General features: G+C 30.6%; 4 protein-coding genes across 4 annotated transcripts in view; 1 reads left to right on the top strand and 3 right to left on the bottom strand.

The window, feature by feature from the left end:
* The window catches only part of nell2a (neural EGFL like 2a), a 148,684-nt gene extending 134,141 nt beyond the window's left edge, over positions 1–14,543 (bottom strand). The window contains exons 1-2 of the mRNA XM_073831274.1: positions 14,238–14,543; positions 13,568–13,696 (exon numbers count right to left, since the gene is read on the bottom strand). Of these exons, the coding sequence (XP_073687375.1) occupies positions 13,568–13,696; positions 14,238–14,283 (175 nt within the window). The 5' untranslated portion in view covers positions 14,284–14,543. The remainder of the gene's footprint in view (positions 1–13,567; positions 13,697–14,237) is intronic.
* Positions 14,544–28,857: 14,314 nt separating this feature from the next.
* LOC141302171 (uncharacterized) lies at positions 28,858–30,665 on the top strand. Its single transcript, XM_073832358.1, has 3 exons — positions 28,858–29,350; positions 29,568–29,850; positions 30,021–30,665. Exons 1-3 carry the CDS (start codon positions 29,097–29,099, stop codon positions 30,660–30,662), a joined length of 1,179 nt encoding a protein of 392 aa, XP_073688459.1. The 5' UTR covers positions 28,858–29,096; the 3' UTR covers positions 30,663–30,665.
* Positions 30,666–34,624: 3,959 nt separating this feature from the next.
* On the bottom strand, positions 34,625–50,345 carry LOC141301020 (homeobox protein DBX2-like). Its single transcript, XM_073831275.1, has 5 exons — positions 50,220–50,345; positions 46,416–46,689; positions 42,684–42,758; positions 34,902–35,086; positions 34,625–34,822 (listed from the first exon to the last, which is right to left on the bottom strand). The coding sequence occupies exons 1-5, from the start codon at positions 50,343–50,345 to the stop codon at positions 34,625–34,627; spliced, it is 858 nt and encodes a 285-aa protein (XP_073687376.1).
* Positions 50,346–54,512: 4,167 nt separating this feature from the next.
* Positions 54,513–57,433, bottom strand: LOC141301088 (secreted frizzled-related protein 2-like). Its single transcript, XM_073831342.1, has 4 exons — positions 57,156–57,433; positions 56,898–57,067; positions 54,938–55,030; positions 54,513–54,823 (listed from the first exon to the last, which is right to left on the bottom strand). The coding sequence occupies exons 1-4, from the start codon at positions 57,431–57,433 to the stop codon at positions 54,513–54,515; spliced, it is 852 nt and encodes a 283-aa protein (XP_073687443.1).
* Positions 57,434–65,703: the final 8,270 nt, after the last annotated feature.

Genomic DNA, 65,703 nt, shown 5'->3' on the forward strand with positions numbered 1-65,703 from the left:
GCTAGTAACTTGCTAATCATGTTAAAAACATGCTAGCAACATTCTAGTAAAATGGTAATCATGTTAAAACATGCTAATCATGCTAGAATAACGTTAGTAACATGTTAATAATGCTATAAACATGTTAATCATGCTAGCATCATGCTAGTAACATGTTAATCATGCTAGAAACATGCTAATCATGTTAGCATCATGCTAGTAACATGCTAATCATGGTAACAAAATGCTAGTAACTTGTTAATCATGCTAGTAACATGCTAACCATGCTAGCAAATGATAGTAACTTGCTAATCATGGTAGCAACATGCTAATTCATGTTTAATAATTCTAGCAACATGCTAATTCATGTTAAATCATGGTAGCAACATGCTAATTCATGTTTAATAATGCTAGCAACATGCTAATTCATGTTAAATCATGGTAGCAACATGCTAATTCATGTTTAATAATGCTAGCAACATGTTAATTCATGTTAAATCATGCTAGCAACATGCTATTTCATACTAAATCATGCTGGCAATAATGATGTCATTAATATTTCGCTAACTGAAATAAGTCAATAAGTTGAAGTACTAAATTTACCCAAAAATTAATTTACATACTTTTTAAATTTTAATGCATGCTAGCAACATGCTGATCCCAAACTTCAATTTCAACAATTTAATTCAAGCCTTAAGCTTTTCGAAGTTACTTCAAACTTTCAGACAAGACTTTCTCAAGCCAACTTCGGAGTTTGTCCAGTAACTTTCCTCATCTAGTTGCGTTCTGACACACTTCAAAACACAAGGACGCATGAAACCCGGCGCCTGTGAATAGAGTACAGGCCAGCAATTCAGTCCAGCCTGATTCGTCTATTTTTAGGCGTATTGGATGATTGTGTGTTTACAAGTCTCAGCCAGGTGTGTGTTGTGCCTCTGAGGAGAGCGGTGAGATTTCCATACGGAGAGACGGGGAATCAGTGAGGCTGTTTACCCCGCGGTGAAAACAAGCATCCGTCTTCCTTCATCGGAGCCCAGTTCTTTGTTCTACAGCATCGGATCTGTCCCGAGGACGAGATTAGACCACAAACGCCTCCCCGGAGAGACACCACCATGAGAAAAGCGCTCTTTTAGCTTTCTCAGGATTTTTCCTAAAGGTTTTTTTTTTTTTTTTTTATAAAGCAGAGAGCCAGAGCAGAGATCTTTTCATCCAAAAGCAGCTTTGTCAAATATCAGGGTAAGTGCATTAAATTAGTACTTGTTTATTAGTGAGCTCTGTGTTTACGTAACGTCCCGTCTGCTAACATCTGCTCCGTTTCTGCACAGATGGGGTGTGTTTCAAATCATGAACATCCAACGGAAAATATTTCATTTGAATCCCAGCCATTAAATGTGATTTGCTATCACTAATCTGATTGGACCAGACTGTGACCCGCCCCTGAGTGCAGGATGATGTCATCAATATTTTTAAATTTTAAATTTCAATTGCGTAACTCTTATATCTATCTATGAGGATAAGTCAATAAATTGAAGTACTAAATTTAACCAAAACTGACATAAAAATTAATCAAAGATATATAGAAGCTTTAAACAAAACAAAAAACTAATATATATATATATATATATATAAATGACCAAAACACACATACTCATAATTTTTGTTAAGAGATTTAAACTAAAAAAACATACTTTAAATGTTAATTTTAGTTCAAAGATAACCTAAAAATAAAACAAAATATCAAAAACACAACATTTTAAAATTCAATTTTAGTTAAACGATAAACAAAAAAACATACATTGACATTTTAGATAAAAAATAAATTATTAAAAAAAACATACTTTTTGATTTTAGTTAAAAGACAAACTAAAAATTCAAAAATAATATTTTTTAATGAAAATTAAATCTAATTGGTTAAAAGGTAACCTAAAAAGTAAAAAATAAATAAAATCTTTAAGCAAAAAAAATGTTGAAAGCCCACATACATTTTCATTTTAGTACATTTTCATTAAATGTAAACGTTAAATAAAAAATGTATATAAAAATGACAAAAACACACATACTTTTTAAATTTAGTTAAAAGATAAACTAATAATTAAAAATAGACAAAAACACATACTTTATAAATAATAATAACAAATAAATAAATCAGAAAAACAGTTAAAAAATGTAAAAACATACTTTTTTACTTTTTGTAAAAAAAAAACTAAAACTAAAATGAAACTAAATATGAAAATTAATTCTAATTAGTTAAAACATAACCTAAAAAAATAAAAGAAACTTTAATAAAAAAAATTACCAAAACTTTTTAATTTTAATTTTGATTAAACTAAAAAAACTAAACTAAAACTAAAAACCAAATAACAACAAATTACTAAAACTAGCTACTAAATTAAATTAAAACAAAACCTTAAAATTAAATCGAATTAGTTAAAAGATTAAAACCTAAAAACAGGACAATAAATAAATTAATTCATGAATGAATGTATTAAAAACTTAAATATTTTTTAAAACGCACATATTTTTTAGATTTTTAGTTAAAAGATAAATTATATAAAAAAAACTTTTTAATAATAAAAATTACAAAAACACGTATTCATTTTAATTTTAGTTAAACAAAAAAACAAAGTACTAAAACAAACTAAAATTGAAATAAAACAAAATCTGAAAATGTCATGAATATAAAAACTATATATACTACATATCAATGATACTAAAATAACACTGGGCAGAGGGTGAAAGGGAAAATCATTTCAGAGATTTTTGATGAAAAATAAATGTAATTATGCTTCTTTTTAGAAGTATGTGGATTGCTAATTCACAATAATTACTCAGAGGAAAATAAATGAATACAAATAGATAAAGATAGATTAAGTAGGTAAACAGAGTCAATCTGTATGTCATGTTGAATTTAGGAACATCATTTGTAAACTGTATCTTCAAATCTCATTTACAAGTGAATGATCACCTGAAAGGCTCATCAAAGACATTCAGATCTCAACATCTGCGTCTGTTCATTAGTCCACATTTGATGTCTGTGATGTGGTTTGATGTCACTGCTGGGTTTGGATCAACATGAGCTGAGGAATTTTCATTTCTTGGCGACTATTCTTGACATTCAACTTGGTCTGTTCTTGGATGAGTGGGTTTTGGTTAGTGGTGTCCAGTTCAGGAGTTCAGCTTGACCCGGACGCACCTTTTATTCTAGCTCAAATCTCTGAGTGATATTTGCATCCATTAATCATGAAGGCTGAACATCCTTCTGGAGCGTCTGACACCGGATGTCAGTGCTGTCACACGCGTCCAGGCAGGAACCAATCCCAGCGCTCCTCAAGGGCACCTTCAATTCATCCGGGGCGCTCCGTGACCCTCGCTCTCTCTCTCTTTCTGACAGCTGTGCGGCTCAGAGACTCTGAACAGGGAGGCCATGTTTCAGGGAAATGGGAGAGATTCAGAGGGGTCGCAGAACTGGAGTTCACACACTAGATCGCCAGAGATTCACTTCTGTGTAACAGTTCTGCAGAACTGAGCTATTGTGGCATGGTATGTACAAATGTTGTCATATTCTAAGAAATTCAGACAGTTTTGTGGCTCTTAATGTGTCGTGGCAGTGTTAAAACATGAATTAAAGATGATTGATCATCAGAAGGTATTTTATTTCAACTGCAGAAAGTGTCTTTTTAGAATTTTAGAAGAAACATCTGAGGAAAAGTTGATACTTTGTATCGCCGCCTTTGATTTAGAAGCACTTCTCATAATCCAGTAAATTCTATTGATAAACTTACTATTAATTATTCTTCGTAATTTCGACTTTATTCTGACTTTATTCTTGCAATTCCAACTTTATTCTCAATTTTAACTTTATTCTCATAATTCCGACTTTATTCTCAAAATATTTCGATTTTATTCTCGTAATTTCTACTTTATTCTTGTAATTCCGACTTGATTCTTGAAACATTTCGACTTTATTCTCGTAATTCCAACTTTATTCTCGTAATTTCTACTTTATTCTCGTAATTCCAACTTTATTCTCGTAATTTCTACTTTATTCTCGTAATTCCAACTTGATTCTCGTAATTCCGACTTCATTCTTGAAACATTTCGACTTTATTCTCGTAATTCCAACTTGATTCTCGTAATTCCGACTTTATTCTCGTAATTCCAACTTGATTCTCGTAATTTCTACTTTATTCTCGTAATTCCAACTTGATTCTCGTAATTCCAACTTTATTCTCGTAATTTCTACTTTATTCTCGTAATTCCAACTTGATTCTCGTAATTTCTACTTTATTCTCGTAATTCCGACTTCATTCTTGAAACATTTCGACTTTATTCTTGTAATTCCAACTTGATTCTCGTAATTCCAACTTTATTCTCGTAATTTCTACTTTATTCTCGTAATTCCAACTTGATTCTCGTAATTTCTACTTTATTCTCGTAATTCCAACTTTATTCTCGTAATTCCAACTTGATTCTCGTAATTCCGACTTCATTCTTGAAACATTTCGACTTTATTCTCATAATTCCAACTTTATTCTCGTAATTTCTACTTTATTCTCGTAATTCCAACTTGATTCTCGTAATTTCTACTTTATTCTCGTAATTCCAACTTGATTCTCGTAATTCCGACTTCATTCTTGAAACATTTCGACTTTATTCTCGTAATTCCAACTTGATTCTCGTAATTTCTACTTTATTCTCGTAATTCCAACTTGATTCTCGTAATTCCGACTTCATTCTTGAAACATTTCGACTTTATTCTCGTAATTCCAACTTTATTCTCGTAATTTCTACTTTATTCTCGTAATTCCAACTTGATTCTCGTAATTTCTACTTTATTCTCGTAATTCCGACTTCATTCTTGAAACATTTCGACTTTATTCTCGTAATTCCAACTTTATTCTCGTAATTTCTACTTTATTCTCGTAATTCCAACTTGATTCTCGTAATTTCTACTTTATTCTCGTAATTCCAACTTGATTCTCGTAATTCCGACTTCATTCTTGAAACATTTAGACTTTATTCTTGTAATTCCGACTTTATTCTCGAAACATTTTGACTTTATTCTCATAATTTCTACTTTATTCTCGTAATTCCGACTTGATTCTCGTAATTCCTACTTCATTCTTGAAACATTTCGACTTTATTCTTGTAATTTCGACTTTATTCTCGAAAACATTTAGACTTTATTTTCCTAATTCCAACTTTATTCTCCTAATTCCGACTTTATTCGCGAAACATTTTGACTTTATTCTCATAATTCCAACTTTATTTTCAAAATTTAAAATTTATTCTCATAATTCCAACTTTATTCTCATAATTCCAACTTTAATTCCAACTTTATTCTCGTAATTCAGACTTTATTCTCACACATTTCGAATTTATTCTCACAAATCTGACTTTATTCTCATAATTCTGACTTTATTCTCGAAATATTATGACTTTATTCTTGTAATCTTAGATTTTTTAATTTTTTAATGTGGCACTAAAATGCGGTTGTAGCAGAGCAAAGGGTCTTTTTTTAATATATTTTCTAAATTATAAATAGTAATATAATTCTGTCTTAATTTCTTCAGATTAAACCAAACTTTTATTTTGCCGATTTAGAGAAGAATTAATTAATTGTAGCAACAGTTATTTCCCCAAAAAATATTAAATTGGTTTAACTGAAATGGGTTCATTAAATTTTAATAATCAAAAAGCACATCTAATTAATCGAGTTCATAAAACTTTAACAATTGTATTATTTTTTGGAAATGTAATCAAATGAAAATGTTTATTTATTCAGTATATATATATATATATATATATATATATATATATATATATATATATATATATATATTTAAATAGAAATATAATTCTTAATTTAATTTTTTAAATCTTCATTTCTCTAAACTTTTATTTTGGCAATTAAATTTTAATCATCAAAAACAATGAAAATGTAACAGTTTCCCTAAAACAGAACATCACAGTTTATTTATTTATTTATGCATGCATGTATTTATTTATTCATTCATTCAATTATGTCTGTCACATAAAGTGCTTTAAATATGTGCTTAAGAATAAATAGTAATATAACTGTCATAATTTCTTCAAGTTAAACAAAACTTTTATTTTGCCGATTTGTAGTGAAGACTTTTTCCCAGTGAAAATACAACTCCTCTATCCATAATATCTCTTTCCCCCAGTGAAAAAGTGGTCTGGTCTGAGAGATAGCTGCACAGATCAAGCATACATTTACAAGCCAAAACAGTTCAAAACAAATTTATTTTGATGTGAGATTGACATGAGATGGACTTTTTCACTGAAGGCAGTGTTATTATGGATTATGGACTCATATTTTAGTTAAAAACATCTTAATGATGGATTTGATTCTTACAAACACACAGCTTTTGATTTCACAAGGCATTAATTGTGATGTTTTTATCAGCTATTTGGACTCTCATTCTGATGGCACCCATTCTCATACTTTGGTGAGAAAGTGATGCAAATGCTACATTTCTCCAAATCGGATGAAGAAACAAACTCATCAACATCTTGGATGGGCTGAGGGTGAGTATGTCTTCATCAGATTTTTATTTGTGGCTATAAAAACACCTTTAATACTCTTCGCCTTTAGCATCCAGCGCACAAACTCAAACACCCCGCTCAGACTCATATGCAACCGTTTGTGGTCCGAATCTTGTCTCAGACTCCCTCCACCTGCATGAATGCCCTGCTGTCCCAATTAGATGGGAAAGGTTCAGCCTGCGGCTCTCCAGTTTTATCCTGCTGGTCTCCACGGCCTTCCCACTGTCACTTAGAGCATATCTCACTGCTGCTCCGACAAGAAACACGCCATTTAATGCCTGTAATGATGCCACTATGAACTCTGTGTGAGAGAGAGTTTGCATCGTGTAGGTGCGCACACAAATATCTGAGATGATTTACAGCAACAATAGAGTGTCAGTGGGAGTATTTATAAATGCATGCATTAGAAAGGAGCGAGGAAGAGTAAATGACAACAAGACAAAGAGGGAATGTGTCTGCAGAGAAATAATGAGGAAAAGTCAGCTGATTAATTCACATCATCTGTCTTGTATTCACATATGGCCCACGGGCACAATGATCTCAGACTAATGAGCTCAGGTGAGCCCAGATGCATGAGCCACATGAAGAAAAATCAGGAGATCTAGAGTCACAAATGTGAATTCAGATCTGCATTGAATGTGAATTGCTGTGCGGCTCAAAGTGATGTACTTGTTCGCAATGCATTTTACTTTTGTAATGTGACAAATATCTCAGGGAAACTTTATTTTATTCATGAGGAACTGATTAGATGGTGAACATGTTAAGAAATCTATAATCAGAGGATCTAGAGTCACAAATGTGAATTCGGAACTGAACTAAATGTGAATTGCTGTGGAATTGATTAGATGCTGAAAATGTTAAGAAATCTACATGAAGTCAAGAATGTGAATTCAGATCTGAATTGAATGTGAATTGCTGTGTGACTCATATTGAAAGCATGTTCACAACACTTTCATAATGTGACATATATATGAGGAAAACTTGATTATGTCCATGAGGGATTGATTGAATAGAAGACATCTACAATGAGAGAATCTAGAGTCAAAAAAGTGAATTCAAATCTGAATTGAATGTGAATTGATGTGTAACTTAAAGTGAAACCCATTTGATGCAAATCTGAAAAAAAAATTATTTTATCCATGATGAATGGAAGGAATCTAAAGGCAGAGGATCTAGAGTCAAGAATTTGAATTCAGATCTGCATTAAATTTAAACTGTTGTGAGACTTATTTATGACGTATTTAGCTTCTGTAATATTTCACAGATTTGAGAGAAACTTGATTTTATTAATGAATAATTTATAAGATGGTAAAAATATTAGGAAATCTTTAATCAGAGGATCTAAAGTCACCAATGTGAATTCGGAACTGAACTAAATGTGAATTGCTGTGGAATTGATTAGATGCTGAAAATGTTAAGAAATCTATATGAAGTCAAGAATGTGAATTCAGATCTGAATTGAATGTGAATTGCTGTGTGACTCATATTGAAAGCATGTTCACAACACTTTCATAATGTGACATATATATGAGGAAAACTTGATTATGTCCATGAGGGATTGATTGAATAGAAGACATCTAAAATGAGAGAATCTAGAGTCAAAAAAGTGAATTCAAATCTGAATTGAATGTGAATTGATGTGTAACTTAAAGTGAAACCCATTTGATGCAAATCTGAAAAAAAAATTATTTTATCCATGATGAATGGAAGAAATCTAAAGGCAGAGGATCTAGAGTCAAGAATTTGAATTCAGATCTGCATTAAATGTAAACTGCTGTGAGACTTATTTATGACGTATTTAGCTTCTGTAATATTTCACAGATTTGAGAGAAACTTGATTTTATTAATGAATAATTTATAAGATGGTAAAAATATTAGGAAATCTTTAATCAGAGGATCCAAAGTCACAAATGTGAATTCAGAACTGAACTAAATGTGAACTGCTGTGCAACATAAAAGTGAAAACATGTTCGCAATGCATTTTAATTTTGTAATGTGACAAATATTTGAAGGAAGATTTATTTTTTCAATAAGGTATTTATTAGATGGTGAAAATGTTAAGAAATCTATAATCAGAGGATGTAGAGTCAAGAATGTGAATTCAGATCTGAATTGAATGTGAATTGCTGTGTGACTCAAATTAAAAGCATGTTCACAAGACTTTCATAATGTGACATACATATGAGGAAAACTTGATTATATCCATGAGTAAATAATTGAATAAAATAAATCTAAAATTAGAGGATCTAAAGTCAAGAATGTGAATTCAAATCTGAATTGAATGTGAATGCTGTGTAATTTAAAGTGAAAACATGTTCAATGCAAAACTGATCCAAATCTGATGGAAACCTAACTTCATCCTTGAAGAATGTAAGAAATATAAAATCAGATGATCTAGAGCCAAGAATCTGAATTAAACTCTGAATTGAATGTGAACTGCTGTGTCAAACATGTGTTGAAACATATAATGTAACATAATATGATGCATATTTAAGAGAAACATGATTTTATCCGTGAAAAATTAACTGGATGTTAAAAAAAGTAATGTAAAGTCAGACCTGAAATAATTAATGTGAATTCAAATCTGAATTTAATTGAACAATGCATTTCACTTCCATAATGTCACAGATATCTGTGTAAAAACTGAATGGAAGGTGATTTTATCCATTTTATCCATAATAACAATATTACAGTATTAAATCAGATATTATTTAAAAAAAAAAGAGTTTTATGTTTTAGTAACCCTGTTTTGATTTTATTTTGGGTTTAAAGAAAAAATGTAAGTCAAAATGTGTGATTTCAGTGCAACTAGTGTCAGCAAATGGAACAGTGTATCTCATTTTCCAGTTGGTGTCCCCGTTGGTGCAGAAATTACATGCATCACTACACGCATTCTGTCAAAGATTTTCTGCTAAAAAAGTTTCAATATATTTAAATACACTGTCAAACTGCAAGGAGGAAAAAATCGAATTGCATGAGTGAAAAAGTATGAATACATCATGATTTTATCGATGAGGAATTGATTGGACAATTGAAAAATAATTGATTAAGACATTTAGATTTTATCCTGACTTCCAAGAGAGATTGAAAGATGAAATGTGTGATTTCAGTGCAACTAGTGGCTGCAAAAGGAATTGCATTCTGACCAGTCTTTGCACTTTCCATTAGTTCCACTAGTGGTGCATAAATTACACTCTTCACTAAAGATGCTAAGGCTTTTCGCATAAAAAAAAGTTTCAATAAAGTGCCAAGGCTTTAAACAAGCTGCAAGGTCATTATAAGGGAATGAAAACTCATTGCATAATTGCAAATTTCCCCATGTAAAGCAGCTGAATGTTGCACAACAGCACAGTCGCAGCGCATGGCTTTCCTTCAACTCCTATTTCCCTGAACAGCAACTGCAGTGCCAGCACATATCACACAGCACAACTCTGAACCACGGCGCTTTCAGCATCCCAACCTTGCTACTTGTTGCATCATAGCGCGCTTCCCAAATAGGTCATTATTTGTCAACAGCAGAATTCGCTGGAGATGAACTGTGCGCACCGCTTTAACACAGATCTGCGAATCGTCTGAGGACTAATCTCATTATGCGTCCCATTATTCTCCAGCGTCTGTTTCCATAAAGAGCCACGGCCCTTTGTTTCCAGAGAGCCTCTCAATTGTCAGGGGCCCCATGAGGGTCCATTCATCCCACAGAGACCAGATGCAAAACAAACAGCCAACGTTAGACACCGTTCAGCACTCGTGCAGCTGTTTAGAGCCGTTGTCTTCTTTGCATATTTGGAGTGGATGTGTTTAATATATCTAATGTTATCCAAATATTGGTTTATTTCTGGATCTGGTTCTGGTTGACATTGTTAAAATGATCTGCAAATAATGTTTTTTTCACTTATAAACTGTGATTTATAAGCTCAGATCAACCAATCATTTCAAAAAATGAATTCAAAATCTAATTGAAACAATCAGTGATGCCTATATGATCAGTGTTGGGGAAAGTTACTTTTAAAAGTAATGCGTTACAATATTGCAAAAAAAGTAACATTGCATTAGTTACTTTTCATGGAAACTAATTCGTTCCGTTACATTTGCGTTACTTTTTGTCACCTGGACTGAACTTGCGTATTTGTTTTTTTTATATTTTTGCCAACTGTAAAGGCCCTTTCACAACAACAGTGAAATTAATAATTTTAATAATTTAATAATGAATAATTTTTCTCAACACGGGGACAAGACAGGTATCAGTCAATCATTTGGGAAGTAACTCTATTATGATATTTTGTTGTAAATTTAAAAGTAATGTGTTACTTTACTAAATACTTGAAAAAATTAATCTGATTACATCTCATATTACTTGTAATGCGTTACCACCAACATTAGCTATGATCAACCAAAAACAAATACAAAACCTGTGCTAATTGAAAGAAAACAAGTTGATTTTATAAGAAGATTGAATCCAAGAAGATCGAAGGGCCAATTCCAAAGTTTTTGAGTGAACATTGCCAAAAAGTAACTAAAAAATTTGTTGTAATGTGTGACTTTACTAGTTACTTGAAAAAGTAATCTGATTACATAACTTGTGTTACTTGTAATGTGTTACCCCCAACACTGCCTACAATTAACCAGTTCCGAAAACAAATACAAAACCTGTGCTAACTAAAAGAAAACAAGTTGATAAGAAGATTGAATCCAAGATTGAGTCCAAAAGGAAGATTGAGGGGTTGATTCCTTAGTTTTGGAGTGAATGTTGCCAAAATTATCCACAAATAATGCTTTTTTACGTGAAAAACAGCAATGCATAAGCTCAGATCAACCAATAATTTCCAGAAATAAATACAAAATCTGTGCTAATTGAAACAATCAGTGATGCCTTTTGACATCCAAAAGGAAGATTGATCAATTTTGGTGAAAGTTACTTTCAAAAGTAATGCATTACAATATACCGTTACTCCATTAAAAAAAAGTAATTGTGTCACTTAGTCACTTTTTATGTAAAGTAATCCATTAGGTTACTTTTGCATAACTTGGTATTTTTGGCAACTGTAAAGGTTCTTTCACACCAAAAGTGAATTTAATAATTTCCCAATTTCTCTCAACATGGGGACAGAAGAGGTATTAGACAATCTATGAGAAAACAAAGTAAATTGGGTTACTTATTTAAAAAAGAAACTCAAGTATTTGTTTGTAAATATTGTAAATTTTAAAGTAATGCGTTGTGTTATTAGTTACTTATAAAAGATTAAATTCAAGGGTCAAATCGTCGTTTTTTGAGCTGAACGTTGCCAAAATAATCCACAAATAATCATTTTTTTACCCTAAAAACTGCAATGCGTAAGCTTGGATCAACCTATCAATCCAAAAATAAATACAAAACCTGTGCTAATTGAAACAATCAATGATGCCAATGATCAGTGTTGGGGAAAGTTACTTTTAAGGTAATGTGTTACAATATTGCATTACTCATTTAAAAAAAGTAGATAATTGCGTTACTTGGTTACTTTTTATGGAAAATAATTCGTTATGCTACTTTGCATTACTTTTTGTCAGCTGGGCTGGACTTGCTTATTTGTTTTTTTACTAACAAAAAAACCAAAAGTTATATTTTTGGCAACTGGTAAAGGCCCTTTCACACCAAAAGCGAAATGAATCAAAAATCTGTTTTAAAAAAGTAACTAATTGCATTACTTAGTTACTTTTTATTTAAAAAAAAAGTGATGCATTTGGTGACTTTTGCATACTTTTGATCAGTATTGGGGAAAGTTACTTTTAAAAGTAATGCATTGAAATATTGTGGTACTCCGTTAAAAAAGTAACTAATTGCATTACTTAGTTTCTTTTTATGGAAAGTAACTAAGCGTTAAGTTACTTTTGCGTCACTTTTTGTTGCATAAGCTGGACTTGCTTATTTGTTTTTTTAATAACAACATAAAAGTTATATTTTTGGCAACTTTCACACCAAAAGCGAAATGAATAAGTTCCTAATTTTTCTCAACATGGGGATAGAAAACAGTATCACGCCAATATTCTGATATTTTGTTCTTAAAAGTAATGCGTTACCCCCAACACTGCCTTCAATCAACCAGTTCCAAAAACAAACACAAAACCTGTGCTAATTGAAAGAAAACAAGTTGATATAAAGATTAAATCCAAGAAGATTGAATTCAAGGGCCAAATCCTCAGCTTTTAAGTGAATGTTGCCAAAATGATCCACAAATAATGCTTTTTCCCCCTAAAAACTGCAAAAATAAATACAAAACCTGTGCTAATTGAAACAATCAGTGATGCCTATGATCAATACTGGGGAAAGTTACTTTTAAAAGTTAAAATATTGCATTACTTCAATTTTTCTCAACATGGGAATAGAAAACGGTATCACTCCAATATTCTGATATTTTGTTCAAAAACATACACAAAACCTGTGCTAATTGAAAGAAAACAAGTTGATAAGAAGATCGAACCCAAGAAGATCCAAAAAAGATTGAATTCAAGGGCCAAATCCTCAGCTTTTGACTGAACATTATCCGCAAATAATGCTTTTTTTCTCGTAAAAATGGCGATGTGTAAACTCAGATCAGTCATTCAGTTCCAGAAAGAAATACAAAACCTGTGCGAAAGAGATTGAATCCAATATTTGGTGATAATGTAGCATCGTTTTATGTAGGCCAGTCATTTTTTACTGCGTTGAGGTGGGAAAAACTCCCATATGAAGTCCAAAATGAACACTATTTGAGGCGGATAGTTGTTATAGCCTGTGTGAGCAAAGTCAGTATGTTTTAGTCCAGTGCTATAGCATTAACAAGCCTTTTCAGACAAAAAGAAAATCCTCTCCAGGTCACAACATGAAGGCATTGCATTTGGAGTCAGAGTTACTGACTATCATAACTTCATTCCTATAAATACCCAGGTTCTTAACATGTTGATTCGTGATACACACAAGTGCAAATCCCAAATTTGCCAAACCTCACATTGTCAATACTGAAGTCAATTTTCCATTTGTTTGCAATCTTTATAGTTTTACCTTGGAAGAGGAACGCTCTCGTGTCATCATGGAAACCTTGCACCTGTGTGACTCCGGAAAACCCTTCTCCAGGACTGAACTCTTGGAAAACGCTGATCCGGACGGCCGGATCCACTCCGAACGCAGCGGCTTCAACACAATCACAATGATTTCACATCAGTAAGTACATCACAGTGGTCAGGGTTCACACACGCACCTTCAGACCAATGCATTTCAAGACTTTTAAGGAATTTGCAGCTTATGGGGACGTTTACAAAAGCATGACTTTCAATGACTTTTCCAGGCCAGGAAATGAAATTGCTTGATATTTCCAGGTTTTCTGTGAGCGTGGGAACCCTGTAGCCTATATATTACATGTTTAAGTCATGTATTGACAATATTATGTTATAAAATGTTAACAATTATAAAATTAGATTACAATTGCATGGCTATTATATCATTAAAAACGTTTTTTTTTTAATGCATATTTTATCAAACTTAATTGTTGCATTGTAACAGCCATAATATAAGAAGAACAGTGATGAAAGCACGCAATACACCTCTGTATATCTGTGATTACTGACTTGGACAGCTGCATGGAGATGAATGCATGGCCAGCTATTGAGAAATAACTGATAACAGCCACCTGCACCCCTAATCTTTAAGAATTGATGGCGATATCTCTGCCTACCTGCTGCCGCGTAAAATAATCCAACAAACAACTGCAATAATCCCATGGTGGAAAAGACAATTAGTCCATGTTGCGATACTCCACGAAAAGGCGCACAAATGCAATCACATAAAAGCGGGCTGGTCCGTCCTCATTCAGGCATTCCCACCGGACGAGAGGAGCATCACCGGGGCTTAACGGATCCTGGGAACGCGCGCGGGTATTCCGTGAGGAGGAGCAGCGGACTCGGAGCCGCACAGGTGGTTCTGCTGGGTTATTGCGCAGCGCAGCGCATCAGACTGACTGCAGACCGAGTGCGAGGATCCGCCAGCCTGCTTCTGCTCAGCCTCCCTCCAGCTGAGAGAGAGAGAGAGAGAGAGAGAGATGGGAGGAACGCGCAGAGCTCGTAACCCCCCTGGTGGCGCTACATGGACGAGCGCGCATCGTTCAGACGCAACGCGCAAGGTGAGACGCGTTTGAAAGGTTAACGTTAGATTGTTTGACGCGTAAAAGCGTAACATTATGATTGTTACAGTTAAAATGAAACATTGACTCCTGTATTTATATATATATATATATATATATATAGGTTACTAGCTAACTGCTTACTTAACATACATAGATTCATTGTTAGTTGACTTATTTATTAGTTTGTTTTTGTTTGTTTATGAATTAATGAATGAAGGTCATTTTCTGTTCAAACACGTTCTTGAAAACTCTACTGAGCTTTTCCACATATAATTTATCGAAAAAAAAGCAGCGTACTTAACAGTTATGTATTTATTAATTTATTTATGAAACTTGGAAACTATCGAATTTTTCACAGATATTGTGTATAAAAAGTCTAGCGTACTTAACATTTTGATTAATGATATAGTTTCATATAGTTTTTTTGCTTTATTTTTGAAGTCATTTTCTGTATATAAAAAAAAAAAACTATTAAACTTTTCCACAATTTTTCTGGAAAAATATCATGATTCATTATATAAATTAATTAGCTGTATTTATTTATTTATTCATTTATTTACTCATTTTTTTCTTTTCTGCAGATATTGTGTATAAAAACCCCAGCAAAATTAATATTTCGATTAATGAAATAGTTTGACTTTTTAAAAATTATTTTATTTATTTATTTATTTATTTATTTATTTTAATTAAGTCATTTTCTGTTAAAAAACAAACAAACTGAAAACTAATAAACTTTTCCACTATATTTCTGGAAAAATATCATGATTCATTATATAAATTAATTAGTTGTAGTTAATTATTTATTTATTTTAGTTATTTATTTATTCATTCATTTACACATTTATTTATTTATTTACTTAATGAATTCATTTGTTAATTTTATTTTATGTCGTTCATGAAAGGCACTATAAAAATGAAACATATTACTATTATTGTTATTGTTATTATATTATTATTTTCTGTTCAAACACAAAATTAGAAATTCCCCTGCAGATATTGTCCAGAAAAAAACAGCATACTTAACATATTTATTTATTTATATTTTATTTTATTTATAAAATACAATTTTGAAAACTATTAATTTTTTTTTCAGATGTTGTGTATAAAAAAATCCAGCATATTTAACATTTTAATTAATAATAAAGTTTCATTTACATTATTTTATTTTATTTTATTTATGAATTAAGTCATTTTCTGTTCAAATAAAAAAATAGGAACCTGTATTAAAATTTTCCACTATTTATTTATTATAAATGAATTTATTTATTTATTTATTTACTCAATTAATTAATTAATTAATTTTATTATTTTCTGTTTAAACACAAATTTAAAAAAAAATTCCCCCGCAGATATTGTCCAGAAAAAAACTTGTTTGACATGTAAAAAGCGTAACATTATGTTTGTTAAAGTTAAAATGAAACATTGACTCCTGTATTTGAAAAAAAAAAAAAAAATATATATATATATATATATATATATATATATATATATATATATATATATATGGGTTACTAGCTAACTGCTTACTTAGCATACATAGATTCATTTATTTATGAAACACAATCTTGGAAATTAATTTTTTTTTTTTATTATTTAAAAAAAAACAGCGTACTTTATATTTTGAGTAATGTAATCGTTGGGTTGACTTTTTAAAAATTATTTTATTTTAATTTGTTTTATTTTTGAATGAAGTCATTTTCTGTTCATAAATAAAAAATCTGAAAACTATTAATTATATACATTCATTCATTATATACATTAATTAGTTGTAGTTTTTTTTATCTATGATGAATACATTAATTTATTAATTCATTTATTTATTTACTCATTTATTTATTTACTCAATTCATTCATTCATTCATTTTATTTTATATCGTTCTTGAAAGGCACTATAAAAATAAAACATATTACTATTATTATTATTATTTTCTGTTCAAACACATTCTTGAAAACTCTACTGAACTTTTCTACAGATATTTTCTAGAAAAAAAGCAGCGTACTTAACAGTTATGAATTTATTTATTTATTTATTTATTTATTTACTTATTTATTTATTGCATTTTTTTACAGATATCATGTAAAAACAGCGTACTTAATATTTTGATTAATGTAATTGTTTGATTGACTTTTTAAAACTTTTTTAATTTAATTTAATTTAGTTTTATTTTTGAATACACTTTTCCACTATTTTTCAGGAAAAACTTGTATTTTTTATTATTATTATGAATTAATGAATTTATTTATTTATTAAGTCATTCATTTATTTACTCATTTATTTATTTATTTACTCTATTAATTCATTCATTTTATTTTATATCGTTCTTGAAAGGCACTATAAAATAAAACATATTATTATTATTATTATTATTATTATTATTATTATTATTATTATTACTTGTTTGACATGTAAAAGCGTAACATTATGATTGTTACAGTTAAAATGAAACATTGGCTCCTGTATTGTAGTACATATGGGTTACTAGCTAACTGCTTACTTAGCAAATGCGGATTCAAGATGCAGATATATTATTGAGTAGTTTACTTTTGTTTAATAATATCTGTTTTTGTTTGTTTATGAATTAATGAATAAAAGTTATTTTCTGTTTGAACACATTCTTGAAAACTGTGTACTTAAAAGTGTACTTAACAGTTGTTTATTTATTTATGAAACACAATCTTGGAAACTATTTCATTTTTTACAGATATTCTGTATAAAAAAACAGCGTAATTAACATTTTGATTAATGATGTAGTTTAATATAGTTTTTATTTATTTTTGTTTTGTTTTATTTTTAAGTCATTTTCTGTAAAAAAAAAAAAAAAAAAAAACTATATTAAACTTTTCCACCATTTTTCTGGAAAAAAATATCATGGTTCTTTATATAGATTCATTAGTTGTAGTTATTTATTTATTAATAATATATTAATTGATTTATTTACTCAATTAATTAATTCATTCATTTTATTATTTTCTGTTCAAACACAAATTAGAAAACTTTTCCCCGCAGATATTTATTTCTAAAACACAATCTTGAAAACTATTACTTTTTTTTTTAGATATTGTGTATAAAAGAAATCAAGCATACTAAACAGTTTAATTGATGATAAAGTTTCATTATTTTATTTTATTTTATTTTTTTATTTTTGTTTATTATTTTATTTTAATCATTTATTATTTTTATTATATGTATTTATTATGAATTATGATTGAATTAATTATTATTTAAATAATAAATATTATTATAAATATTATTGAAATTATTATAATTAATATTTTATTTTATTTATGAATGTAAGCCATATGTATAATTTTTTCTGTCCAGAAAAAATGCTGAAAAAAAAAGAACTGTATAAAACTTTTCCACTAATATTTGTTTTGGGACAAAAAAATTCATGGTACAAATTTAATAGTTGTATTTATTTATTTATTTATTAAATTATTTTCTGTTCAAACACAAATTAGAAAACTTTTCCCCCACAGACACTGTCCAATATTTAACATTTTTATTTATTTGTGTTTTTGTCTGTTTGTTCATGAAACAAAATCTTACCATTTTTTTACCGACATTTTGATTAATGATATAGTTTAACTGACATTTATTAGATTTATTTTTTTATTTTTTATTTAAGTAATTTTCTGTTCAAACTAAACTGTATTAATTTCAAAATGAAAAAAAAAACTGTTTTTCAAATAAAAAATATTTTTCAAGGGGAAAAAAATAAATATTATGTAGATTAGTTGTGTGTACGTATGTATTTATGAATGAATGAATGAATGAATGAATGAATGAATAAACATTATTATCTGTTTAAACAGAAAACTTTTTCCCCCACAGATATTGTCTAGAGAAACAAATATCCAACTTACATTCATTATTATATAGCTGACTTGCTTGTCTTAATGCATGTCTGTGTGACTTTAGTTTAACCCTGAAGGACACACTTTAGAAACCATTCAATGTTAGATTTGGTTTTAGTTTTAAACTAAGCTTTTAAGCTTTAACCATTACCAGTGGTGTATTGGTGAAGATCCTGAGCTGCAAACTAAAGGGTTCAAGTTCACTGTTAAAAATAAAGTTTCCAGTAGAAAAAAACATTTGTTGAGTTCTTAAAAGAACCATTTATTCATTTTGTGGAATGGAAAGTTCCAAAGATGTTAAAGGTTCTTTGTAGAACCTCTGGTACCAATAAGGAACCTTTATTTTTGAGTGCTCCATAAAGGTGCGACCCAGAAATGTCTGTGGAACACAAAACTGTTTTATCTTACTCAGATGGTCCCGAGAGCCCAGTCCCTAGTGTGCCGTTTTGCTTATATATAATTGAACACGCTTGTTTTCTCTTTATTAAAATGCATCCGTTCTGAGAATCGCACAGTTGCAGAGATTTTCTAGAAACACGAGTCCAGCTGCGATCGTGATGCTGCTTTGGTTATTAGCAGGGTTTGGAGTATACTCCATTATGGAGTATATTGCCAAAAATAAACAAAACACTCCTACAGAAATGCACACATTCACGACTATGTGATGAAGTCTGCTTAGACCAATTCAGTGCATGTGTGCGCATTTAGAGTGGGTTCTTTCACTCAATAAGTCTATTAATATGCATTAAGAACCATCACATAATTCAAGATATGGGGCAGAAAATCTATATATTTACATCATTTCATATAGTTATAATATCACACAAAGAGTGCCGCTTTTTTCTTTAAAAATCAGCATGATTACTAATGTGATAATGATTTTATACAGTTAAATAATAAAAAAAGTTTGTCAAGACAAACTTTAAGTTGACTTGAGAAAGCCGGACCAGAAAGTTTAAAACGTTTAAAAAAAGTTTTAGTAAAGTTTGATGGTTTTCAGTCTGAAATAGATTGAAGTTTAAAGTAGTTTTAAAACCTTAAAGTTGGATAGGTAGACTAGCATGTTGCTAGCATCTTTACAGCATGATTAACATGTTACTAGCATGTTGCGTCCATGATTAGAAAGTTACTAGCATGTTGCGTCCATGATTAGAAAGTTACTAGCATGTTGCTTCCATGATTAGTAAGTTACTAGCATGTTGTTAGCATGATTAGTAAGTTACTAGCATGTTGCTTCCATGATTAGTAAGTTACTAGCATGTTGTTAGCATGATTAGTAAGTTACTAGCATGTTGTTAGCATGATTAGAAAGTTACTAGCATGTTGCTTCCATGATTAGTAAGTTACTAGCATGTTGTTAGCATGATTAGTAAGTTACTAGCATGTTGTTAGCATGTTACTAGCATGTTGATACCATGATTAGTAAGTTACTAGCATGTTGTTAGTATGATTAGAAAGTTACTAGCATGTTGTTAGTATGATTAGAAAGTTACTAGCATGTTGCGTCCATGATTAGAAAGTTACTAGCATGTTGTTAGCATGATAAGAAAGTTACTAGCATGTTGCGTCCATGATTAGAAAGTTACTAACATGTTGCTTCCATGATTAGTAAGTTACTAGCATGTTGTTAGCATGATTAGTAAGTTACTAGCATGTTGTTAGCATGTTACTAGCATGTTGCTACCATGATTAGTAAGTTACTAGCATGTTGTTAGTATGATTAGTAAGTTACTAGCATGTTGTTAGCATGTTACTAGCATGTTGCTACCATGATTAGTAAGTTACTAGCATGTTGTTAGCATGATTAGTAAGTTACTAGCATGTTGTTAGCATGTTACTAGCATGTTGTTAGCATGTTACTAGCATGTTGCTACCATGATTAGTAAGTTACTAGCATGTTGTTAGCATGATTAGTAAGTTACTAGCATGTTGTTAGCATGTTACTAGCATGTTGTTAGCATGTTACTAGCATGTTGATACCATGATTAGTAAGTTACTAGCATGTTGTTAGTATGATTAGAAAGTTACTAGCATGTTGTTAGTATGATTAGAAAGTTACTAGCATGTTGTTAGCATGATAAGAAAGTTACTAGCATGTTGCGTCCATGATTAGAAAGTTACTAACATGTTGCTTCCATGATTAGTAAGTTACTAGCATGTTGTTAGCATGATTAGTAAGTTACTAGCATGTTGCTACCATGATTAGTAAGTTACTAGCATGTTGTTAGTATGATTAGTAAGTTACTAGCATATTGTTAGCATGATTAGTAAGTTACTAGCATGTTGTTAGCATGTTACTAGCATGTTGCTACCATGATTAGTAAGTTACTAGCATGTTGTTAGCATGATTAGTAAGTTACTAGCATGTTGTTAGCATGTTACTAGCATGTTGTTAGCATGTTACTAGCATGTTGCTACCATGATTAGTAAGTTACTAGCATGTTGTTAGCATGATTAGTAAGTTACTAGCATGTTGTTAGCATGTTACTAGTATGTTGTTAGCATGTTACTAGCATGTTGCTACCATGATTAGTAAGTTACTAGCATGTTGTTAGTATGATTAGTAAGTTACTAGCATATTGTTAGCATGATTAGTAAGTTACTAGCATGTTGTTAGCATGTTACTAGCATGTTGTTAACATGTTACTAGCATGTTGCTACCATGATTAGTAAGTTACTAGCATGTTGTTAGTATGATTAGTAAGTTACTAGCATGTTGTTAGTATGATTAGTAAGTTACTAGCATGTTGTTAGTATGATTAGTAAGTTACTAGCATGTTGTTAGCATGTTACTAGCATGTTGCTACCATGATTAGTAAGTTACTAGCATGTTGTTAGTATGATTAGTAAGTTACTAGCATATTGTTAGCATGATTAGTAAGTTACTAGCATGTTGTTAGCATGTTACTAGCATGTTGCTACCATGATTAGTAAGTTACTAGCATGTTGTTAGCATGTTACTAGCATGTTGCTACCATGATTAGTAAGTTACTAGCATGTTGTTAGCATGTTACTAGCATGTTGTTAGCATGATTAACAAGTTACTGACATGTTGCTAGCATGTCGCTAGCATGTTTTTTAGCATGATTATCAAATTACTAACATGTTGTTAGCATGTTTCTAGCATGATTAGCATGTTACGAGCATGTTGCTAGCATGATTAGTAAGTTACTAGCATGTTGTTAGTATGATTAGAAAGTTACTAGCATGTTGTTAGTATGATTAGAAAGTTACTAGCATGTTGCGTCCATGATTAGAAAGTTACTAGCATGTTGTTAGCATGATAAGAAAGTTACTAGCATGTTGCGTCCATGATTAGAAAGTTACTAGCATGTTGCTTCCATGATTAGTAAGTTACTAGCATGTTGTTAGCATGATTAGTAAGTTACTAGCATGTTGTTAGCATGTTACTAGCATGTTGCTACCATGATTAGTAAGTTACTAGCATGTTGTTAGTATGATTAGTAAGTTACTAGCATATTGTTAACATGATTAGTAAGTTACTAGCATGTTGTTAGCATGTTACTAGCATGTTGCTACCATGATTAGTAAGTTACTAGCATGTTGTTAGCATGATTAGTAAGTTACTAGCATGTTGTTAGCATGTTACTAGCATGTTGTTAGCATGTTACTAGCATGTTGCTACCATGATTAGTAAGTTACTAGCATGTTGTTAGCATGATTAGTAAGTTACTAGCATGTTGTTAGCATTTTACTAGCATGTTGTTAACATGTTACTAGCATGTTGCTACCATGATTAGTAAGTTACTAGCATGTTGTTAGTATGATTAGTAAGTTACTAGCATATTGTTAGCATGATTAGTAAGTTACTAGCATGTTGTTAGCATGTTACTAGCATGTTGCTACCATGATTAGTAAGTTACTAGCATGTTGTTAGCATGTTACTAGCATGTTGCTACCATGATTAGTAAGTTACTAGCATGTTGTTAGCATGTTACTAGCATGTTGTTAGCATGATTAACAAGTTACTGACATGTTGCTAGCATGTCGCTAGCATGTTTTTTAGCATGATTATCAAATTACTAACATGTTGTTAGCATGTTTCTAGCATGATTAGCATGTTACGAGCATGTTGCTAGCATAATTATCATGTTACTAGCATTTTGCTAGCATAATTAGCATGTTACTAGCATGTTGCTAGCATAATAAGCATGTTACCAGCATGTTGCTAGCATAATTAGCATGTTAATAGCATGTTGCTAGCATGATTATCAAGTCACTAGCATTTTGCTAGCATGATTACCAAGTTGTGCTAACAAAATGTTGTTAACACGTTTCTAGCATGATTAGCATGTGACTAGCATGTTGCTAGCATAATTAGCATGTTGGTAGCATGATTCTAACATATTTAGCATGATTCTAGCTTGAGGTTAAAGCATTCCATGTTCCTCTGGATTTCATTAAACTGTGTAAATACGTCTAAATGCCACCTCAGATGCAACTTCTGCAAAGATGAATTTTGTTGATACTGATTTCATTTGTTTGTTATTATTATTATTATAAATGACTGATTAAATGTAAGAATTTGTGGGGTTTTTTTTTTTTTTTTTTTTTTTTTTTTTGGTTAGTAGAAGTTATAAATGGCCGGTGACTTAAAAATTCCGTAGCCCAGTTGGCTGGTGAGTGAAAAGGCTGATTTCAATCCCTGGTTATCAGGCTCCGTCGTATCGTTCTGGAGACGCTGAGAATAGATTTTTCTCTGATGTGGTCAGTTTTGAATTGAAGACACTCTTACAGCCATTAAAACCAGAGTCGCTCTCAAAGCTCACGCTGTCAAACTTCACCTCACTCTGACTATAATACATGTGTTTGACCTTTTTGTTCTACACCTCAAGCACAACGCAATCAATCAATACCATTTCTACCATTACTCTCTCTAACAATTTCTCAATTGTAAAGGAGTTTATAGTAGTATGGTAGAAGTGTTTTATATGGCCAAAGCATTACTCCTAACGACAATAAGTCGACAAAAATGTGACCCTGGACCACAAAACCAGTCTTAAGTAGCACAAGTATTTATTATTGATTTTTCTTTTATGCCAAAAATTATAAGGTTATTAAGTAAAGATTATGTTCCATGAAGATATTTTGTACATTTCCTACCATACATATATCAAAACTGATATAAAAATGAATGAATTTTTGATTAGTAATATGCATTGCTTATAGCTTCATTTGAACAACTTTAAAGGCGATTTTCTCAATATTTTGATTTTTTTTTTTAAAATTGACCTTTATGACTGGTTTTGTGGCCCAGGGTCACAAATATAAAAAAAAATAAAAATAAAATAAGATACCAGTAATGATGAAAAAAAGAAGTAGTTAAAATTATTTTTATTTACATTAATATTACAATCCAATAATTTATATTTATATTAAAATATAAAAATATATTATTTGTATTTATAGCTATACATAATTTAATTTGAGTAATTTAATAATTAATATTATAAACCAAGAATTTATATTTTATAGATATTAAAAATATTAAAAATGTTATTCAATACATGTTACAAAGTTATTCTTTTCAGATTGTGGCTTTCAGTTTGAAATCAGGCCACTTTTTTCACTCCGGCCTTTTTCTGACACATCTGTGACGCCGTCCTTGTGCTGAAACGAGTTGGGCTAGTCTCTTATTCTTAACAAGACGAGAAGTCTCTCAGAAACTGACCCAGTAAATCAAGCGGTCAAGCTGCGTTTTGGCTCTGAACAGAGGAGCTTTGCTCGGCCCTGGTGACCCGTTTGGCGTCGCCGAAAGGCCATTCGGTCTAATCTGAGAGCCGGCAGCCATTATGGAGCCTGAGACTCTCCTGCAGCGGTGAAACACGCCTCACGTTCGCAGCTAATCCCTCCAGATCCCATAATAAAGGAGTAAAGGATCAACAACAGCCCAGCTCTTATGGGCGACCAATAAAGCCTGACAGAGCGGATCCGTCCCGGCTCTCGAAGGTCTCGCCACGGACTCTGACGCCCACGTGCATCTCAGCCAGAATCTAATATCACCTCGGATGTGAGACAGCTGCGGGTCACAGGCGGCCATGGCATATTTGAATAGAGCTCATAACTCCTCCGCCGGAATTTATTGCCGGCTTTTAATATTTTCGGTCAGCCGAGATAGAGAGAATGTTTCTGCTGTGATTGACTGCGATTCAGAGCGTGACATGAGGACAGAAAACCTGTCAACAATAGCATATGATGACCCGCCTCACGCTGGCCAGGATGAACACAGATTTATAAAGAATCTCAGTGATGTCAAAGGGGGAGGAAAAAACAGATGGGTGATGCTCATTTTTGTGTTCTGTGTGGTTCCATATGTTTAGGGTGGTTGCTATGTCGTTTAAAATGCGTTTTGGGCGGTTGCTAGGGGATGCTATGTGTTTCCATATATTTTGGGTGGTTGCTAGGGTGTTGCTTTGTGGTTTAAAATATTTTGCATGGATGCTAAGTTGTTGCTATGTGGTTTCAAATGTGTTTTGGGTGGTTGCTAGACAGTTGCTATGTGGTTGCAAATAATTTGGTGGTTGCTAGGGTGTTCCTATGTGGTTCCAATTGTATTTTGAGTGGTTGCTAGGGTGTTGCTATGTGGTTCCAATTGTGTTTTGAGTGGTTGCTATGTGGTTACAAATGTTTTGGGTGGTCGCTTGGGTGTTATTATGTGCTTCCAAATGTTTTGGTGGTTGCTAGAGAGTTGCAATGGGGTTGCAAATGTTTGGGTGGTAGCTATGGTGTTGCTATGTGGTTCCCATTGTGTTTTGAGTGGTTGCTATGTGGTTGAAATGTTTGGGTGGCTGCTAGGGTGTTGCTATGTGTTTCCAATTGTGTTTTGAATGGTTGCTAGGGGGTTGCTGTGTGGTTTCAAATGTTTGGGTGATTGCAATGTAGTTTCAAATGTGTTTTGGGTGGTTGCTAGACAGTTCCTATGTGGTTGCAAATATTTTGGTGGTTGCTTGGGTGTTGCTATGTGGTTACAAATGATTGGCTGGCTGCTATGATGTTGTTATGTGGTTTCAATTGTGTTTTGAGTGGTTGCTACAGGGTTGTTATGCGGCTGCAAATGTTTTGGTGGTTGCTAAGGTGTTGCTATGTGGTTGAAATGTTTGGGTGGCTGCTAGGGTGTTGCTATGTGGTTCCAGTTGTGTTTTGAATGATTGCTAGGGGGTTGCTGTGTGGTTTCAAATGTTTGGGTGATTGCTATGTAGTTTCAAATGTGTTTTGGGTGGTTGCTAGACAGTTGCTATGTGGTTGCAAATATTTTGGTGGTTGCTAGGGTGTTGCTATGTGGTTCCAAATGTTTTGGGTGGTTGCTTCGGTGTTGTTATGTGCTTTTAAATGTTTTGGGTGGTTGCTATGCTGTTGCTGTGTTGTTTCAAATGTTTGGCTATTTGCTATGTGGTTTCAGATATTTTTGGTGGCTGCTAGGGTGTTGCCGTGTGTTTTAAATGCTTGGTTTGTTACTAGGGTGTTGCTATGTGCTTTAAAATATTTTGTGGGGTTGCTAGGGTGTTGCTATGTAATTTAAAATATTTTGTGTGGTTGCTAGGGTGTTGCTATGTGGTTCCAAATGTTTGGGTGGTAGCTTGGATGTTGCTATGTGGTTCCAATTGTGTTTTGAGTGGTTGCAAATGTTTTGGGTGGTTGCAAATGTTTTGGTGGTTGCTAGGGCGTTGCTATGTGGTTACAAATGATTGGCTTACAAATGATTTGTTACAAATGATTGAATACCCTAGCAACCACCCAAAATATGTGAAACCACATAGCAACCACCCTAACATTTGAAACCATATAGAAACACCCTAACAACAACCCAAAATATGTGAAACCATATGCTAGGGTGTTGCTATGTGGTTTAAAATATCATGTGTGGTTGCTAGGGTGTTGCTATGTGGTTCCAAATGTTTTGGGTGGTTGCTTGGGTGTTATTATGTGCTTTCAAATGTTTTGGTGGTTTGCTAGGGTGTTGTTTGCTAGCTATGTGGTTGCAAACGTTTGGGTGGTAGCTAGGGTGTTGCTATGTGGTTCAAATTGTGTTTTGAGTGGCCGCTGTGTGGGTCCAAACAAGTAGGTGCTTGCTAGGGTGTTGTTATTTGCTTTCAAATGTTTTAGGTGGTTGCTAGGCTGTTGCAAATGTTTAATTTGTTGTTAGGGTGTTGCTATGTGGTTCCAATTGTGTTTTGGGTGGTTGCTATGGGGTTCCTATGTGTTTGCAAATGTTTTGGGTGGTTGCTAGGGTGTTGTTATGTGGTTTCAAATAAGTGGGTGGTTGCTAGAGTGTCGCTATGTGGTTCCAAATGTGTCTTGGGGTGGTTGCTTGTTTCTATGTGGTTTCAAATGTTTTGGTGGTTGCTATATGGTTCCAAACATTTGGGTGGTTGCTAGGGTGTTGTTATGTGCTTTTAAATGTTTTGGGTGGTTGCTAGGCAGTTGCTATATGGTTCCAAATTTGTTTTGGGTGGTTGCTATGTTGTTGCAAATGTTTAGGTGTTGCTGTGTAGTTTCAAATGTTTGGGTGGTCGCTAACCTGTTACTATGTGGTTGCTAGAGTGTCATGGCTGGTTGCCAGGTGTTTTCTTCAAACACTGCAGGACAATGCATGCATTGAACTTTTAGAAGCTGACTCAGATTAATGTGACTACTAGTAATTGCTATGCATGCTTTAGCAAACACCACTAACTAATTAGCTTAATTAAAGTACAACAGAAGTAGGAGATGCAATGAAATGTGAAATAAAATGTGTGTGTTTTGTGATGCTCCCAGAGGTCCATCAGTTATTGATGTTGTGGCTGATGGGACTAAAACACAATAATACTGTCGTCCTCGCAGCACGTCATTTTCTAAAATGCCACCAGGAAAATAAAATCATTCAAACACAATCTGAAGCCTTTTCCAGACAACAGCAGCCACTTGAGACCCTCGAGAAATAACAACGGAGAGAGACGCTTAGAAAGGAGAATTAAAAAAAACTCCAAAAGTGCCCCAGTTTTTCCCTTATTTGTGTTATTGAAAGTGAAAAACAACAGCTAAGCAACAAACGTTTCTTCAGAGCTGCGGCAGACTGCGCTGGAGCAGTAAATAAAGTGAGCAGCACCTGTGTGCTGATCTTTGCTCACCTGCACGGAGCTGCGGGGCTCGACTGATGCTGTTCCTGGTGCGACTGTGCGAATGAGTTTCTCAAGTACACTCTATTGTTTTCACACATTCTGAGCTGCAGAGATTGTTCATCTTGGTTTATTTTGTGCTGGAGCATCTGAATAGAAGACCAAAAACCAGTTTTGTTGCATAACTCTTAAACATGTACCATGCTATCAAGTTTACTACTGTCAGTGAATCCTTTAATATGGCTTTTCCACAAAATCCAGCCACAAAACTCTAAAAAAATAGGACTTTATAGGAGAAAAGTAGGCTACTAGTATACTACAATTATGATATCAGATGGTAACACTGTGGTACATTCACTGTGGTTTTTACATGGATTTGCCAATGATTACAAAAATAGCATGGTGTAATGATGATATTTGTCCAAAGCCATGTTTAAAACATGGTAATACTATGGTATTTCTATTAGTGAAGCATGATCAGCTGATTTTGGCAAAGCCACAGCAGTGTCATTTATTGTAAAACACTGACCCCTAGTGACACAAACCCGACTTTACACTTTCACACTGTGACCTTTTTTACCAAATGTGACAAATATTTATATTTAAAACCATTAAACATATTAGCCATCTGTTCTTTTATAGAGATGTTACCATTACTATCCTTCATTAATGCAATAAGCCATGAAAAAAATATTTTGAACTTTTTGTCATCATTTTGACTTTTTATTTCACAACCGACTTACCTTATATTTTAGACTTAGAAAAAATTTACTTAATTAATTTGTATTTCCTGCTAGCTAAATTTCACATACATTAAATGTACTGTCTCTTTTCTTTATTCAAAGTTCATCTAGAAAATTATATAGGGCCTATGGAAACTACCAAAACTAAAGTTCTGTTAATCCTAAAGCAGACAAAACCAGTATCTAAGCTATTCTTCTCTCATCTTAAGGTGTACATTTATTACATTTTTTTAAACCTGGCAACACACTTGTATCTGTGTATACTTTGTCTCTTTTTTCTTTTTTTCTGTGTTTTGTTTTATTCCTGTATTGCATTACAGTTTTTGCCCATTGCTTAAACACTAAAACCGAATGCTTAGATCAAAGCCTCAATACCTAAACTTCTTGAAGCATACTTTAAACACAGTATAACCATAGCTTAAACACATTGTCAACTTTGCACTTTGTTTGCAAATCTGTGACACACTTATTGCGAAACAATACACACGTTTTCTTACATTAGACACATTGTTCACAAACAAAATCACCTGTTATCATTGGGTTAACACTCTGTTCAAAATGCAAAACTAATCTGGCAATTGTAGGCACTTACATACACACCTGAAAACACTTGCACAGAAAACAGAACACCAATCGGTCTGAGCCTTAGCACTACAAATAGGCCTCAGGTAAACCATTTTGAGAACTTTGGAAGCATGGAGGCCATGAGAGTCAGAGTTAGAGGAGGACAAAGAGGGAGAGGATTCGGACGTGGAAGAGGACGAGGACGAGGACGAGTACAAAGACAAGGACCAGTGCGTAGACGTGTGTCTGATGACATCAGGGCTACTCTGGTGGACCATGTGATAAATCATGGCCTGTCCATGAGGGAGGCTGGGCAAAGAGTCCACCCTAACCTCCGTCGCTACACAGTAGCATCGATAATAAGAACATTCCGACTGGAGAACAGGTATATCTTCAAGTTTCCACTCCAGACTGTACCTACTGTATGTGTCACATGATTCTGTATCATATTACAGTAACTGTACTATACAGAAATAGGTAGTGCTGTGAAGTATATGTAAAAGAGAAAAACATTGTGATGATACAGTACTATGTACAGTTTGAAATTACAGTATGTGAAAAAGAACCTAATCAATGACATCTTGTGGTGGCATTTTCTACAGAATGATTGGACGACCTCCTCAGGGTGGAAGGGCACGGCTCTTCACTGAACAACAAGAGCTTGCCATCATAGAAATGGTCAGAGAAAATAATGCAATCCGACTTCGAGAGTTGCAACAACGCATCATTGAAGACAGAAATGTATTCAACCATATCAACCGGGTCAGCATTTCTACACTAAGTCGCATCCTAAAGAAACATAACTTCAGAATGAAGCAGCTGTACAGGGTGCCATTTGAGCGGAACAGTGTCAGGGTGAAGGATCTGCGCCATGATTATGTGCAGGTATGTGTCACTTTACTTTACATACTATATATTGATGTGGGAATGACGGTTTATGCTGCCCCTGCCCAGCCTGCAGCTTGACCCAACCCAGCACCTACTTGTGTGAAATTCTAGACATTGTAGTTACTTTATGTGTTTTCAGTAACACTACTCAATATTTTCTGATACAGACAGTTCTGGATTTTGATGCTGCCGAACTGCCACATGAGTTCATCTACGTGGATGAGGCAGGCTTTAATCTGGCCAAAACCAGGCGTCGGGGCCGTAACGTAGTTGGGCAAAGGGCTGTTGTGAATGTCCCTGGGCAGCGTGGGGGAAATATCACCTTGTGTGCTGCAATTAGTGTCCAAGGAGTCCTGCATCACCATGCCACTCTAGGTCCCTTCAATACAGAACAGATCATTGCATTTTTAGATGCACTACATGCTGTTGTGCAGGAGAGACCAGAACAGCCCAGGTTTGTTATCATCTGGGATAATGTTAGTTTCCACCGGGCAGCTCTGGTCCGAGATTGGTTCAACAACCATAACAATTTTACAGTTTTATACCTGCCCCCTTACAGCCCTTTTCTAAATGCAATCGAGGAATTCTTTTCAGCGTGGCGGTGGAAAGTATATGATCGGCAACCACACGCCCGCATGACTCTTCTGCAAGCAATGGAAGAGGCATGCGGAGACATTGAAGTGGGATCAATCCAAGGGTGGATTCGGCACACAAGGCGATATTTTCCCCGATGCCTAGCCCGCGAGGACATCGCTTGTGATGTTGATGAGGTCTTGTGGCCAGATCCGAACAGAAGGCGGGATCCATAAGCCCCTGGCCCCCCTGTTTTTTTTTTTTTTACTTTTGTTTTGTTGCTAAATTTGAGGATATTTGATTTTATTTTTCTGTATTTCTGTATGAATGTTTTTTTTTTTGTGTAAAAATGTTTGATTACAGAAACTCTACTTTTGAGTTTGAGAAAATGACAATAAAAATACAAACACAAAGACTGCAGTGTTTTATATAAAGCCCATCAGTGTGTTGCGGGTGATATGAAAGACTAATTCAAATGGTCCTTGTGTGTATGGTTTTGTTGCAAGAATTTCATTTTTAGAAAGGAGTGTTAAGTTTTGATTGCTGTGTTTCATTTTGGCATAGATGTGAGTTGTTAATCCCCAAGTGCTATGTCTGATTTATTTGTGTGTAGAGTTTTGACATAATGAGCCAAATTCTGCAAAAAGTGTGTAAGCAATAGGCAAAAACTGTAATGGTTCGATGTTTTGTTTAATAAAAACAAAACAAACAAAAAAACCAACAGAAAAAAACAGAAGATTTGCGATTAGAAGTTCCATTTTAAAATGATTCCAACCCTGGTGAAAAAACCAGCTAAAACCAGCCTAGGCTGGTTGGCTGGTTTTAGCTGGTCAACCAGCCTGGTTTTAGCTGGTCATAGCTGGGAGGCAGGCTGGTTTTAGAGGGGTTTTGGCCATTTTTCCAGCCTGGCCAGGCTGGGAGACCAGCTAAAACCAGCCATTTCCAGCTTAAACCAGCTAAGACCAGCCAACCAGCCTAGGCTGGTTTTAGCTGTTTTTTTCAGCAGGGAAATGATTCGCGAACTCGTTCTAAAGACCCGAACTGAGCTAAATGATTCGCGAACTTGTTCTAAAGACCCGAACTGAGCTAAATGATTCGCGAACTTGTTCTAAAGACCCGAACTGAGCCAAATGATTCGCGTACTTGTTCTAAAGACCCGAACTGAGCCAAATGATTCGCGAACTTGTTCTAAAGACCCGAACTGAGCCAAATGATTCGCGAACTTGTTCTAAAGACCCGAACTGAGCCAAATGATTCGCGTACTTGTTCTAAAGACCCGAACTGAGCTAAATGATTCGCGAACTTGTTCTAAAGACCCGAACTGAGCCAAATGATTCGCGTACTTGTTCTAAAGACCCGAACTGAGCCAAATGATTCGCAAACTGAGCCAAATGATTCGCGAACTTGTTCTAAAATCCCGAACTGAGTTAAAAGATTCGCAAACTGAGCCAAATAATTTGCGAACTTGTTCTAAAGACCCGAACTGAGTTAAAAGATTCGCGAACTGAGCCAAATGATTCGCGAACTTGTTCTAAAGACCCGAACTGAGCCAAATGATTCGCGAGCTTGTTGTAAAGACCCGAACTGAGCCAAATGATTCGCAAACTGAGCCAAATGATTCGCAAACTGAGCCAAATGATTCGCGAACTTGTTCTAAAATCCCGAACTGAGTTAAAAGATTCGCAAACTGAGCCAAATAATTTGCGAACTTGTTCTAAAGACCCGAACTGAGTTAAAAGATTCGCAAACTGAGCCAAATGATTCGCGAACTTGTTCTAAAATCCCGAACTGAGTTAAAAGATTCGCGAACTGAGCCAAATGATTCGCGAACTTGTTCTAAAGACCCGAACTGAGCCAAATGATTCGCGAGCTTGTTGTAAAGACACGACCTGAGCCAAATGATTCGCGAACTTGTTCTAAAATCCTGAACTGAGTTAAAAGATTCGCGAACTGAGCCAAATGAATGAATGTATTAAAAACTTAAATATTTTTTAAAAAGCACATACTTTTTAGATTTTTAGTTAAAAGATAAATTTATTTATTCAAAATCTACAAACATATTCAGGTGAGCTAACCAGTTTACTGCTAACTAGTGAAAACACTCCATTAATATGACGAGCTGCACCTCAAAATACACGTTATGGAAACATTGTTGATGAATGTCAAAGCAAAAGCAATAAATGTTTCATCTCATTTTATTTAAAAAGCAATGTTTCTCATCTAAACGTAATTCAAAATTTACAATGTACACTTTATGCAAGATTAAAAATAAAAGCAGATGTAATTGAGCTCATTATGGTACTTAGTTATCTTACAAAGAGCTTAATGATCATAATTGCTGTAGTAACAAGAGTTCAAATCACCTAATTACACATGCATTTGCAACATTCATCATATTGAGGCATATTTTACAGCACTTTTGCACCAGTGAAATTTAAAGTATAAAAAGGTTTTATAGAGCTCACACTCACAAAGCACAATTTCTAGCCAGTAAAATATTGAATATAAGTGAGAATGACAATGAATATGACATGACATGAGTGTTTGCTGTAGACATGATTTTAGTAACACTTTATAATAAGGTTCCATTCGTTAAAATTAATTATTGCATTAACTAACAACGAGCAATACATTTGTTACAGTATTTTTAATCTTTGAACTCGTTCATTACTAATTACAATTTAGTTTCTCATAGGCTTTTGTTGCGTAATTATGACTTATCTCACAATTTTGACTTTTTAATTCAAAATTATAAGTGTTAACTTTTTTTAGTGCTAATTCTTTTTTATCTCATAATTATGACTTAGTATCTCATTTTTGACTTTTGTCATAACTATCATAAGGTATTTCATTCATAATTATGATTTAGTATCTCATAATTTAGACTTTTGTCTCATAATTAAGTTTTATTTCACAAGTTTTAATTTTATTATTATATATCATGTCAATTTCGACTTTTTATTCCCAATTATGATTTAGAATCTCCTATTTTAGATTTTTAATTTCATAATTATGATTTAATATCTCATCATTTAGACTTTTGTCTCATATTTATGCTTTATCTCACAATTCTGACTTTATTTCATAATTATGACATTTAATTTTAATTTTTAATTTTCTCATAATTATGATTAAGTATCTCATAATTTAGACTTCATAATTATGCAATAGTATCTCTTATGTTTATTTGTTTGTCATAATTATAATTTTTTATCATTATTTCAACTTTTTATCTCATACTTATGACTTAGTATCTCATAATTTAGACTTTTAATGGTATGATTATTTACCATGTCAATTTAGACTTTTTATTTCAGAATTATGGTTTAGTATTTCATAATTATGACTTGGTATTTTGTAATTTAGACTTTTGTCTCATAATTATCACTTAAGTTACAATTTAGACTTTTTAATTCACAATTATGACTTAGTATATCCTTTTTTTTACTTTTTATGTCATAATTTTGTTTTTATCTCATACTTATGACTTAGTATCTCATAATTTAGACTTTTTAATTCACAATTATAACTTAGTATAATCTTTTTTTTACTTTTTTATGTCATCATTTTGTTTTTATTTCATAATTATGACTTGGTATCTCATAATTATCACTTATTATCTCACAATTTGGACTTTTTAATTCACAATTATGACTTAGTATATCTTTTTTTACTTTTTATGTCATAATTTTGTTTTTATCTCATACTTATGACTTAGTATCTCATAATTTAGACTTTATTTCATAATGAAGCATTAGTGTTATATCTTTGTAATAATTTAAACTTTTTGTCTTATAATTATGACTTATCTCTTAGGTTAGACATATTTCATAATTACGACTGTCATAATTTCAGTTTTTCATCACATATAACTTAGTATCTCATATTTTTTTTACGCTTCATGTCATAATTTTTATTTATATCTTAAAATTTAGACTTTTTATTTCATAATTATGACTTGGTATCTCATAATTTGGACTTTATTTCATAATGATGAAATGAACATTAACTATGTAGTTCTTTGTCATTGTTAATTCATGTTAACAAATGGAACCTTATTGTAAAGTTGCCTTTTCCATCAAGTGTTCAGACATTTCCAGGCCTGTAAATCACAACTGTAAAATTCCCACTTGTTTCCAGGATTTCAGTATCTTTTCCAGCTGTTTAGCATCAAGAGTCTGTTCTCTCCTCTGGTGTGTCATCTGGTCTCAGTGCTTGAGCTGTGCATCTGTGTGTGAGTGTGAGTGTGTTTGGTCTGCGCTAAAGAGTGTGTTTTGTCCGCCGCTTCAGACGGACTCCAGAGCATCAGTCGCTCCATCGGCGGTCGTGTGTATGTGCTCTCCTTCTCTCTGGAGTTCCTCCACTTCATCCTGCGGTTCTGGAACCAGATCTTCACCTGTGGGAAACATAAACCGGATTCAGTAAACTGGATCGAGTGTGAAAGCTGTTTCTAAGGTGTGTTTCTGTGGTCTGACCTGTGTCTCTTTCAGGCAGAGGTCGGTGGCCAGTCTGTTGCGGTCGGTCTTGCTGATGTACTTCTGTTTTCGGAAGGTTCTCTCTAGCTCTCGTCTCTGTTCTTCAGAGAAAACGGCCCGTCGCAAGATTCCCGGCCGCGACCTGGAGTTCAGCGCTGGACTCCACAGCAGAGACCCCACGCCCGCTGCAGGACACCAACACATTTTTAGGATGAAGGGGTTTGTTTTATGCATGATGTGGATCAAATACGTTAAAAAGAATTTACAAAAGTGATTTTATGTCCATAGAAAGCACATTAAATGTAAGTAAAGTGTCTACTTTAAAGGTTTAAATATACTATAATATTGTTTTTGGTTGTTAGTTTGTTGGGGTGTTTGATTTTATGTATTTATTTATTTATTTGTATATGTTTTATAAAGAATTTATAGAACTTTTATAGGGTATTTTTATTTTATTGTATTGTATTTATATTAAATGTATGGGATTTATTCTAAGGGTATAATATATATATATATATATATATATATATATATATATATATATATATATTCTAAAAAGGGAAAAATATATATTTATTTATTTTATTATTATTAATTTAATTTAAGTTTATTTATAAATTTTTTGGCAATATAACGTTTATCCTTAAGGTAATATATATACATATTTCCAAAAGCGAAGAAACATGACCACTGTGTGTATTTATTTGTATTTATTTACTTATTTTTATTAGGGAAGTTATACAATATTTTTGCTGAGGGTATAAAATATGTCTATTTGTGTAATTTAAGTAATTATAACGTTTGATACATTGCAATTTTGATATACTTTTCGGGGATAAAAATGGACAAATGTTTTTGGACAGTAAGATTTTTAATGTTTTGAGTCTCTTCTTCTTACCCAACCTGCATTTATTTAATCCTAAGTACAGCAAAAACAGTAAAAAAAAAAAAATGGAGATATATTAAATATATTATTTTAATATATTTTAAAATGTAATTCATTCCTGTGTTCAAAGCTGAATTTTTAGCATCAGTGTCACATGATCCTTCAGAAATCATTCTAATATTCAGATTTGCTGCTCAATAAAACATGTATTATTATTATGTTGAAAATGGCTAAATATAATTTTGTTTTGGGTTTCTTTGATGAATAGAAAGTTCAGAAGAACAGCATTTATCTGAAATAGAAATCTTTGTAACATTATAAATGTCTTTATCATCACTTTTGATCAATTCAAAGCACCCTTAACTAAAAGTATTAATAATTTCTTGATGGTATAGTACAGGGATCCTCAAATCTGGCCTTTCCTGCAGAGTTTAGCTCTAACCCTAATCAAGCACACCTGAGCATGCTAATCAAGTTCTTCAGGATCATTAGAGAATCACATCTGCAGCGCATTGGCCCTCAAGGGTAAGATTTGAGGAACCCTGGTATAGTATAATAAAGCTTTTTATTTCAGATAAATGCTGATCTTTGGATCTTTCTATTCATCGTAGAATCCTAAAAAAATCTACTCGACTATTTTAAATATTGATAATAATAATAATATTTGTTGAGCAGCAAATCAGCATATTAGAATGATTTCTAAAGCATCATGTGACTCGAAGACTGGAGTAATGACGCTGAAAAATTCAGCTTTGATCACAGGAATAAATTATATTTTAAAATATATTCAAACCGAACGCAGTTATTTTAAATAGTAAAAATATTATTGTATTTTTTTATCAAATGAAGCCAGGCTTGGTGAGCAAAAGAGACCTCTTTAAAAAAAACATTACAAATATTACTGTCCAAAAACCTTTGACAGGTAGTGTAACAGTCTGAATTTAAAAAAATAGTTAATAGTTAAAAGTTACTTTTAAAAGTAATGCATTACAATATTGAGTTACTCCCTAAAAAAAGAATTACTTTGTAAATCTGGGCAGGGCTTGCTTGTTTGTTTTTAATATAAAAAGTTAGATTTTTGACAAATGTAAAAGCCTTTTCACACCAAAACCCAAGCCCACCTGAGCCCCACACTACATAGCCAATCACAAAATTGGTACGATATTCAGTTGAGCTCCATATTTTTTCCTTACCACCCGCACCCGCAAACATTCTAATATTGTATATAATTTTCGCACTTTCAATATTCAGGATATTGAAATCGCTTTTAAATGAGTGCTCGCGCTGTTTACTTTTACTTTCGGTTTTGCGATAACGCGCACTCTGTGTAAAGGGAGCAGCGCATCTTATAATAGATATTTGTCAGTGAACACAAGATTGAGCAGCAAATCCTCCAGCATGGTCTTTTTTTAGTAATCTCTCCTTATTTTCGACCCGTGATCAGTCAAATCTAAAGGTCATTGCACACTGAGTCCGATTTTTGTATGCATTTTTTCTCATATTCGCCATCCTTTCCTATGAAAATGCTTATTACGGATGCAAAATGCAGAAAATCGAACCTGATCTGAATTTTTTGAACGAAAGTTTCAGAGGCAGTGTGTAAACTCGATTAACATAACATGAGGTCGTATTTATTTTTTAACGTGCAAAAATTTCATACTCATGTCTGCAATGACATAACTCCTGCAGCTGGTGTTGGATGCAGGGTTGCCAAGTCCGCGTTTTTTCCCCACGGAATTGGTCTACTTTTAAACTGTTGCCATGTGTTGATTTTCCCCAGTGGTTTAAAGGTTTGAAATATTGCAGAAATTAAATTTCAATAAAATGCCTGTATTTTAAAAAAAAATGTTGCATTACACCTATGATAAAACGGTGCTGGTTGTTAGGTTTTGAGAAGGCTGAAGCCTTTGAGCTGTGCATTTGATCATTGTGCACAACTGTAAAATGTGTATTTTAGATATGGAAATGACATAAATAAGTTTTGATATTTGGGATATGGTCAGTGCACTATTTTGGCTAGTTATGTCATATAGACTTAGTAACTCTGTTGTCAGATGCTTTCAGTTTAGAATTGTAGCTTACATTTTCCAACTGTAGTAAATTATTTTTATTTCTATAAAAATGCAAAATGACAGTGAAGGTGCTGCAGCGGTGGTCAATTAATGTAATCAGCATAGAACCAAACACAGTGTAACACCAACTACGCCAAATGGGAAAAATGTGCACTTCTATGATGCACTTAAATAATACTTGCTCTGTTTTCAAACACAAATTTTATACTTAATATAGTAAAAATTATTTAGTAGTACTTAATATAATTTTAGGAACATCTATAGTGTACAAAATGTTGCTATTTCGATTCACTAATGTGCTTTTTGAACTAAAATGTGCTTTTATCTCTCTATTAAAATAGTAGTTATGTATTACCACTTGTAGTACACCCCCCGGGCCTGAACTCCTGGCAATTAAAAAGTAATGCGTTACTTTAGTTACTTGGAAAAAGTAACCTTACGTTACCCCCAACACTGCCTTCACGAACTAACTCTCAGGTGCTCCGCACAAAATCAGCGATGCCTTTTTAATGTGTTCGACAAATCGGCCACCGTCAGCGGCGTGAGTAAGCAGGTTAGTCATGCTCTCTGCTCTCTATTGAGTCTAAATAGTTTCCACTTAAACGCCCTATTAAAGGGTCAGCTGACCCTCATTCCCGCCCACACACCCGCAGCCCTGCTTCACCCGCAACAAATGATGCGTTTGACATTCCGCCGCATTATCTTCGGCTCTCAGTGTTTCCTTTCAAAAGATGGACGCGTCTCATTCTCTCAACAGGGAGATGAGCTGGAAAAAAGTCTATAAAAGTCATTTCTATTGAGGGCGTCATGTCTACGGGGGCCTGGAGCGGGCAGAATGGACGGACTGGGAGGGGAGGACGGCTTTTAGAGCTCTGCTTTTCATTAGCGAGAACAAAAAGGCCGGAGAAGCGATTCCGCCCTCCGCTGTGCAGGAATGCGGGTCATTGTGCGCTCAGGGCCGATCCCAGACCCGCGCGCGGCGCGTTCCCGATTTAAATCCAAAGTGTAGCAGGTCCCGGGTCAGCAGCGCGAGCGCGGCGCGGTGCAAAATGGCGGCTAGGGTCGGCTGTGTGCGGTCGCGCTGAATGCGCCGATTGGTCACGGGGCAGCAGGGTTCGCGCGCGCGCGCGAAGAGCGCTGTGGGAAAGTGTCAAACCACTAAACTGTTTTCAGGGAGGCCTTTAAAACCCCGAATTTGACAGATCCGGATTTGCCGGAGTTTTGGCAGTTGGCCAGAGCTGAAGTCCAAATGGAAGAGGATCGGTTGGGCGATAAAGATATTGTAAAATTCACTTACATAAGTTTTATTTACGGTGATAATAATGTATAAAGTTTCAACATTTTAATAATTTCGGAGACAAAGACGCAAAATGAAGAAGAAATATAGGCTTAGAAATAAAATATGAATATTTATAAGTCATATATACTTTTTTAAGTTATGAAAAATGAAAAATGTAATTTATATAAAAGAAAACATATGACAAAATGATATATATTTTCTTTTAGGTATAAATATTTGATATATATTTTGTTTTTTCGTATAAACACTTTATATAAGTTATTACAAAATGAAAAAAAATGCATTTCTTATGTGGGAACATTTTACATATAAAAATATAAGCATTTTTTATTTATATTTTCTCTTTTTCAAATAAATAAAATATATGTATATTTATTATTTTATGTATAAATAGTTACGACTAAATGAAGAACATTTTTATATAAATAAAATTTTAAAAAGTCTTGTGTAAATAGTTTATATATGAAAAGTTATGATAAAGAAATATTTTATATAAATTAAATTGACTAATTAAATGTAAGTAAATAAGTGACATTGATCATGAGACTACAAAAAGTTATGACATGAAATTAATAAGAAATACAGAAATAAAATATTTTAAAATATACTCATACATAACAAGTTATGAAATCAAACACATGATAAATATAATTTAGCCTATATAAAAGAACTTATGACAAAATGATATATTTTCTTTTAGGTATAAATATTTGGTATATATTTTCTTTTTTGCATAAATATTTTAAGTTATTACAAAGTTAAAGAAATGTTTTATATGTAAATTATGTAGGAACATTTTACATATGAAAAATATAAGCATTTTTATATATAAGTTGTGATAAAATAAATATAGAAAATATACAAAAAATATTTTATGTATAAATATTTTATATAAAAGAAAGATTACGACCAAAAATACATTTTAAATAAATAAAATATATGTATATTCTTTTATGTATAAATATGACTAAATGAAGAACATTTTTATATAAATAAATTGTAAAAAAAGTCTTGTGTAAATAGTTTATATATAAAAAGGTGTGATGAAGAAATATTTTATATCAATTAAATTGAGTAATTAAATGTTAGTAAATAAGTGACATTAATCATTAGACTACAAGAAAATTATGACATGAAATAAGAAATATAGAAATGAAATATTAATATTTTCATATATGCATGTTTTAAGTTATGAAATAAAGCAAATGAGAAATATAATTTACATAAAAGAAAACGTATCACACAAAATAATAAATATAAATGTTTTCTTTTATATATAAATATTTTGTATATATTTTATTTTTTGTGTAAATATGATACAAGTTATAGTTATACAAAATATATATGCATTTTCTTTATACATGTATATAAAAGAAAAGTTATAACAAAATAAAAAAATATTTTAATAAAAAAAGTATAAATATTGTTATATAAAAGAAAGATTATGACAAAATGAAGATTTTTATATATTTATAAATAAAATATGTGTATTCTTTTATGTATAAATATTTTATATAGCCTATAAAAGTGATAACAAAATGAACATTTTTAGATAAATAAAATAAATGTGTAAATAGTTATTATATATTATAATTATAATATTTTGCATATATTTTATTTTTTGTATAATATTATGATAAAAGTTATGACAAAATGAAAGAGAAACTTTTTATGTAGAAATATTTTACATATAGCCTATAAAATATAAGCATTTTTTTATATTTAAACAAGAAAGAAAAGTTATGACAAAATAAAGAATAAATATAATAAAAATAAAAAATCTTATGTAGAAATATTTTTATATAAAAGAAAGATGAAAAAAGAAGACTTTTTATACATAAAATATATGTATATTTATTCTTTAATGTATTTATATAAATGTTAAAAAGTAATTCATGTTTAAAGTTGTGACACAGAAATAATTGATATGAATTAAATCGACTAATTAAATAAGTGACATTGGTCATGTGAGTACAAATTTCAATACAGCTTTTCTCTAAAAATGTTATTCTGATCATATAATTTATAATTGTATTAAATTACATTAACCCCTTAACTGTCACCGTCCCACCTGTGCGACGCTTGGCGCTCTTTTTTCCGTTGTCCTTTTTCTCTATCAAATGTTTTAGTAATCATTATAAATTATATATCATTCGAAAGTTTAGAAGCTCAGGAATCATCCTGTGAAATTTTAAAATCAGACATTGTTTTGCCATGAAAATGATACTTTAAAATATTTTGGCGGTCTCCTCCCCCTTTAGTGGTGTCATATTACAAAATGAATTACGGTCTTTTAGATTTAGAATCACAACTTTTTACTATCTTGACAAAAACATATCATTGGAAAGGTTGGAAATTTTGCGATTGAATGAAAATTTTCTAAAAAATGTACACTTTTGTGACAGAAAAGTGCATTAAAAATATATATATGGCTTTTGGATGGCTGTTTGTGGTATAACGCCCTAAACAAACTTTCACAGGAATCTCAATTCTTTTCATATCAACTTCAAATTTGGAACATAACTAATTTAGATGTAAGGCTTCAGTTTGATACCAAATTTGGGATAAAACCTGTTATGTAAAATATGTATTTTATATAAAATATAATCAAAATTGTACTGTGTATTTTCTTTACAGTAAGTTTAAACTTATACTTAAACTATAATTTGTTGATACTTTATTTATTCCACATCTGCAATACTCTGGTGATTGTCCTCTTTAAAAAGAGACCAACCTTAGATCTGTATTCCAAAGTGTTCATGAATTACAATAATTTAAGTTTGCATAGTGCACTTTCATGCCTATTTTTAAAAATGGGCGGTGACAGTTAAGGGGTTAAACTTATATTACTATTAAATTATCCAAAATAGAAGCATTTTTACTAGAATTCTCAGAATCTTCATTTTATAATGTTTATTTGTCTTTGCTAGTGAGTGCTCTGTGACTTAATATAAATATTTAAAGATTTAAGTAGGCGATTTTTGGCTCATTTAATTGGCTGTTGTCCATCAGACTAATGGAAAGTGTGTCTTTTAGCACCAAACCTGTGCAGACAACCGGATGAGTATTTGTGTGTGTGTTCATGAATACCAGTGAAAATTAGAGTGAATTAGCTATGGCCATTATGCACAAAATGAGTGATTTGTAGAAGTGTGTGTGTGTGTGTGTGTGTGTGTGTGTGTGTGTGTGTGTGTGTGTGTGTACCTGGTATTCATCACGTTGTGGGGACCAAATGTCCCCACAAGGATAGGAATACCAGTAGATTTTGACCTTGTGGGGACATTTTTCAGGTCCCCATGAGGAAACAGGCTTATAAATCATGCACAATGAGTTTTTTTGAGGAAGTAAAAGTGTGCACAATCTCCTGTGAGGGCTAGGTTTAGGTGTAGGGTAGGTGTAGGGCGATAGAAAATACGGTTTGTACAGTATGAAAACCATTACGTCTATGGAATGTCCCCATAAAACATGTAAACCCAACATGTGTGTGTGTGTGTGTGTGTGTGTGTGTGTGTGTGTTGTCTTACTAGGGAACAGAGGAGTAGACGACATCCCAGGTCCAGATCCAGAGCAGCAGGGCAGAGAAACACCCGTCATAATAACTGGAGCGACAGACAGACGGATAAGAGCCAAATGAGCTTTAATCACATTATATCAACTATTTACAGCTAAAACATCATGTTTTATAAATATGACCAGTTCAGCATTAGGACACATGCGACTAAGTTAGTTTTCTAGATCTATACATTTGCAAGGAAAATCATCAAAAAAAAGCACAAAAAATTAAAATAGTCAATAAATAATGAGTATACGTGTCTAAATGTTTGAATGGTAGTGTGCTGCATGTATTTATGTCAATTGATTCTGAAAAGTAGCTAAACAAAAAGGTCAATAAGCTTTCTATTGATGTATGGTTTGTTAGGATAGGACAATATTTGGCCGAGATACATCTATTTGAAAATCTGGAATCTGAGGATGCAAAAAAAATCAAAATACTGAGAAAATCACCTTTAAAGTTGTCCAAATTAAGTTCTTAACAATGCATATTACTAATCAAAGATTACATTTAGATATATTTATAGTAGGAATTTTACAAAAAATGTTCATGGAACATGATCTTTACTTAATTTCCTAATGATTTTTGGCATAAAAGAAAAATCAATAATTTTGACCCATGCAATGTATTTATGGCTATTGCTACAAATATACCCCAGCGACTTAAGACTGGTTTTGTGCTCCAGAGTCACATATCTTTAAATGTTTTATTTTGGGGTAAACAAGGATTCAGATATCTATTCCATAATAAAATAGCGCTTACAAATGTGAAACAGCAGAAATGTTACAAAATACAAAACTGCTTTTGTTCGACATTTGCTGCTAAAAAGTTATTATTTTACATTATTTTTTATTTAAACATTATTTTACATTTACCAAGACTTTTCGGTAAATTTATACATAATTTTTTCTATGTTAATGAGAAATTGTATTTAAATATGTAACTGTATGAAATTTATTAAAAATATATAATCTGAGAATTACAAAGGTATTAATTTTTTCAGTGCTAAGCTACTTTACACAATATTTTTATAAATCTGGTATGCTAAAATTGTCATTAAAGCTTTATTATACATTAAAATATTATTAAATAATATTGTGTGATATTTAAGTATATTCATCTAAATTGAGAGACTACATGGAATAATTAAACATTTTATTTTATATGAATATATATATATATATATATATATATATATATATATATATATATATATATATATATATATATATTATTATTATTATTATTTATTTATTTATTTATTTATTTATTTTTTTACCTTAAATCTTAATTCTAATATTTTTTTCTGGGTATTTAACAAGATAATACATAATGGTGCATTTAATGAAAATTTTTCTCAGTTTAAACCCTTAAAAACTTTTAAAAAACAAAAAATAAAATATAGTATATTATATATAAATATATTTTATATATATATAAGTATAATATATATATAAGTATATTATATAAAATATGTAATATAGCAAATTACCCGCATCCTATCGATAACTTTTCAATATATTCATTTATTCTTTATTTCAGGGTAAAAGATGAAAAGATATCTAGAATTATTTTCTTTAAAATCAAGCATGTTACCCTAATTAAAAAAAAAAATAAATAAATAAATAATGCAGTTTGTCATGCATTTAATTGATAGTAAATTACATTATAAACAATTATATTTTAAACAATTTTACAGTATACATGATGGTCTAACAAGTATTGAGACGTACCCCCCAAAAAAAGAAAATAATTTTTTAATGCAAAATAGGTAAAACATGAAAAAATAAAGTTAAATTTTAGCATTACTACGATTATTTTCTTAAAAATAAATCTCATTAGTATTACCATAATGTCAAAAAATAATGATATATATTTTTAAATGATATTTCAAATGTAAATGTAATGCTGTTTCTGGGTATTTAACAAGATAATACATTATGGTGCATTTAATGAAAAGTAAAGATAAATAAATAAATAAATAAATATTGGTTCAGTTTAAACCCTTAAACTTAAAAAAATAAAATTAATATAATATAACAAATTACCCACATCCTATATTTGAGAGGAAGATCGAATGAATGAACGAATAAATAAATATTTATCTTTTAAATATATTAATATAAAATAATAAAAATATATTACTGTAATCATTGTAATATATTACTCTAAAATAATGTTTTAAATATAGATGTATTTTCACTAGGATATTGAGAATCTGAACTGAACAAAGCCTTTAATTTAATTAAAATTAATCAAATTAATTTAGCAAGTACTGGCATGTATGGAAAACTCTGCTGGAAAGTCGAGTGTTTCATCTGGATTATGCATGAGATATTTATTATTATAAGTAACTAAAACTAAAACAATAAAAATTTGGTTACTTGGAAAAAAATATAAAAAACTTTATTTTATTTATTTCAGCTAGTTCCCAAGGCAACTTTTTTTTTTATTGAACTTGATGTACTAAAATACCAAACTAAAACTGAAATAAGAAATTAATTTAAAAAAATATATAAACAAATAAAAAGACAAAAGCACACAAAAAATCTTTCAAACATTTAAAAAAAAATATATATATATATATATATATATATATATATATATATATATATATTCCAAAAAATAAAATGAAATGTGGTGAAAAATAAGGTGAAATGCATGTCTAATCCAGTTTCTCTCAAGCCAGCAAAACTAAAATATAGATATATTTAAAAAAAATTAATTACAAAAAAATACTAAAACATTAAATAAAATAAAAAATTAACAAATAAAAAAAATCTAAAATATTTATAAAAACTATAATAAAAAATATATATATATTAAGCCATGTGAAATGCATCTCTAATCCTGTTTCTCTCATGTGAGCAAAACAAAAATACAGATATATAAAAAAATAATAAGAAGAAAGTGACAAAAACTAAAACTTTAACTAAAAAAAAAAAAAACAATTTTTTATATATATTCATAAAAACGAATAAAATAAAATAAAATATTAGGCAGGAGATATGCATCTCTAATCCTGTTTCTCTCATGTCAGCAAAACAAAAATAAAGATATTTAAAAAAAATAAGAATGACAAAAACAAAAAAATATATATTAAAACATTAACTAAAATTATAAAATAAAACCAAAAAAATCTAAAATATTATAAAAAAAATAATAATAATAAAATAAAACTAAATATTAAGCAGGTGAAATACATCTTTAATCCTGTTTCTCTCATTTCAGCTAAACAAAAATTTAGATATAAAACAAAATTAACAAAATGACAAAAAAAATACTAAAACATTACCTACAATTAAAATCTAAAATATTAATAAAAACAATAATAAAATAAAACTAAATATTAAGCCGGTGAAATGCTCTAATCCTCAAAACACAAAAAAACAAAAGCAAAACAAAAATAAATAAAAGATAAATAAAAATAAAACATTAACTAAATTTAAAATAAAACATCTAAAAAAATCTAAAATATTAATCAAAAAAAAAAAAGGTGAAATGCATCTCTAATCCTTTTTTCTCTCGTGTCAGCAAACAGAAATATATATATATATATATATATATATATATATATATATATATAAACGAAAATGACAAAAACAAAAAAAATGCTAAAACATTAACCAAAAATTAAAATAAAAACAGAAAAAAGGTGAAATGCATCTCTAATCCTCTTTTCTCTCCTGTCAGGTGGTCTTACTTGACTGTGGTTGAACTGGTTCCCCGTCTTTGGTTTGTTTCCCATCTTGAGAAACACACCTGCCCTTCACCACGAGCCCCAGCGGCGCATAAACCAGAGCGGGGAAACATCTCTTGGGCCGGACACCTGGCGCAGGTGAACGCAGCAGATTCTCAATCAGAAAACACTTCCCAGAACTGCCGAATCCCGGATGAGGAAGCCCAGCCATGTCGATCAGGTACCTCGTCCGTTTTAAGACATCCTCCTGCGATCCAGAGCTCACAAGACTTTCTCCCTCTGGCGTGTGAGAGTTAACTTCATTAAAAAGCACAAAGAAAACAATGGTCCTCTCGGGCCGCGGGCCGCCATGGCCGAAGCGCGGCGCTCTGATAAGACTGGCTCTTTCTGTGGGACGGAAGGTGGAACCCCTTCATTCATTATGTCCAAAGTTCCCATTAAATGATAGACATTGGAGACAATGGACTCCCGGCCAAAGTTTAACTTGCACACCAAACAGAGCCCGGCGCAGTAAATAGTAATATCTTTTTCAGCGCCGGCCATTGAGGAGGCCATTGAGAAAAGTATCTGCGCCTCAGTCTATCAATGTGGACTATATTTCTTTACTTTATTGTTGTCCGTCCTCACAGCTGTGGACAATGAGAGCTTGTTTGCAATCAACAAGTGCTAGTTTACAATAATTAATGCATGTGTGAAACTCACAGAAACCTCTAAAGTACTGTTTTTACCCAAAACTCTCAAGAATTTTTTTTTTTTTGCATGAAGCCTAATTTTAGTATCATTAATATTTTTCCCTTAGAAATTAAGCACATTGCCCTCATTTAATAAAAATGTTAAAATAATGATATATTATTTAAACTGTATTTAAAATGTATTTAAAAATCACTGAACTGCCTTTATGCTAAATAAAATTTTAAAAAGAACAATTATTTATTATGGTATTACAGTGATGAAAATCAGTAATTAATGATTAATCATAATTTAAAAAACTAAACAAAATATTATTATTTTATTTTAATGTAAAAGATAAAATATATATGTATATTTTTTTTTATGTAAAAGATGAAAATGATATATTATTTAAACTGTATTTAAAATGTATTTAAAAATCACCGAACTGCTTTTATGCTAAATTAAATTTTTAAAAACTTTTCATTTATTATGGTATTACAGTAATGAAAATTATTAATTAATGATTAATTATAACAAAAATATTATTATTTTATTTTAATGTAAAAGATATATATATATATATATATATATATATATATATATATATATATATATATATAATGTAAAAGATTAAAATAATGATATATTATTTAAACTGTATTTAAAAATCACTGAACTGCCTTTATACTAAATTAAATTTTAAAAAGAAAAATTATTTATTATGGTATTACAGTGATGAAAATGATAAATTAATGATTAATCATGATAAAAAAACAAAAACAAAATATTGTTATTATTTTATTTATTGTAAAAGATTAAAAGATATATTAAATGTTATTATTATTTTATTTTAATGCAAAAGATTGCAATAATATATTATTTTAACTGTATTTAAAAATTACTGAACTGCCTTTATACTAAATTAAATTTTAAAAAGAAAAAATATTTATTATGGTATTACACTAATGAAAATCATTAATTAATAATTAATCATATTAAAGAAAAAAACACATGCATAAAAGACAAGGTTCATTTTCTTGATACAAAATATTATTTTTTATTTTAATGAAAAAAATTTAAATAATGATATATTATTTAAACTGCATTTAAAATGTATTTAAAAATCATTGAACTGCCTTTATGGTCAATTTTTTTTTTTTTACATTTTATTTATTATGGTATTACAGTAATGAAAATCATTAGTTAATGATTACTCAATAATAGAATTTAAAATGACCCGAACAGTAAAATGTGTATTTCTCATAAAAAAATAAATGCAAAAAATCTGAAAAAAATGAATGATGTGTATTTTATGGTTTTTAATGCATTTGCAAAGTTTAATTGCCTTACTAAAAAATATGCTTTTTGTTTTCTTTTTTTTATATTTTACATATATCTTACATATATACATTACATATATAAATTTGACAAAATTCAATGTTTTAAATGTTACCATGTTATTTCTGCATTTTTTATTTTATTTTTTAAAAACAATACAGCAGAAAATTCATATATATTTTTTTCATTATTGATGAGAAATTTTATCTGAAAATATTGTTGTTTGAAATTTTATAAAAACATATAATCTGAGAATTAGAAGTAGTACCCTATTTATTTAAATTCCTTTGAATTTATAACTTATGATTTCTCAAAACAGCCCAAATGTATGAAACTTACACATTTAGTTCCAACAAAACAACCTAAATATTACTCTAAAATGTTTTCAAGGAAAAAAATGTATTTTATTTGCATAAACGTTTACTTTCAGAAAAAAAAAAGTTAACAATTTTTCAGACTGCATTGGTTCATCAATACATATTCATGTTTATCGACAAAATTCAGTCTCAAAAGTGTGTGAGATATGGAGAAAAGGCTAAATATATTTGACTAAAGTTTTTAGACTGTCATATAACAACTTAGATAATATTACAAAAAGTATTTTTGATGATTAATGGGACATAACCGGCTCAAAAATTACCCGAATATTAAAATGGTTATATCTCCTAAAATATAAATGCAAAAAAAAATTAAAAAAAAATTAAAAAAATAAAAATAAATTATTAATAAGTTTTTAATGCATTTGTAAAGTTTCATTGCCTTACTAAAAAGTATGCATATATTTGACCCTGGACCACAAAACCAGTCTTAAGTCGCTGGGGTATATTTGTAGCAATAGCCAAAAATACATTGCATGGGTCAAAATTATTGATTTTTCTTTTATGCCAAAAATCATTAGGAAATTGAGTAAAGATCATGTTCCATGAAGATTTTTTGCAATTCCTACTATAAATATATCAAAATGTAATTTTTGATTAGTAATATGCATTGTTAAGAACTTAATTTGGACAACTTTAAATGTGATTTTCTCAGTATTTTGATTTTTTTGCACCTTTAGATTCCAGATTTTCAAATAGATGTATCTCGGCCAAATATTGTCCAATCCTAACAAACCATATATCAATAGAAAGCTTATTTATTGAACTTTCATATGATGCATACATCTCAGTTTTGTAAAATTTAACCTTATGACTGGTTTTGTTAATTATTATATTATTATATACCATATTATCTACTTATCATTAATGAGTAAATGTGACTAAATTCGTTGTTTTGAATGTTACCATGTTATTTCTGCATTTTTTAATTTTTTTTAATTTATTTTATATATAGGCTAACTATAAAGCAGAAACGTTTACTTTTACAAAAAGTATTTTGGGCGACTAATGGGACTCCACGTATAACGGGTCAAAAATGCATTTTTTTATTAATGTAAAAATTTAGAAATTCTCTTTAATTTCAAATTACACAAAAGTCAACTTCATCGACAACATTCAGTCCCAAAAGTGTGTGAAATATGGAGAAAAGGCTAATTATATTTTACTAAAGTTTTTAGACTGACATGTAACTTTATAAAAAAGTATTTTTGATGACTAATGGGACTCCACGCATAACCGGGTCAAAAATGACCCGAACAGTAAAATGTTTATATCTCACAAAAAATAAATGCAAAAAATCTGAAAAAATAAATAATTGTTTATTTTACAGTTTTTAATGTATATGCAAAGTTTCATTGCCTTACTAAAAATTATGCACTTTTTAGAAAATCTTGCATCTCTCTTCCAGGTCAAAACTCACTCGAATGGGCATTAAAACTGTCTTAGATGTGTCTTTAGTCTCTGTCAGATCAGTCCAGATCTCCTGGCCGTAAACAGGCATGTCCCAGCGCAGGGGGGATCCGGGCCAGTCTTTTGGGGGAAACATCACCTCATGCTGGGCATGCTAATCGCCGCAGACAGCCGCTCTCTTTGTCCCCTCGACACAGAGCCAAAGGGCACATGTAATCAAATTTGCAGTTTTATTGGCCTCGCTGGTAGCGGGCAGGCCGTCGGCCGATGAATATGTAATGTGTGTTAACCGTCGACCGAGAGGAAGCTGCTCGGGTTATAGATCAGGAAATGAACTTGTGACTAATCAGACGAACAACAAACGCTTAGCGGTGTGACAGAGAAACTTTAAACTCCGTCCAGAACTAGACTGCGCTGGAGAAATCATTCAAACTCTTCCTAATATTAAGGCCAAGAAGGTGTAGTTGTGGTTTGACAAAGTGATATTTTTTTTTTGTAAAAAACACACACAATTACAAAATCAGACCCTTAAAAAAGATGTTTGTTGATGAAGCATCTTACATTTGATTAAAAATAAATAGTGAATGCAAATGATAATTATTGCGTTTTCCATAAATTGCATCTTTGGATGCGTCTTTAAAATACACTAAAATGTGTTAAAATTAAATGAATTGTTTTTTATGTAATATATATTGTATATTAATTGTATATTATATAATATATAATTGTTTTGATATTATAAATAACATATTTATAAAATATAATGGATATTTTGTGTGTGTGTGTGTATATAAAACAATTAAAAATAAATTAAAATTAAAAATAAGGAAAATAAATGTTTATATGTATATATAATGTGTGTAATATATGTGTAATTTCTATAATAATTATTATTAAATAAATTATTTTATAATTGTAAATTATTATTTACAATTTTATTATTATATCTTTTGTGGGGAGGTGGGAAGCTGGTTTGTATGTTAAAATATGCATAAATATATAAAATAAAGTAAACTTAAATTAAAGTTTCTAGTTAAAAAACTATAAATCTTTATTTGTGGTATGTTATATATTTTACACAATTACTAAATAACTAAATATGCAGATTTAAAATAAAGCATAATTACACAGAATTTATATTTATATATAATTTTAATTTTCATACTATTTTTTATTATTATTATTTTATATATTTTACTAGTGTGGGGATCCAAATATTCATATGTAAAAAAAAAAAATATATATATATATATATATAGTATTTATATATTTTTTTGTGTTTAGTATTAATATATTTTAAATATATATATATATATATATATATATATATATATATATATATATATATATATATATATATGTGTGTGTGTGTGTGTGTGTGTATATAATTTTAATTTACATATTTTACTAGATTAGTAAAATAAATGGTTTATATATAATTAATTAATATCTTTTGTGGGGTTCTAAATATTCATATGTAACAAAAATATATAGTATTTCTAGTTTTTAGTATTTAGTATTAATATATGTTATATATAATTTTAATTTTCATACTATTTTTTTCTTAGTAGTATTCTATATAGTTTACTAGATTAGTAAAATAAATGGTTTATATAAATAATAAATATAAATAATGTATATCTTTTGTGGGGATCTAAATATTTATATATATTTTTTACTATATATATATATATATATAGTATTTATATTTTTTTGTTTTTTTAGCATTTATATTGTTTAGTATTTAGTATTTTATATATATATATATATTATTTTATTTATTTATTTATTGGTATTTAATTTATTATTTAATTTGGTATTTAATTTATTATAAATTTTTTGGTCTATATATAATTCTTTCTTTCTTTTATTTTGTGGGGTGCTTTCAAATGATCTGTTTAAATATGCATCAACATTTTTTTCCCCCTTATTTTAGTAATCTCTCAGTGTTTCCCGTCTGCAGCGCTCTAGTCCGCATGCTTTTCCCAAACAGGCCGAATTAGTCCTTTATGAAGTGGAGTCACTAAAACGTTAGTTCATGTGAACCCATTTGAAGCTTTTATGCCTTTTAAAGGACAACTGAACAAAATTAGAGCCCTCATTGAGAGTCTGTCGTTGTGAGACCAGCTGTGAGAGGTCTCTCTCGTCTTTCACTCCTCGACCTCTTGAAAACGGCCGTCTCTCAATGGCTCCTGTCCTCTTGGCTCTTCACACACTGAATGGAGGGCCAGGCTCTGAATCAAACAGCACAATGCGGGGAGACCCGGGGCCCAAGCGCGGCCCCTGAATGCATCTGTGCGGCTGTAATGAGGACAAACTCAATCGGGCAATTGATTCACGCTCACAAACCATTTTGGACACCGTTTTGTCCAACAAATCAAACGTAAACAAATGAGATTGAAAAGAGGTTCAACTACAGTCAAGCTCCGCTTTTGATGGTTCTCCAATAAAACCTGTCAGCAATTCAATGATGAAATCAGCTTTTATAGTTTCAAATCGTGCTGAAAATCTGTATATTTATTCTGGTTTAGGTAAACACTATTAAAATGTGACTTTCTTTATTCATATTTATAACAGTAGTCAATCATGTCCCACTTATAAACTCAAATAAATCGTTTTTTCAATCGTTCAGTGAAATTAACTGTTCAGATGAACACGTGTGTTGTATATTTTATTCAAATTATATATATATATATATATATATATATAATTTTTTTTTTAATGTTGTCATTATTTGTCATTTTCATGTGGATAATATCACTTAAATTACATTTAAATTGATATTTTTAAATAATTTTAATGGTTTATGTTATCAGTATCTATCATTTTCATGTGAAGAATATCATTTAAAATAAAAAAATTCAAATTCAAATTTTATTTTATATATATATATATATGTTTTTAAACAATTTTAATGTGTTCTGTTGTCGATATTGATCATGTTCACGTGGAAAAAATTATTTAAAATTACATTTTGTTTTCAATATTTAAAAAATAATTTTAAATGTTTGTTTTATCGATATCGATCATGTTTATGTGGAGAAAATTATTCAAAAATTACATTTTCTTTTATATATTTTAAATAATTTTAATGGTTCTGTTATCGATATCTATCATTTTCATGTGTTGAAAATCATTCAAAAATTTAATTTTATATATATATATATATATATATATATATATATATATATATATATATTTTAATAATTGTAATGGTTTCTGTTATCGATATCTATCATGTCCATGTGTAAAAAACCATAAACAAATTAAATGTTAGTTTAGATATATGTTTTTATTCATTTTAATGGTTCTGTTTTCGATATCTATAATCTTCATGTGGAGAAAATCATTTAAAAATCACATTTTATTTTATATATATATTTTAAATAATTTTAATGTTTTCTGTTATCGAGATCTATCATTTTCATGTGGAGAAAATTATTCAAAAATAACATTTTAATTTCTATATATTTTTTAAATAATTTTCATGTGGAGAAAATTATTCAAAAATGACATTTTAATTTCTATATATTTTTTAAATAATTTTCATGTGGAGAAAATTATTTTAAAATGATTTTATTTGTTTGATATTACATCATTTTAATGTTTATTAAATCATTTTAATGTTCAATATCAATATCTTTTGTTTATGTGAATAAAATTTTATGTGAAGAAAATCGTTAAAAATTAAATTTTATTATATATATATATATTTATATGTATGTATATATATATATATATATATATATATATATATATATATACATATATATATCTCAGATAGATAACAGAAACTGATATCTATCATGTTCATGTGGAGAAAATCAGTTAAAAATAACATTTTAGTTATGACATTTTTAAGTTAATTTTAAAGTTTTCTTTTTTCTGTATCATTTTATGAGGAGAAAATTATCTAAAAATTCTATTTTATTTTATTACATATTTATATTTAAAATAATTTTCATGGTGTATGTTATTAGTATCTATCAATTTCATAACAATATCATAATATCTACTAATAAATGTAGTCAAAACCACAATAATATAGTAGAAACATTTATTATTTACAGCACAAAAACAACAAAAAACAGACATAAATACACTTACATCTGGATATCTTTCTTTACAAAGTACATCTGAATAGAAAATATTATTCTTTACAATTATTTAATCTCTATATACAACAGTCGGAGTGCATCTCAAGAGCTGTGTGTGTTTATATATGTGTTTGTGTCAGAGGGGGAATCACATCGCTCTCATTTCAATCCCTCCGTGATTTCGTTATGTTAGTTTTTGGAGTCGTTCAGCATTTGTGGTGTTTCCATTTGCGCGTGGCCGCGGCGATGTGCATGTCTTTCTTGAGCCACGGGAACAGACTCGACAGCTGGATGGATCCGTTCGCGCGCATGGTTCCCGTGATGAGGTAGAGCTGCGCGCGGCCGGGGCGGACCAGCGTGTGCGCGCACCTCAGGTTGATGAGCAGCCAGCGCTGGATGAGACTGGCGGAGTCGTAGGGGAGCAGCGGCCCGCGCTGGATGAACTCCATCGGGCCTTCAACCGTCAACTCCGGCTCGGAGGAGGCAAAGCGGCGCCGGGAGATCTTGGCTTTCACGGCTGTGAGGAAAAACAACGGTGAGTTTATGTGTCCCAAAAGTCACTAAACCACATCACGAGACTTTAACGTTCAAAAAAAACCAAGACAAAATAGGCCTAACGTTAACCGCTTACCGAAATCGTTGAGGCACAGAGCGTCCAGCACGGTTTTGAGAGACGGCGCTTCCTCCACAGATGGGCAGCTTTGACACACAGGCTGAGGGAACTCTGTCGACACGACAAAATATACTGTTAAATTAACGTCTTTACGATTACCTTTATGCTTTTGGGCAGACACTTTTTTCCAAAAGAGACATCTTATATAATGATGACATTCATCAGTATTTTGCTAAAAAAAAAAAATTGCTGCTATTTCCTGTAATTAAGTCAAAACTACTCTCTAAATTGTAATAAAAAAAAAATTACAAAATAAAACGCGATTTAAAAAGTATTTGTACTAAACATTAAGATCTGCTAACTAAAATGTAAAAAAAAATCTGCCATATAAACATTACATTTTGGTTAACTTTTTTTAAATTTAATAATTTAAAAAGTTTCTTTTATCCGTTTTCTTTTATCTATTTTCATGTGGAGAAGATCGTTTAAAATTACGTTTTATTTTAAATATTTTTAGATCGTTTTAATGGTTTCTGTTATCGATATCTATTATGTTCATGTGGAGAAATTCATTTAAAAATTAAATTTTATTTTACACATTTTTTTATGATTTGAAAGGTTTCTTTTATCAGTATCATTCATTTTCATGTGGACAATCATTAAAAATGACATTTTATGATATATATATATATATATATATATATATATATATATATATACATATTTTAAATAACTTTAATGGTTTCTGTTATCGATCGCTATCATTTTCATGTGGAAAAAATCATTTAAAAATTAAATTTTAGTTTAGATATTTTAAAAATAACTTTAAAGGTTTCTTTTCATGTGAACAAAATCATTAAAAATGACTTTATGCTATATATATATATATATTTTAATAACTTTAATGGTTTCTGTTATCGATAGCTATCATTTTCATGTGGAAAAAATCATTTAAAAGTTAAATTTTAGTTTAGATATTTTAAAAATAATTTTAAAGGTTTCTTTTATCTGTATTTATCATTTTCATGTGAACAAAATCATTAAAAATTACATTTTGTTTTGCATATATTATAAATCATTTTAATGGTTTCTGTTATCGATGTCTATCATTTTAATGTGGAGAAAATCGCTTTATATTTATATATATAAAATTAATTATTTCTGTTTTCAATATCTATCATGTTCATGTGAAAATCATTTAAAAATTACATTTTAGTTATTTAAAAAAAAAATTAATGGTTTCTTTTATTGGTATTTATAATTTTCATGTGGATAATTCATTTAAAATTATATATATATATTATTTTTTTATATATATAATTTTAGTAATCGATATTTATCATGTGGAGAAAATCATTTAAAAATTACATTTTAGTAAAGATATTTTTTACAAATAATTTTAAAGGTTTCTTTTTATCGGTATCTATCATTTTGAAAATAAAAATAATTTAGAATTATAAATATATATATATTATATATATAATATAATTTTAACAGTTTATGTTTTCGTATCAATCAATTTCATAATAATATCAACTAATATGTTTGAAATTTCCTGCATTTTAGTCAAAACTACTCTTTAAATGTAACTACATATTTTATGCAAACAATTTTTTTTGGACATTTTTATTAAACATTTTTTTAGTTTTTAAGTTTTTCTGGAATTATTTAAACATAAAATAAATTTTAAAACAAAATTTGAACATTTTAATAAAACGTTGCGAAAAATAATGTTTGTTACATACAAAATACGCAGAGAAATTTAGAGAATAGTTCTGGCTAAATTGCAGAAAGCCATGATTGATATAAGACCAAATTTTAATGTATTAATAATTTATAAAAAAAAAAAAAAAAAATCATGTTCAAATTATTCCAGAAAAACGTAAACACCATGACATGAAGAAAACTATAAAATTAAATTACTTTTTTTTTTTTTTTAATCCGTCTGTCTATATGTGTGAATGTTTGAGTGTCTCACCTTTAGAGAAGGCACTGATGTGTTTGGGCAGCGGCGTCAGACACGTGTCGTCCTGCGCAGGAAACCGGTCGCAGTTCAGGGCTTCGGGCCAAGCGTGTCCATGACAGGCCAACACTGGAGCGCAGCTCTCCTTCACGGCCATACACACGCTCCGACACGGCTGGATGAACCTGCGGACGTAACCACCACATGTGAGTTTACTCGAAAAACACAACAAAATCTCCTACAATCCCTCAGCTGAATCCTCTTTGCACATACCTGTCCAGGCAAACAGGAGCGACGAGCGAGCAAACGAAGGCCCGGGCCTGCGGATGGCAGCCGGTGTGAAGCAGCGTCCTCCAGTCGTCCGAGCGAGGAATCGCTTCCTCCAGACTGCTGTGGCCCAGCAGGTTGGGCAAACGCATTTCTGAGTAGGGCACATCCTGGCAGACGCTCATCTGGTGCGGGACGGGGACGCAGCGTGTGGTCTGGCCCAGGTCGAAGGCTCCGGAGTGGGCCGCCAGAGCGACGAGGAGCAGGAGGCTGAATGGTTGCATGATCCTGACAGAGGTGTGGAGGTGAGTGATGCAGGAGCTGAGCCCCTGGCTTTATATAGAGGCGGGCAGATGTTATCAACGACACATCAGAGGGACGCAGACAGGGTGACGAGCAGGAGATAACGGGCCCCAGACAAGGGGGGAGCGAGGGGGGACATTAAATAAACTATCAAAGAGCTCCATGCACACACACACACTTAAGCTCCTAACGGCCACAAAATCCGCTGACTTCATTTCACACCACAGTTTTAGGTTTGTTTATACATTCAGAGCATTTGACATGATGAGACTGAGCAATCGATATTTTGGCTAAAGTCTGCTGCATTTTCTTGCAATTTGGTCAAAACGCTCTCTAAAATATTTGTGCAAGCATAAATTATATGTGACCCTGGACCACAAAACCAGTCATAAGGTTAAATTTTACAAAACTGAGAAGTATACATCATGTGAATACTCAATAAATAAGCTTTCTATTGATGTATGGTTTGTTAGGATTGGACAATATTTGGTCGAGATACATCTATTTGAAAATCTGGAATCTGAGGGTGCAAAAAATCAAAATACTGAGAAAATCACCTTTAAAGTTGTGCAAATTAGGTTCTTAACAATGCATATCACTAATTAAAAATTACATTTTGATATATTTACAGTAGGAATTTTACAAAGAATCTTCATGGAACATGATATTTACTAAATTTCCTAATGATTTTTGGCATAAAAGAAAAATCTAAAATTTTGACCCATGCAATGTATTTTTGGCTATTGCTACAAATATACCCCAGCGACTTAAGACTGGTTTTGTGCTCCAGGGTCACATATGTGACATGATTAATTCACACATTCAGATCATTCAAGATGATAAAACATAAATAGACATAAAAAATAGTGATATCAATAAAGATTTTGGTTGAAATCTGCTAAAATTGCATGCAATTTAGTCAAAACCACTGCCTAAAATATTATGTTATATATACTGATCATTTTAGATGATGAAACTGAACAGTAAATAGTAATAGCAGTCAATATGTTGGTTGAAATTTGCTGCATTTTCTTGCAATTTCGTCAAACGCTCTCTAAAATATGTGCAAACATAATTTTTCTGTGCCATTTTAGTGCATGATTAATATTCAGATCATTTTAGATGATAAAATTGAACAATAAATATCTTTATTAATTAAGATTTTAGTTGAAATCTGCTCAAATCTCATGCATTTTAGTCAAAACCACTGCCTAAAATATTATGTTATATATTCTGATCATTTTAGATGATGAAACTGAACAGTAAATAGTAATAGCAGTCAATATGTTGGTTGAAATTTGCTGCATTTTCTTGCAATTTTGTCAGAAACGCTCTCTAAAATATGTGCAAACATAATTTTTCTGTGCCATTTTAGTGCATGATTAATATTCAGATCAGTTTAGATGATAAAATTGAACAATAAATATCTTTATTAATTAAGATTTTGGTTGAAATCTGCTAAAATTTCATGCATTTTAGTCAAAACCACTGCCTAAAATATTATGTTATATATTCTGATCATTTTAGATGATGAAACTGAACAGTAATTAGTAATAGCAGTCAATATGTTGGTTTGAAATTCGCTGCATTTCTTGCAATTTCGTCAAAACGCTCTCTAAAATATTTGTGCAAACATAAAATGTATGTGACATGATTAATTCACACATTCAGATCATTGTAGATGATAAAACATAAATAGACATAAAAAAATAGTGATATCAATAAAGATTTTGGTTGAAATCTGCTAAAATTGCATGCAATTTAGTCAAAACCACTGCCTAAAATATTATGTTATATATACTGATCATTTTAGATGATGAAACTGAACTGTAAATAGTAATAGCAGTCAATATGTTGGTTGAAATTTGCTGCATTTTCTTGCAATTTCGTCAGAAACGCTCTCTAAAATATATGTGCAAACAAAAAATGTATGTGACATGATTAATTCACACATTCAGATCATTGTAGATGATAAAACTTAAATAGACATAAAAAATAGTGATATCAATAAAGATTTTGGTTGAAATCTGCTAAAATTTCATGCAGTTTAGTCAAAACCACTGCCTAAAATATTATGTTATATATTCTGATCATTTTAGATGATGAAACTGAACAGTAAATAGTAATAGCAGTCAATATGTTGGTTGAAATTGGCTGCATTTTCTTGCAATTTCGTCAAAACGCTCTCTAAAATATATGTGCAAACATAATTTTTCTGTGCCATTTTAGTGCATGATTAATATTCAGATCATTTTAGATGATAAAATTGAACAATAAATATCTTTATTAATTAAGATTTTGGTTGACATCTGCTAAAATTGCATGCAGTTTAGTCAAAACCACTCTCTAAAATATTTGTGCAAACATAATTTTTGTGTGACATTTTAGTACTTGATTAATTTTTATATTCAGATCGTTTTAGATGATAAAACTGAATGCTAAATAATAAATTTTTTGTGCAAACATACTTTTAAAAAACATTTTTAGTATATGATTCATTTAAATATTCAGGTGATTTTAAATGAGTGATACATAATGACAATATCAATTAATATGTTGTTGAAATTTGCTGCAATTTAGTCAAAACCACTGCCTATAATGTTTGTGCAGTCATACTTTTTATGTGACATTTTAGTGCATGATTAATTTATACATTCGGATCATTACAGATGATAAATCTGAACGATTAATAAAGATATTATCATTTAAAACACTGAAATCTGTACGAGTTTCCTGAAATGTAGTCAAAACTACTTTCTAAATTTCACTGCATATTTTTTTCATGAAATATTTGTGCAATCATAATTTTTGACATTTTTGTGCATGATTTATTTATACATTCATATGATTTCAGATGATAAAACTGTATAATAATATAAATATAAATAATTTTTTGTGACATTTTAGTGCATGATTAATTTTATATGTTTAGATCATTTATAATAAAAAGATGTTGGTTGAAATCTGCTTCAGTTTCCTACAATTTATTATAATACACTGGATTTGTTTCAAATTGATTTAAACTACCTATAAAACATCATCTGAGAGTCTAAAATTTGCCATTTTTGGGACTGGAAAAGTAATTAAAAAATAATAAAATATTTAGAAATCACAGAAATATAGTTATATATAATGAGTTATTCTCCCCTCTAAAATATTAAAATGGTTTAAAATGTATTCAGTTTAATGTAAATAAAAATATTATTTTTAATAAATATGCATATATAGCGCATTAATAAATCGAATACACTGGATTTGTTTAAAATGTATTTCAACTACCCATAAAACATCATCTGAGAGTCTAAAATTTGCCATTTTTGGGACTGGAAATGTAATGAAACAACTATTCTGTGATTTAAAAATATTTTACTGTTTTTCTTAGTTGTTCTCACCTCTAATGTATTAAATTTATTTTTAAAAGTGTAAATAAAAATATTATTTTTAATAAATAATTGGCCAAAACATGCATATATAATGCATTAATAAATCTAGTACACTGCATTTGTTTAAAATGTATTTCAATTACCCATAAAACATCATCTGAGAGTCTAAAATTTGCCATTTTTGGGACTGGAAAATAAATAAAAAATAATAAAATATTTAGAAATCACAGAAATATACTTTTTTCCAGGTATTCTCACCTCTAAAATATTTAAATGGTTCTAAATGTATTCAATTTATTTTAAAAAAGTGTAAATAAAAACATCATTTTTAATAAATAATTAGCCAAAACATGCATATATAGTGCATTAATAAATCTAGTACACTGGATTTGTTTAAAATGTATCTCAACTACCCATAAAACATCATCTGCGAGTCTAAAATCTGCCATTTTTGGGACTGGAAAATAAATAAAAAATAATAAAATATTTAGAAATCACAGAAATATTTTTTTTTTCTAGGTATTCTCACCTCTAAAATATTTAAATGGTTCTAAATGTATTCAATTTATTTTAAAAAAGTGTAAATAAAAACATCAATTTTAATAAATAATTACCCAAAACATGCATATATAGTGCATTAATAAATCTAGTACACTGGATTTGTTTAAAATGTATTTCAACTACCCATAAAACATCATATGAGAGTCTAAGATTTGCCATTTTTGGGACTGGAAAAGTAATTTAAAAATAATAATGAAAAAATACTGTCAAAAATATTTGTGCAAATATAGTGTTGGTGATATTATTAGTGCGTAAATATTTTTTAATGCTCAAATAATTAAAAAAAAATGCAGCAACAAATAAAACAGCGTTTTTTTTCCCCCAAATATTTGCACCAATTATTTGTGTTCAATGCTGTTGTTCCACCTGACATCAGCCACAGAAATGCATAGATTGCATGTAGCTTACATTTGTGTGTGTTTGTGCATTTATGGTGGGTTTTTCTGTTTTCTGTTGTGCAAAGCAAAACATTTTTCAGCATGTCCTTGCCGTAATATTATTAGAGAGGCGTTTTGAACGTCTGGTCTGCGTGGAGACCGTTGGGCAGACAGGCGTCTCTGACAGCTCCTCTGTCTCCAGCATGTCAATTTGAGCTTCCTCTGCCAGCGAGAGCGTCGTGAGCAGCCTGTCTGCAGTCTACCTGTCCAGCGGCCCACCTTTGATCTGACTCGACGGGCTGCATTCGTATTCAAATCCTCCAGCTCGTGCTGCAGATGGAACAGGCCATTGTCCCTCTAATGTCTCAGACGCTCTTAACGCAGCGTACTTCACTGGATTATCTCACATTAGTGCTCCTGACATTTGCATTTACAGCCCTTCACTTCTGCAGTCTGACTCTCGGGCCAAAACCAAGGCCTGTCTGATGCTGTTTTTGCTCTGTCAGACTTTGTATTTCTGTTACATTTTGAGGGTTTTTCATGTGCATTCTGACTGCAGTGCATTCCTCAAACTAGTGTACTAGATCTATGCACACACTATAAAATCTGCACTTTTTCCTCCATATAAATATTTTAGAGTTGAGAATAATAAGGAAAAATATATTTTTGTGATTTGTAAATATTTTATAATTTTTTTTCTACTTTTCCAGTCACAAAAATAGCAAATTTTAGGCTCTCGGATGACGAATTCAACTTTAAACAAATCCAATGTGCATTTCTGTGATTACTTTATGATTTTATATAACTCTTTCAGTCCCAAACATGGCTTATTTTAGACTCTTAAAATTGTTTTAATTTTTTTCTAGACAAACCCAGTGTACTAGATTTATTAATGCACTATATATGCGTGTTTTAGCCAATTATTATTTTAAATAATATTTTTATTTAAACTTTTACAAATAAATTTAATACATTTCAAACCATTTGAATATTTTAGTGCTGAGAATAATTAAGAATAAACATATTTCTGTGATTTCTAAATAATTTATTGTTTTTTAATTACTTTTCCAGTCCCAAAAGTTTGGATTCTCAGATAATATTTAATGGGTAGTTACATTTTTTTTAAACAAATCCAGTGTACTAGATTTATTAATGCACTATAAATTCAGCATCCTTGCACTTTTTGGCCAATTATTTATTAAAAATAATATTTTTATTTAAACTTCTGATGAATGTAATACATTTTAAACCATTTCAATATTTTATTGCTGAGAAATATTAGGAATAACTATATTTCTGTGATTTCTTTATGATTTTGTATTGCTCTTTCAGTCCCAAACATGGCTAATTTTAGACTCCTAATTTTTTTTTTTTTTTTTTTTTATAAATCCAGTGTACTAGATTTATTAATGCACTATATATGCGTGTTTTAGCCAATTATTATTTAAAATAATTTTTTTTATTTAAGCTTTTTTAAAGACAAATTTAATACATTTTAAACTATTTTAATATTTTAGTGCTGAGAATAATTAGGAATAAACATATTTTTGTGATTTCTAAATAATTTATTTATTTTTTTATTACTTTTCCGGTCCCAAAAATGGCTAAGTTTAGACTCTCAGATGATATTTAATGGGTAGTTGAATTTTTTTTTAAACAAATCCAGTGTACTAGATTTATTAATGCACTATATATGCATGTTTTTCACAATTATTTATTACAAATATTATTTTTATTTAAACTTTTTAAGAAAAAGTCTAATACATTTTAAACCATTTTAATATTTTAGAGGTGAGAATAACTAGAAGCAAGATATTTCTGTGATTTCTAAATATTTTATTATTTTTTTATTACTTTTCCAGTCCCAAAAATGGCAAATTTTAGACCTCAGATCATGTTTTATGGGCAGTTGCAATAAATTTTAAATAAATCCAGTGTAGGATTTATTAATGCAATATAAATGCATGTTTTGGCCAATTATTTATTACAAATATTTATATATAAATTTAATATATTTTAAACCATGTTAATAAATTTTAGTTGTGAGAATAATTAGGAATATTTCTGTGATTTCTAAATATTTTATTATTTTTGTATTATTTTTCCAGTCCCAAAATGGCAAATTTTAGACTCTCAGATGATGTTTTATGAACTATAATATTTTTATTTAAACTTTTAAAAATAAATTTAATAAATTTTAAACCATTTTAATATTTAAGAGGTGAGAATAACTAGAAAAATAAATATTTCTGTCATTTATAAATATTTTATAATTTTTTAATTACTTTTCCAGTCCCAAAAATTGCAAATATTAGACTCTCAGATGATGTTTTATGGGTAGTTTAAAATCAATTTTAGACAAATCCAGTGTACTAGATTTATTAATGCACTATATATGCATGTTTTGGTCAATTATTTATTAAAAATTATATTTTTATTACAACTTTTTTTGATGAATGTAGTACATTTTAAACCATTTTAATATTTTAGTGACGATAATAATTAGAAATAACTATGTTTCTCTGATTTCTAAATATTTTATTATTTTTAAAATACTTTTCCAGTCCCAAAAATGGCAGATTTTAGACTCTCAGATGATGTTTTATGGGTAATTGAAATACATTTTAAACAAATCCAGTGTACTAGATTTATTAATGAACTATATATGCATGTTTTGGCCAATTATTTATTAAAAAGTTTTTTTTTTTTTTTACAACGTTTTTTGATTAATGCAATACATTTTAAACCATTTTAATATTTGAGAGGTGAGAACAACTAGAAGAAAAGATATTTCTGTGATTTCTAAATATTTTATTATTTTTAAAATACTTTTCCAGTCCCAAAAATGGCACATTTTAGACTCTCAGATGATGTTTTTAGGTAGCCGAAATACATTTTAAACAAATCCAGTGTACTAGATTTATTAATGCACTATATATGCATATTTATTTTTTTTAAATAGTATTTTTTATTTAAGCTTTTTTAAAATAAATTAAACCATTTCAACATTTTAGTAGTGAGAAAAAATTAGGAATAAATGTATTTCTGTGATTTCTAAATATTTTATAATTTAAAAAAAAATCTTCCCAGTCCCAAAAATGGCAAATGTCAGACTTTCAGATGTTTTTTAAGCTCATTTTAGAATATTGTCACCGTTTAAATAAACACGCACACTTAAAAATGAACTACTTGATGCAAAAAGATGATTAAAATGTTGGTCAAATGTATTTTTCCCTTATATATTGATCCAGATTTCAACCTAAATGCATCCCGCATGTGTTATTTGTCAAATACAGACTTGTACTTTAAGCCACCGTGAGTGATTTGATCAAATATAACTCAAAGAAGACGTTAGCAAATTTCCAGACTAACAATCTGAAGGCCTGGAGCCCCTGACAAATCAGTCTGGACTCCCTTTATGATGCTTTTCCCAGAAAAGCGGTAGACTGAAGACGGTCTGGATGTGTGGCGGTCCTTGCGTCTAAAGTCTCCGGCTCTTCTCCCGGCGGCCCCAGCCTTCTGGGCCACTTTACTGCCCCGCAACAGACGGCAGCTACTGAGGGACCTAACTGGGCAATTAGAGACACATACCCATTTAGGAGAACAATAGGGAGCATGCGTGGGGTTAAGCACCCCTCTCGCCGCTGATTGCCCCCCGCGGCTTGTTATTCTTTCTAACGGCCCTCCTGTGTTTGGATTGTTAATATGAGAGCGCTAATGGGACTCGTTCAGTTTGAGCTCAAGACGGTCTCGTAGTCTCAGATGGATGTCTAAGTGAGCAAAAGTTAAAATAGTATGTAGTGTGCTGAATTGTGATGAGAACGTGGTGTTTACAAGTTTGGGTAACAAAGTTTTATATAAGTTATCTAATATTTTTCTGTATTTTCTATATTCTATTTTTTTTTTTATTTAATGTCAGTCGACTTTTCA

This window comes from Garra rufa, chromosome 25 (assembly GCF_049309525.1).
Source record: "Garra rufa chromosome 25, GarRuf1.0, whole genome shotgun sequence".
Lineage (NCBI taxonomy): Eukaryota > Metazoa > Chordata > Actinopteri > Cypriniformes > Cyprinidae > Garra > Garra rufa.

What these genes read in the sequence shown, in the direction of transcription:
- LOC141301088 (XM_073831342.1), bottom strand. Translation starts at nt 57,433, where the DNA reads ATGCAACCATTCAGCCTCCTGCTCCTCGTCGCTCTGGCGGCCCACTCC. An exon ending in CATCAGTGCCTTCTCTAAAG is followed by an intron (nt 55,031 to 56,897) that starts GTGAGACACTCA and finishes TCGTGTCGACAG; the next exon opens with AGTTCCCTCAGCCTGTGTGT. An exon ending in TCTGTGCCTCAACGATTTCG is followed by an intron (nt 54,824 to 54,937) that starts GTAAGCGGTTAA and finishes TTTTCCTCACAG; the next exon opens with CCGTGAAAGCCAAGATCTCC.
- LOC141302171 (XM_073832358.1), top strand. Translation starts at nt 29,097, where the DNA reads ATGGAGGCCATGAGAGTCAGAGTTAGAGGAGGACAAAGAGGGAGAGGA. An exon ending in ACATTCCGACTGGAGAACAG is followed by an intron (nt 29,351 to 29,567) that starts GTATATCTTCAA and finishes CATTTTCTACAG; the next exon opens with AATGATTGGACGACCTCCTC. An exon ending in TGCGCCATGATTATGTGCAG is followed by an intron (nt 29,851 to 30,020) that starts GTATGTGTCACT and finishes TTTCTGATACAG; the next exon opens with ACAGTTCTGGATTTTGATGC.
- LOC141301020 (XM_073831275.1), bottom strand. Translation starts at nt 50,345, where the DNA reads ATGTTTCCCCCAAAAGACTGGCCCGGATCCCCCCTGCGCTGGGACATG. An exon ending in CAGTTTTAATGCCCATTCGA is followed by an intron (nt 46,690 to 50,219) that starts GTGAGTTTTGAC and finishes CACACGCCAGAG; the next exon opens with GGAGAAAGTCTTGTGAGCTC. An exon ending in GTCTACTCCTCTGTTCCCTA is followed by an intron (nt 35,087 to 42,683) that starts GTAAGACAACAC and finishes GGTGTCCTGCAG; the next exon opens with CGGGCGTGGGGTCTCTGCTG.